The sequence below is a fragment of the Pipistrellus hanaki genome (genome assembly GCF_964339955.1).
Source record: "Pipistrellus hanaki genome assembly, chromosome: X".
Lineage (NCBI taxonomy): Eukaryota > Metazoa > Chordata > Mammalia > Chiroptera > Vespertilionidae > Pipistrellus > Pipistrellus hanaki.
In genome coordinates, this window is record NC_140524.1 from 74,089,976 (window position 1) to 74,148,185 (window position 58,210).

Below are 58,210 nucleotides of genomic sequence, written 5' to 3' on the forward strand. Positions count from 1 at the left end.
GAGACAGCAGTCTTCCTCTTCCCAGTGTAGTAGCTGGATCTTTATCTTTTCAAGGCTGAAAAGACCCAATAGAGCAGCAGAGAACACTCCTTCTACAAGGCAAAAATGGCAGGCCTGCCGAAACTGGTTTGGCTCAGTGGATAGAGCCACAGCCTGCGGACTGAAGGGTCCCTGGTTCGATTCAGGTCAAGGGCATGTACCTTGGTTGCGGACACATCCCCGGTTGGGGGTGTGTAGGATGTTTCTAACTCTCTATCTCTCTCTCTTCCTCTCTGTAAAAAATCAATAAAATATATTTTTTAAAAATGGCAGGCCATCTAATCCCCTGCATATCCTCCCCAACTTCTGTTTCAAGACATTCACAGAGTTTTAGGGCTGGGCTTTCTGGATATTCTTGAACGAGTAGTACGACTGGATTCTTTGTTGCCTCAGCTCACCTGGCCCTGGCAGCCACTAATGCCACATAATGCCCTCAAACTACTTAGAGACCTAAGCTCAGGCTGGCCCCCTGCCACAGCCCAGACACTGCAGCTGGCAAGACTAGTACAGGCCTCCTCTGTCTGTCCTCAGCCTTGAGACCTCCTGTCTGGGCTTACACAAGATTTTTTTGTTTTGTTCTCAATATCTAGACTTTTCAGGGACAGGAAACTGTACAAAGCCTGGCTTACCATTAAAAGGTTGAGGGGGGCCTCTGTAGACCTTGGGACTCCCCTCCAGTTCTGTGAAAGGTGGGGAATTTAGATGAGGGTCAAACTGTGAAAACAGATCTCTCCAGAGAAGAAAAATGAAAGCAGCCCTCGACAGCCGGGGCCCGGAGTTTTGAATTCCAAGTCTGCCCTGTCGCTGGTGCACTGGGGTGACCTTGGGAACGCACCTCCCTAACTTTAGGCAGCAGCAGGCCCTTTGTAAACGGGGAGGAAGTTGGCCTAGAATGGTCCCTAAAGGCCCTGGTGTGCTGAAGAGGCGGATGAAGCTGGGGCGCAGGCACTGCAATTGGCTTTCCTGGCAGGTGAGTCCCTCCTCTCAGAGGCCTGGAAGCCTGGGCTGCGGGTCCTTCTCTGCGCCTTAAGGTTGGGCTTGGCGAGGTTCCAAGGGGCTCTTCGGTTCCCCCTGGCTCTCCCCAGCCACTTTGACCCCGCCTCTCTCGGCCTGTCTCTTGCTTTGGAATAAATTGCCTGGTGGCAGCCAGGGCACCACAGCAGGATTGCACTGCGGCTGCAGAAATGAGACTCATACAAAACCGAAACTGAGCTCCAGGGCTCCAGCAAGCCCTTTGGGGGCTGAACCGGCACCAGGAGCTCTGGGTGTCCCCAGCCATTCGCCTGGCTTGGGGCGGCAGCGAGGAGTCCCAGCGAGGGGTTCTGCACCCTCCGAGTCCTCGGCCAACACCAAGCTCAGGTTGATTTGCATTTAAAGAGAAAGGTAGAGAGGAAAACAGTGGGCAGGTCAAGGCCCGCCTTCCCACATTGGCCATTGGGCCACGTGCCTGCCAATCAGGGCGCGGACGCTCCGCCCTGTGGCTGTGGAGTTGCGGGGGAGGGGGCATGGAAAGCTGCCCTGAGTCTGGGGAAGGGGAGCCAGTGCAGGAGGTGACTGGAGCCAGAGCGGCGGCAGAAGCAGCGGTGGCTGCGCTCTCAGCCACGGCAGCGGAGAATACAGCCGGGGCCGGGCGGCGCAGCAGATAATAATCGTGTTGGAAAACGAACCCGGCTGGGTAAGCGTTGGGGGTAGCCAGGAGGCTCCGCCAGCCTGCGGTGTGGTGCAGTCCCGCGTGCTCAGGTCTGGCCGCCCCGAGAGGAGCTCTAGGGCTGGGCCAGTCGGCATTTAGGCCGTTCTCTGCTCCCCTTTGGAATCCGCCTTGAGGACTGTCCGGTGAGGGCCAGAACAAAGTCCCTTGGACGTGGGCCACCAAGGCGCGGGGTGGGGGTAGGGAAAGAGGGCGGGCAGGCGGGCGGGCTAGCCTTGGCCCTGTCTCTGGGCACTCTGGGAGGCGGGGAGGAGGCCTGCACGTGCTGCCTTGCAAGTCCCTGGAGGTTAGCCGCCAGCCAGCACCCCCAAAGGTGCTTTTGTAGGCCCGGAGCTCTGCAGCTTTGTTGCAGCACATTCGCTGGAATCGCTCATTCCAGCAGCCCGGCTTCTGCCCCTCCCCTTCCTTCTCTGCGCATCTCCTCTCTCTTCCCTCCGTGGACCAAGCGGACGCGCTGGTCTAGGTCCCATTTGGGTATCTACACTGTTTGCCTCCTCTCTGGGGACCTCACTTTGGCCTGTAAGCTGCCCACTTCCCTTCAGAAGCTCGGCCTCGTGACCCCAACCAGCTTTCCCCCCTGCCCTTGGGCCTCCAGGCACATCTGGTTCCCGCCCCTGGGGACAGGCGGACCAGTAGACTGACAATCAGGCTCTTGCTGGACCTCGGGATACAGCTACAGCTTAAGGTAGTCTCTGGGTTAGAACTGCAAGGCCCCTTTGTCTCCTCCCTGGCCGAGCCTCTTCTCCCCTGGGGCCTGGGGGGTTGCGAGGGGGAGGGGTAGGCACTGGCCTCATTTTTTCTCTCCAGCCTCCCCTGTTCAAAAATAACGATAAGCACGATGCTGGGAGGGGGTTTCTGTGTCAGAGGCCGAACAAGCAATTATTGTAGTAGGGAAAACACTGTCTAAGTGTTGTGAGAGATCTAAAGAAGCAGCCAAACCTTCCAACTTCACAGTTACTTAAAATACCCAGCCCGCCAGGCCGCTGTCATTGTCTGCTGCAGACAGTTCTGACATTGGTTAACTGCCTGACTTTGCCTAGGCTCCTTGGCCATGAGGGAGGGGCTATGCCTGCCATGCAGCCACAGTCCAGGCTCCCCAGTTGGCAGCTGTACTGGACCCGCAGAGCTGGCCTCCTTTTGGCCTGGCTCTTCTTGGCCTGGCTGCAGGGTTAAGGTGAGTCTTGTCCAGCACACAAAAAACCCTCCCTCTGCAGCTGCCTGCCGTATCTGTGTGGGTATAGGCAGGTGGAGGTTCACTGAGCTTTTGGAATCCCCACCCCACACCTGGTGATTCCAGCAGAGCGCACCCCCAGTGCACCTTCCTTCATTCATTCCATTCTTTCACTGCCAAGTCACTGCAGGTGGTGTGCCTCTGGCAATGGACTCTAGGCCTTCCTGAGAAGCAGTAACCTACGAGCTTAGCAGGCTCTTTATGAACCTTTGACCAACCTCTGAGGAGAACCATTTGAGAGGAGACAATGAGACCCAGGAAATCCCTTATTTGGGAGGAAGGCCAGCTGGGGACTTTTGTGACACCTGCAATTACTGCAGATACCATACTACTCTCATCTCCTCCCACCTGACCAGTGTCAACACAAACCCCCTAACTTGCAGTTGGGCATCTTTAGCAGAGGGCTGGATCAGCCCTCAGCCCTGCCTCCAACAGACAGCCACTTAACATAAGCAATCTATTTAACTCCCTTCCCCATCCCCAAACTCTCTCAACCTACATGTCCAAGTTCTCTTTCCTCTCTGGCTTTAGCTCTGGGGCCTTCTCGATGCCTTTCCTGCCTGTCCCTTGCAATTCATGATGACTTCTTTCTCAGAGCTCTCTTCCAAGCTGCCTGAGTCCCTTGAGTATGTTGGGGCCTAAACTATAAGAGTAGGCAAGCTGTAATTAAGTTTCTCTGCCTCTACTTTGTCTCTGATAACATGGATGTGTTATCTGGACTGTCCTCCCAAAAACGGGATGTCTGGTCATCTTAAACATATGGCATGTTTACCCCTCAGAGGGGTAAATGCAACCCGGAACTCTGCCACAACCCCATCAAAGCTTAGCAATGCAAAGCAGTTAAGAAATGATCCAGAAGGACCTGCTTTCTTTGTAGAGCTTTCAAGAGGACCTTTACCACTCCAACTTGTACTTGTCCTGATACATATGAAAGTGATTAGAGAAATGATACTCAAGGTTGGGGTATTTGTTGTGTATGCCTAATGGGGATAGAAAAGGGGGATGGGTTGAAACTATAAAAACAAAAATCATGATATATCTCTTTAATAGCAAGCACAGGATCTGGACTTTCCAGACCCCAGACCACGCATATTCCTGGATGCTGGCTCCTGAGCTGAGGCAAAACATGGTGAGATAGAAGATCTCTGTATGCAGGGGGATCATCCCGGAAAGCTTCCAGAAAGTAGAGAGGTTTGGCAAGGCAAAAAGCAATGGTATAAGCAAAATGAGGAATAGGAGGGATGTTGCTGGCAAGCAGGCTAAGTGAGGTGACTGGGTATTTTCTGGTTGAAATTGTAGGACTCTAAGATGTTTGGTGCTTAGTGGTGGGGTTTCCCAGATGCCAGAGTATGGAATGGGGATCTGATCATGGGGAAAAGGACCATCAGAGAATGGGGAATTAGGAGGTTTTGGGGTGTGTGTGTGTGTGTGTGTGTGTGTGTGTGTGTGTAAATATGCCATAATAAATTGGGGATTTAGTGTGAAGTCTTAGATGAAGATTATAAACATGCCATATGTTTAAGATGACCAGACATCCCGCTTTTGGGGGGACAGTCCCGATTTTTAACAATTTGTCCCATGTCCAATCTTTTTTGGAAAGATTCTTTTAAATCTTTTGGACTTTTTAAAAACGCTGTAGGACACGGGGCAACTTGTTAAAAATTGGGACTGTCCCGCCAAAAGCGGAACGTCTGGTCACCTTACATATATTGGGCAGGTCAACACAAACCCCCTAACTTGCAGTGTCAAGAGGCCACCTTTTGATCTGGAAATAGAACTGGGAGGTTGGCTATCTCTAGAGGGAAATTGTACCATATCCGTCTCCCTTCTGCCTGTAGGGGTTGTGGAGGGGGAAGGAGAGCCTGGAGCCTACATACCAACATGGTGGAGCCTAAGTGTCCCTCAGGCCTCTTCTGAACCCCTTCCTTCCGCCTGTATAGGCCTTCATGGAGTGCCAGTTTGGACTTATATGGGAATCCTGAGCCCTGGAAACCAACTGGGACTTGCTTAAGGTCACACAGCATGTAGAAATAGGGGGATAGGCTGCTTTGTCCTCTGCAGTGGCTATTTCCACTGTATCCCACTGTGTCCAATGGCCTCCATTCAAAACACATCTCATGAACCAACCCCTCATCTCACCTCACCCATTTCTCAAGGGTTAGCTTGGCGGCCCCATCTGGGAGCCCTCCTCTCCTAACACGACTCTTTTGTGCTTCTTGATCTTGGTCTGCAGCCTGGCAAAGGGGTTAAAACTTTCAGAAGGGAGGGAAGTAGATGGAGGATATTACCAGTCCAATGATTCTCTTCTAGCATAGTGGAGGTGTGAAAAATTCCTTAAGAACTATTACATTTACACTCTTAGAAAATGTATGTGGGGGGGGTGGTAGCGGAGGGAACAGCCCTGCTCTGCTGGCTGCTCCAGGGTAATAGGGAAGGAGAAGAATAGCAGCAAGCCTGGCAGGTCACTGGCTTGCTTACAAAACCAAAAAGGAAGAAGGGGCTTCCAGCCCCCTCACTTACAAGATAGGCTACTTGAGGCTAGAAGAGGGCATTCCCAGTGTTATTCCACAAGTTCCCCTGCTTGGAATCCTGTCCAGGCAGATAAGATAGGTGATAAAGTAAAACCCCCAGAGGTGGTATTTCATTGTCTTCCTGTATCACCTTATCTGTGTTGCTGCCAGGAAGTTCTCAGAGCTAATCTGAGCCTCTTATTTAAACTGTGGTGTGTGTGTGTGTCTGTTGGGGGTGGAGTTGAGGGCAACTGGTACCATTGCTCTTCTGCTTACCAATCCATTGGCGGTTTCATATGTGTTAAACCATTTCTCTAACTTTAGTTCCCTGAATTAATCACAGAGCCTTTCATCTCCTCTCCTTGGCCTTATTTTTCAAACCCATGCATCTATAAGTACATCCATGGCAAGGCAGGGAGGGAAACCAGGACCACTGCAGAGGTGCAGGTGCCAGCTGAATGAGGGTGCATTGCTCCCCTGAACCTCCCCTTTTGGGATTAGAGGATAATATGGGCAAAGGTGAAAATGGCTCAAGGAACCTTGGTAGAGTAAGAGGCAGGCGTGATAGTGTTGCAGGGGCATTTGTGACCCTTTGATCTGCATTTCTTGTTGTAGAGATTTCATTGCTTTCATCTCCTGCAGGTTTTCCCCCTGTGACTTCCAAGCACATACTAAGCCCCCTTCACCAGCCAGCACTCCTCAGCCTGCCCTATTAGGGCTGCAGCTTTTCTCAGGGGGAAGCGGGCTAGACTGAACCTGTTGTGGCACCTGTACCTCTCCTCTGTGGACAAATATAAAATATTCACAGGACAGGCCTGGTGCATTTTGAGAGAGTAATATGTTGGGTAGTGTTGTGGGCCACAGTGCATCTTGGTCTCGCAGTGGTGGACTGGGTTCAACAAGCCAGGGATCCAGGCCTCCCAGAGAAGCTTAAACCACCAAAATCACATGCCCCCACTAAGCCTCCTGACTGAGAAGGTACTATAAACATGGGCACAGGACTACCCTTCCCCCAGATTCTCACTTAACCTGGGGCAAGTGGACCCCTGGTCCAAGCTCCTGTTTCTAGATGGGAAAACTGAGGCCCAGAACAAAAAAGATATTTGCCCAATTTACACAGAAGCACAAAGCTCCTGTCCCTGAATTCAAGGCTTCTCCTCAAAGCACACTGATCCTGGTCCCCTGTCAAGCCTCAGTTGCCTCAACTGGCCTCTCACAGAGTTTATGGTTTGTACATGGGGAGTGGATACATAAGAAAGTCAGGGGTCTCATTGTTCAATTGGCCTATTTTCTCCTCTGCGGGCTTCCTTTGGCTGTCTCATCACGTCTGTTTGCCTGAGGTTAACTGCTCTCTTGTTTTTTCATCTGAACTGGGATGGGGCTGAGGTTGGTGCCTGTCTCCCGTCTCCAATCTTACCCTCGCTGTGTTAGTACTAATGTAGCAGTAGGCTTACTCTGCAGGCAAGGCATCCATCTCAGATACATTCCTCTCTAGGGAGGTTTGGGACCCTGAGAGGGGAGTGGCAAGTAGGTCGCCCTGAGAGTTCCTGTTGTTCCAGGCAAGCTGGGCAGGGAACCTCAGCAGCTGAAGGAGAAAGTTGGTGCACCAGGAAGACACACTAGGAAAGCCCGTTTCTTTGGAGAGGTGATATTTGGGTCACCTCATCTCCAGAATGAAGAAGCCCCTGTGTATTGGGGGCTGGACCTAAGGGGCAGAGGAGTAAGGCTAGGAAACCTGGGGAGGCATGCAGGAAGAGCAAATCTTGAAGGTCAGGCAGAGGGGTTTGGCCCACATTCTGTAGGCAGTGGGAAATAATTTAGTATATAGAAGGGTGATGTGCTGAAATCAAAGTTATAAGAAACTGAATCTGGCAAGGGCGTGCAGGATGGATGAGATGGAAGAGGGGAGGCAAGAGATGGGAATTCAGCTTTATGGCATGCAGTGTGACCAGAGGGAGAGCAGCTAAAAGGCTTGTGTCATCTTTAGAGGACATGGGGTAGCAGCTGAAGAGCGAGAGTAGAAAGTGGCTGTAAGAAGCTCTATCACCAGGGTCTGTTATTGAACATCTGCTCAGTATCTAGTGAGCCAGTTGCCCTTTACATTTATCATCTTGAATCTTTACCACAGCCCTGCACAATAGGTAGCATTTTCTTCATTTTATAGATAAGGCATTTGAGTCTCAGAGAGGTTATACCTGATAGATCCTCCCTTCCTCCAACCGAAACTCTACCTGCAGCCGGACATTCCTGAGCACTGAACCAATCAGCACTTGCCAAATACCCTAAGCCCCTGATTCCTAAGTCTCTAGGTCCCTAATCATAGGCCTTACATGAAACCACCAATCAGCGTGTCCTGAGTGCCCTAAGCCCTGCCCCCTATCCTCCCCTTAAAAGTACATGGACCCAGGCCCTCTCTTCCGCACTCTCTCTCTCTGGAAGCAGCTGGCAGTGGTACTCTTCTCTTCAATAAAACCTGTGTCCTGGCATCCCGGTCTCCAGCCTTCTCTGTTTCATCTTTCAATACCATTTTCTCAAACCTCACGGCCTGTAAGGGCCAAAGCTGGCATTTTAGTTCTGGGCTAACAAACTTTGGCTGAATTGGAATTCAGCTGAACCATTGTTTGAACTCCTGTTCTGTGGTAGATGTAGTGAGTACAGGATGAAGGAGAGTCCACCCCAAAGAGATGAATGGACATGCTGAGGCTTTTCAGAACGAATTACCCAAGGCTGAGTATGTTAATAACTCAGTTGAGAGACTGATAGAGGGTGGGTGAGTAGGAGCTGGGGTGAGAGGTCCAGTAGAGGTCTGTGCTGCCTCTAGAGTTGGTGGGATGCCTTCTTGAAAGGAGGTGCCCCTCAATAGAAAGGCTGAATATTAGTGGAGGGGTTGTTGAGGGGATAGCTTGGGTGGGGTTCTGCCAGCAGCCTTTACAGCTTTGCCAAAAGGTGCCAAGCTAGGCATCCCTTCCTTCAGGCCCTGAGCAAATAAATGGTTTTGAGAGTGGACCTTGTCTGTGGGCTTTAGAAATGGGTGATTAAGTTTCATATATTCTCATAGATCATTTTCCTTAAACAATAGCTCAAATTTTGCATCATTATCCCAGTTGGCAGGTTTCTGTTTGAATCTTTGTTTTGGCCTCTCAAGCTTATCTCCTAAGGGAAACAGAGTAAAGGAACATGTGTCATGGTTTGGTAGTGAGGGTGGGGGTGGGGAAGTTGCTGATGAGAGCAGCCACTGGTTGGGTTGGCAGCCCTTGGATTCTGGTCAGTAGGGTTTTTGGAATGTGCTAGATGGGGCCAAACAGTGGCAGTGACAACTGGAAATGCTTCAGAGAAAAGGTTCAGCTGGGCTGGGACAGGGATGAGAGGGGAGGAGATGGCTCTTGTGTGACGTGCTCCTGCATAACAATCCTTGCTCTCCGTCTTTCATTTGATTGGGGGTCAGCACAGAATGTCATGGATGGGACTCAAGAGGCCTGGGAGCTGCTGTGGCTCTGTCAATATCCCACTGTATGACCTTAGGCAAATCTTTTACCAAGCCTAGGCAGTTCCCTTCTCTGTGACAAGGAATTACCATCCCCCATCAGGGGAGTTTCTGAGAAAGGCAAATAGTGCCTGAGGGAGTAGGGAGCACTTTATAAACTGGTAAAGACCCTGAATTGGGTGCAGGATATCTGTTCATTTGCATTTCCTTTGATATTGTTACTTTTGCTCTGTTTGAATTGTTGATCTTTCTGGCCTGGGCTAGTTGAAATTCCCAAATATTCCAGAGTTGTTAGCCAGTAGCTGACTGGAGGCAACTTTTTGGTGCCTGAATAGCAAAGTTCGGCTAAAAGGAGAAACTAAAGCCGCCTATAAGGTTGCCCTCATTTACCATTTGGGAAAACTGAGGTCCAAGGTGGTTTGGTGACTTATCCACAAAGCCTTGGGAAGCATCCTACTCAACCCTGCCTGAGGTAGTTTTGATGCTACAAATTGTCCAACTAGAATTTGAATAACTATTTTAAAAATTCAGCTGAAACTGATTTGGCTCAGTGGATAGAGCGTCGGCCTGTGGACTGAAAGGTCCCAGGTTCAATTCCGGTCAAGGGCATGTACCTTGGTTGCGGGCACATCCCCAGTAGGGGGTGTGCAAGAGGCAGGTGATCAATGAATCTCTTTCATCGATGTTTCTAACTCTCTATCCCTCTCTCTTCTTCTCTGTAAAAAAATCAATAAAATATATTTTTAAAATGCATTGCTATGTTTTTTAACCTCTGCTATATAATGCATTGTATTTGATACTTAATGTACATTGGTTTTGTTCTTTACAATAACTTTAAGAGGTAGACTTCTCAATAGCTTCATTTTTCAGTTGAGGAAACTAAAAGAACTTGCTGATTTCTCCCAGGTCGGGCAGAGCTGATTACAGTGTAGAACTGGCTGACTTTCAGGGGTGGAGGGCAGTGGAGGGGCTCCATTCCTTCTTCCTCAATCCTCTCCATTCCTTCCGCAGCCCATCTCTATGCACACTGATAGGGTGGGCCCAGTGTGGGCTTGCCCCCAGGAAAACTGCTTGGAGGAGTTTTGAGGAATTATGGCTTATTGAGGCAATGCCTCTGGAGCTACTGCATCAACCCACATACTTTTTTCTTGAACCTGGATTTCTCTAAGTTGGCTGAGCTGGCCCCAGGAAGCTGGCTGGAAAGTACAAAGCTCAGGCTGCAGCTATTTCCTCCTCACCAAGAAGGCTACCTGAGAGAGATTTGTGGTTGGTGTCCTACCTGTGTTTTGAGAGGAGGGGGAAGAAAGAAGCTCTGTGCAAGTAGCCAGCCTTCCACTGGTCCCAGAATGGACTGAAGCCAGCCCTGGGAGCAGGAATGGACACAGCCAACACCCTGCCATGACAGCAACAGCTGCAGCAAATAGCTCTTGTCCAGGGCCATAAACTAGCCATAGAGGGTTCTCTGAACCCAACAGTCTACTTGAAATTAAGACAGCCACACGGGTTGAAAAACCTAAGCGATATAGGGCCCTGTGTTTGGAAGGACCACTTTCTTGGCAGGAGCCAAGATGGGAGTCAGTCCCAGCCTGAGGAATCTGCAAGATCTGTCTCTTGCTGTCCCCTTTGCCTTCTGCCCCACTTCACTCCCCTGGACATTGAACTGTATGGCCCTAAGTAAAGGCAGCTTAGCCCATTGAGGGACAGCACTGGGACCTGGAGGGGTAGCAGGGAAGGTAGCAAGGAGCCAAAAGTGGCTAGGTGGGGCTGGGTTAGGGGGCTACTGACCCCTACTGTCATTACTTGGAGGAAAGCAGACAGAGACACTGAGTGGCTATGGGGAGAACAGGGCCCTGGGAAGAACTAGGCAGGGAAATAAGAGATAGCACAATTTCAAGGCCAGCAAAAACGACCTTGGTCCTCATTAGAAAGAAGGAAGCTAGAGGGTGAGAATATCAGTTCCAGGACATAAACCTGCCTAGTTTACTCATTCCAACTACACAATCACAGGGTTTTTTAAACTGCCCTTAGGAGAGGACTTTGTATAAATCCACACACATGTCTTTAAAATCCCCTCACACCTGGCTCCTCAGTGCGGGCCAAGATAGGTGGTCCCTCAGGCTCCCTACAGTAAACTACTCTCCTGAAGGAGTGGCCTTTTACACACGGTCTGCTACTTCCTAAGTACCTGGGACCTGACCAGGAAGGTGGTGATAATAACAGGAATGCCATTCTTTCTCATTTGCATTGTACTTTACAGGTTACAAAGTGCTTTTGGTATCCATTATCCCATCTAACCCCCACACTACTGCCATGGACTGGGTAGATGGGGGGGATAGATAGGAGAGCTGGTTTGATCTCCACTTCACGGAGGGTGCGTTGACCTATTCAGGATCCCCTAGCATTGCCTGGATGCCAGTCTGTGGCACATGGTTACTTTCATTTCTTTTTCTTTTTTAAAAATACATTTTATTGATTTTTTACAGAGAGGAAGATAAAGGGACAGAGTTAGAAACATCAATGAGAGAATCATTGATCAGCTGCCTCTTGCACACCCCCTACTGGGGATGTGCCCGCAACCAAGGTACATGCCTTTGACCGGAATCGAACCTGGGACCCTTCAGTCTGCAAGCCGACGCTCTATCCACTGAGCCAAACCGGTTTCGGCAACCCATAGTTACTTTCAAAACATATTACAGATGCCTGTGGCAGGGAAGAGGATAATGTAGAGAGTAGTGGGCTGGCCTCTACCCCAATGGAGCACACAGCAGAATATCCAAAGGGAATGCTCCATGGCATTAACCCCAGCAGTACAATTCAGCCTTTGATTCACAAGGAAATCTAGGCCCATACTATTTTTCACTTGGCCTGTGGTCTTCCTTGATGTCAATTCAGATTTACTAGTCTCACCCATCTCTTCCCCTAAATCACTGCCATTTCTACTCAGATTGAATGTCTCCTCTTCAGTGTAGCTTCGGAGCCCAGGGTCTGTCTTTTTGCCTTTCAAATTTATCCTGGGATATGATAACAAGCTATGAAGAATTATAACCTTCCACCAGAGCTTAAGTCATAATAAAAGCTTTTCCTTTAGACCTGGATCATGCTGTGCTTTCAGATTGTTACATATAGATTTCTCTACCAGTTAGCATAGGAATTTCCCAAAAGCAAGGGCTAGGAGTTCCCCCATCTTGTCTCGCCTTGCATTACTGTGTTCAATGTTTATCACTTACCAAATGTTATTAGAGGCTTGTTTCATGGATTCCACAAAGGAAATATAGTTTCACAAACAACTGCACCACTGCTACCCATCCCTGATACCCACACCACAATGACAGTAATTTCAGGGCTGAGGTAAAAACAGATGTTTTTTCTTTGGAAAGTAGTGGGGGGGTGTCAAATATATGATAGGGCCCCTGCACCCATTAGACCCTGGGGTCATGTCTCGAGTCATTGTGTGTGTATGTATGATTATGTATTTGCAGGATGGGGGCTGCACTGTGTACGGGGGCTATCAGTTGCAGGACTAAATTGGAACAATGTCATGTAAAAATAGGCCACACAGGAAAAATACCCTAACCTGAGCAGATGGCAATACACATTTCTGCAGAGAGGGTATCAGATGAGTAGTTTTTTTTTTCTCTTTTATTTTCTGCATAGCCAGACAGTATCTTGCTCCAAGTTTAGTATTCAGTTTTACAGAGTGCCCCTGATGGAAGCCTGATCACACTGATGATTCAAATCAAGCCAAGAAAGGCTCCAAGTACAAAATTAGTCTTTGCCAAACAGGATTATGGCTCCAGGAGGGGTGCTCTAATGAGGCCAGAGGCTCTCTCCACTCCCAGTGCCGATCCATTGTCTCCCACTGGAGGTGAACGCATGACTCTTATGGTAGCAACCAATCACAGGGATGATGGCTAGACAGCTGCTTCTACTTCAAGTAGTTCTTACCTCTCTCTGGCTCCCAGCAGCTATTCTGCCTCTCTTCCCTTATCCCGGCTCCCTGTCTGCTAGCAGCTACTTATAGAGGAGGGACATAGTGGTGAGGGACTTTTCAGGGAAGGGTTACTGGATTTTAGCAGACTGCTCACTTATCCAGCCACTGACCAGCTGTAGTGACTAGAATAAATACATCAGTCCTGGGGGGAGAACATGTATTGTAGCTAGGGGTAGATGGTAGTTTTCCCCCTACTTTTTATTCTATCTCTGGAATTTGGACACTTGGAGGATTGTGAGCATAGACCAGAAAGTTGTGCCTTGCACTAGGTTTAATTATTTATTTATTTTAAAAATTTCTTTATTGATTACGGTGTTACATATGTGTCCTTATTCACCCATTAAATCCCCTATTTTCCCCCTCATGCCCTCACCCCCCTGTTGTCTGTGTCCATTGGTTAGGCTTATATGCATGCATGCAAGTCCTATGGTTGATCTCGCCCCCTTACCCCTACCCTCCCCTACCTTCCCTCTGAGGTTTAATGGTCTGATCGATGTTTCTATGTATCTGGATCTATTTTGTTCATCAGTTTATGTTGTCCATTATATTCCATAAATAAGTGAGATCATATGATATTTATCTTTCTCTGCCTGGCTTATTTCACTTAGCATGATGCTCTCCAGTTCCATCCATGCTGTTGCAAATTGTAATAACTCCTTTTTTTTTAACGCAGCATAGTATTCCATTGTGTAGATGTACCACAGTTTTTAATCCACTCATCTTCTGATGGCACTTAGGCTGTTTCCAAATCTTAGCTATTGTAAATTGTGCTGCTAGGAACATAGGTGTGCATATGTCTTTTCTAATTGGTGTTTCTAGTTTCTTGGGATATATTCCTAGAAGTGGGATCACTGGGTTAAATGGGAGTTCCATTTTTAGCTTTTTGAGGAAACTCCATACTGTTCTCCACAGTGACTGCACCAGTGTGCATTACCACCAGCAGTGCACAAGGGTTCCTTTTTCTCCCCAAACTCTCCAGCACTTGTCCTTTGTTGATGATAGCCATTCTGACAGGTGTGAGATGGTACCTCATTATCGTTTTGATTTGCATCTATCAGATAATTAGTGACTTTGAGCATGTTTTCATATGCCTCTTGGCCTTCCTTCTGTCTTTTGAAAAGTAGTTAGGTCCCTTGCCCAATTTTGATTGGGTTGTTTATCATCCTTTCATTAAGTTGTATAAGTTCCCTGTATATGTTGGAGATTAAGCCCTTATTGGTGATAATATTGGCAAATATGTTCTCCCATGCAGTTGGCTTTCTTGTTGTTTTGTGGATGGTTTCTTTTGCTGTGCAAAAGCTTGTTATTTTGATGTAGTCTCATTTGTTTATTTTCTCTTTAGCTTCCATTAGCCTAGGAGCAATATCAGTGAGGAAATTGTTTCAGCATGTTTGAGATTTTGCTGCCTATTGAACAGAAGTGGTGCGAGTGGGCATCCCTGTCTTATTCCTGTTCCTAGGGGAAATGATTTTAGTTTTTGCCCATTGAGTATGATATTGGCTGTGGGATTGTCATATATGCCTTTTATTATGTTGAGGTATGATCCTTCTATTCCCACCTTGCTGAGAGTTTTTATTGGGTGTTGGATTTTGTTAAATGCTTTTTCTGCATCAATTGATATGACTATGTGATTTTTATCTCTAAATTTGTTTATGTGATGTATCATGTTTATTGATTTGTGGATATTGTACCATCCTCCATCCCCAGGATAAATCCTACTTGGTCATGGTGTATGACCTTTCTGATGTACTGCTGAATCCGATTTGCTAGAATTTTGTTGAGGATTTTGGCATCTATGTTCACCAGGGATATTGGCCAATAATTATTTCTTTCTTTTCTTTTCTTTTTTTTTAAAAAAAAATATATTTTATTGATTTTGTACAGAGAGGAAGGGAGAGAGATACAGAGTTAGAAACATCAATGAGAGAGAGTCATCAATCAGCTGCCTCTTGCACACCCCCTACTGGGGATATGCCCACAACCAAGGTACATGCCCTTTACCGGAATCGAATCCGGGACCCTTCAGTCCCCAAGCCAACGCTCTATCCATTGAGTCAAACCGGTTTTGGCAATTCTCTTTCATTGTGTTATCTTTTTCTGGTTTTGTTTTAGGGTGATGCTAGCTTCATAAAATGAGCTTGGAAGTGTTCCTTCCTCTTGAATTTTTTGGAATAGCGGAGGAGGATAGGTTTTAGTTCTTCCTTGAATGTTTGGTAAATTCCCCTGTGAAACCATCTGGCCCCTGGGTTTTGTTTGCTGGAAGCTTTTTGATGACTGTTTTAATTTATTTCATAGTTATTGACCTATTAAGATTTTTAGAATCTTCCTGATTGAGTTTTGGACTGTTTTTTTTTTTTTTGTTTTTTAGGAATATGCCCATTTCCTCCAGCTTCTCTAGTTTGTTGGAATAGAGCTGTTCATAGCATTTTTTTTTTTAACAACCCTCTGTATTTCTGTGGGATTTGTTCTTATTTCCCCATCTTTTATTTCTGATTTTGTATATTTGGGTCCTCTCTCTTTGCTTTTTTTTTGCTTTTTTTTTTTTTCCTCTGTGTCATTTATTTCTGCTCCGATCTTTATTATCTCCTTCCTCTACTCACTAAGGGCTCTTCTTGTTGCTCTCTTCCTAATTGTTTGAGTTGTAAGGTTAGATGATTTATTACCATTTTTTCTTGTTTTTTGAGGTAGGCATATAGCGCTATAAACTTCCCTCTCAGGACTGATTCATTGTGTCCCATAGATCTTGGATTGTTGTGTTTTTATTGTCATTAATTTCCAGGATTTTTAAAATTTCTTCATTGTTCTCTTTGGTATTTAGTATTATGAAATGGTCTTCGGTATCTCTTCTTATGGCCTTCACTTAGAGGTCTATTTTGTCAGATATATAATAAGTATTGCTACCCCAGCTTTTTTTTTATTTTCATTTGCCTGAAAGATATTTTTTTCATCCCTTCACTTTCAGTCTGTGTGAGTTCCTTGTTCTAAGGTTTGATTTCTTGTAGACAGGATATCTATGGGTCATGTTTTTTTATCCATTCACTCCCTCGATGTCTTTTGATTGGAGCATTTAATCCATTTACTTTTAAAGTTATTATTGAAAGGTACTTATTTGTCGCAATTTTTATTTTTTGTGCCTGTGTTCTTTCTTATTTTTTTTATTTCTTCTTTTTACACCAGTCCCTTTAGCATTTCTTGCATTGCTGGCTTTGTAGTGATAAATTCCCTTAGCCTTTTTTTGTCTGTGAAGCTCTATTTCCCCTTCAGTTTTGAATGATACTCCTTGCTGGAGTATTCTTGGATTCAATCCCTTGCTTTGCATCACTTTGTAAATTTCCTTCTATTCTTTCCTGGCCTGATGTGTTTCTGTTGAGAAATCATTTGATAATCTAATGGGAGTTCCCTTGAATGTAACTTTCTTTCTCTTTCTTGCAGCCCTTAATATTCTCTTTGTCCTGAACATTTGCCATCTTAATTATGATGTGTCTTGGTGTGAGTCTTTTTGGGTTCATCTTAAGACTCTCAGCTTGTGTTACTTTTTTCTTCCCCACTCTGGTAAGTTTTCTGACATTATTTTTTCAAATAGGTTTTCTAACCATTGTTTCTTTTCCTGTTGTTCTGGCACCCCTATTATTCATATGTTGCTTCGTTTCATGTTGTCCCATAGCTCCCTTAGGCTCTCCTCCTGTCTTTTAATTTTGTTCTCCAATTGCAGTTCAATTTGAGTGTGTTTTGCTTCCCTGTCTTCTAATTTGCTAATTCAGTCCTCTGCTTCTCCTAGTCTACTGTTGAAATTTTCCATGGTGTTTTTTATTGCAGTTATATCACTCTTCATTTCTTCTTGATTATTACATAAGTTATTGATTTTTTTTCATTCATTTCTTCTTGATTGTTACATAAGTTGTTGATATTTCCTCCATCCAGTCTATGAACTGCATGTCCCTTATTCTGAATTCTTTTTCTGACATATTGCTTGCCTTTGTTTCACTTTACTGCTTTTCTGATGATTCCTCCTTTTATTTCCTTTGGGGGTTTCTTTGTCTACCCATTTTTTTTATCTCACCAATTTATATAGATGTAGAATCATGCAGGGGCTGCTCCTTGGGTGGCAGTGGCTCCTTGGGCTGAGGTTGCTTTTCAGGTGGTCGCTGAAGTGGCTTCTCAGTTGGTAATGGCTCCTCTGGTGGGTGCTGTTCGCAGCAGTGGTGTCTCCTCTGGCTGGTGGGGGAAGACTGCTTGCACAGCTGCTATTGCTTGGATGGGGGGTGGATTGCTTGAATGGCTGCTGTTCCTCAGATGGGGCGGGCTGCTCGTGAGGCTGCCGCTTCTTGATAGGGGCAGGTTGCTTGCCTGGCTGGTGCTCCTCATATGGGTGCAGGCTCCTCACGCAGATGCTGCTCCTCCAACGGGGGGGTGGGCTGCTTGCTTGGCTGTTGCTCCTCAGGTGGGAGTGAGCTGCATGTGTGACCACTGCTCCTCATACAGGGGAGGGCCACTCACTCAGCTGCTGCTCATTGTACAGGTGCAGGTTGTGTGTGGCTGCTGCTCCTCAGACCAGTTTGCGCTTCACAGGACTGCTGCTCCTTGGCCATAGGCAATCTGCTCAGGTGGCTGCTGCTCCTCGAATGGGTGTAGGCTGCTGCTGCTGCTTGTGCAGCTGCTGCTCCTCGGACAGGTGCAGGGTGTGGGGTGAGTGCAGCTGCTGCTCCTCGGATGGGGGCAGGCTACGTGTTGCTGCCGTTCCTCAAATGTGGATGGGCTGCTCTTGTGGCTGCTGCTCCTCAGATGGGATGGGCTGCTCACGTTGTTACTGCTTCTCGGATGGGGGAGTGGGCAACTTATACAGCTGCTGGTCTTTGAACAGTGGCAGGCCATGTGAGGCTGTTGCTCTTAGGCCTGCTGCAGGCTGCTTGTGGGACTGCTGTTCTTTGGACAGGGGTGGGCTGCTCAAGTGTCTGCTGCTCTTGTGGCTGCAGTGCCCTGGGCGTAAATTTCTCATAGAGCTCATACGTCAGGAGGGGATTGGGCAACTCCCTAAAGTAGAGCTTATAAAATCTAGGTTTACTTATTTCAATATATGTTGAGAGCCTCATTCCAGGAACATGATTCTTGTGGAGTTGTGCCTTCAAGGAGTTCCCTTTATACACGGGGGAACTCTATGAGGGCCAAAATGAGAGGAGTGGAGAAGAAACAGTCTGTCTCATGGTTCTGAAATAGAATTTGGGGTTCCAGTGACTAAGGGCCATATTAAAATCTCTTCCCAGCGGACAGTCAATAGAATCTGACCTATACCTATCCCACACATAACCACTATGGGAGAGGTATTGCTAGGCTTCTTGGAATGAGAATACTGAAGCCCAGAGAATTCCTTGTTTCAAGGCCACCATACATTCTTAGCAGATCCTGGATTGCAGTTCTGGAATGTGGGTCTGTGAGGCTCCTACCCTGGATTTCTGAAGGTCCTGGAGCATGGTCCTGCCAGCAGTTTAGAGAGCCTGTGAAGATGAGGTGAAATTTCAGGTATACTTATCTTTCCTGCCCCAGGAAAAATGTCGGCGAGAGTCTGGGCTAATGTGAACTCGATGCCTGGACCCCAGAGTTCAGTGAGGACTCAATGAGCTATTTTTGCCAGGTGCTTTTCAAAAATTCTATGTCATCAGAGCTGACCTAACTTTTGCATTTTCTGCCTCTCCCTAACATACCCCCTTTGATAACTACTCCCACAACCACTAGCACCACTGGGCCTTTCTCACATCTGCAGTTCGCCCTGCCCAGTGAAAGATGGTAGGAGTGATGACTGCCTATTGCTCACTATAGGGTTTTGCTGTCTTGAGGCCCAAAGGAGGTTGGGGCAGCAAGCCAAGCACATGGAGTGCATTAAGTTTTCCCCTGCATTTTCTTTCTTTCTGGTTCCACTCAAGTCTGAAACCACAGATACCTGGGAAAACAAACTCTGCCTGGATGCTTTCTCACCAATACTGTGTCTCTGTTTTTATCTTTCTCATCTCTCCAGGCCCAACTATGATGCTTCCTGACTGATGATGTTATAATAGAGCCCAGAAGCCAGAAGGCTTCATTTTCAGCTGAACATACCTGAGTTGTCCCCCATCAACATGGAGAGCCGAAAAGATGAAGCTACTCAGACCAAGGGAGCAGCAGCCTCTGTGGATACCCAGAACCAAGGGTCGGAGAAAGGAGCCAAGAACAAGGCAGCTGAGACAACAGAAGGGCCAGGGTCAGAGCCATCCTCATCTGGCCCAGGTAGGCTGAAGAAAACTGCCATGAAACTCTTTGGTGGCAAGAAGGGCATCTGTACCCTGCCTAGTTTCTTTGGAGGGGGACGGAGCAAAGGTTCTGGGAAAAGCAGTTCCAAAAAGGGTATCAGCAAGAGCAGGACCCATGATGGCTTGAGTGAAGCAGCCCATTGCCAAGAAGACATTGTCAGTGAAGGAACTGGCCTCTCCTTACCTTTGCTTGAGTCACCCTGCCAACTTCCCAGTTCTCAGAGTGCCCACGGGGCTTTGGAGACAGGTTCCAAATGCAAGATGTCTGTGTCTGGAGCCATAGAGAAAGCTGGGGTTGAGAAGGTTTCCTCTGTGATCAAGCCAAAGAAAGGCCTGAAAGGTTTTTTCAACAGTATTCGCCGTCACCGGAAGAATAAGGTCTCTGGTGCTGAGCAAAGTGAGCCAGGAGCAAAGGGACCTGAGGAGGCCAGAGCCAGGCCTCATGAGAACGAGAGCTCAGCCCTTCTGTCCCATGCTGAGGAAACCCTTCAAGACCCAAGAAAGGAAAATTCCAAACCCCAAGATGCCCATGGACCAAAAGTTTATTCACCATCAGAGACTTCTCCAGCAGCCACTGAAGAGACAACCTATAAAAATCCAGAGCAACCCATGGGGGTCTGTGCCTCAGCACTCTTGCAGTCCAAACCTTCCCCTGAAGCCAGTGTCCCAGAAGAGCCTCAGAACTCAGCGACAGGGGAGAAGTTGGTGGTAGGAGATATAAATCTACTCAATGGCCCTGCGGGGGACCAACTGAGCCTCTTCTTTGGAGATGTCACATCCCTTAAAAGTTTTGACTCACTGACAGGTTGTGGTGACATCATAGCAGAGCAGGACATGGACAGTATGACAGACAGTATGGCCTCTGGAGGCCAGAGGGCCAACCGAGATGGGACCAAGCGAAGTTCTTGCCTGGTTACCTATCAAGGAGGTGGGGAGGAGATGGCCTTGCCAGATGATGATGATGATGAAGAAGAAGGGGAGGAGGAAGAGGAGGTTGAATTAGAGGAGGAGGAAGAAGACATGAAAGCAGAAGATGAAGACTTAGAATATCTGTGGGCAAGTTCTCAGATGTACCCAAGACCCAATATGAATCTGGGCTACCATCCCACCATTTCACCAGGTTACCAGGGCTACGTGCTATTTGACCCAGCTAGGTCTTATCCTTGCCTAGCTCCTGGAGACCTTTTGACTCCTCAGAGTGACCAGCAAGAATCTGCCCCCAATAGTGATGAGGGATATTATGATTCAACCACACCTGGATTTGAGGATGATTCAGGAGAGGCTCTGGGACTTACCCGCAGGGATTGCCTGCCCCGAGACAGCTACAGTGGAGATGCCCTCTATGAATTTTATGAGCCAAATGATAGTCTTGAGAACTCCCCACCTGGGGATGACTGCCTTTATGACCTCCATGGTCGTAGCTCGGAGATATTTGACCCCTTCTTGAACATTTCTTCCTCTCGGCCACCTGGGACAATGGAGACAGAAGAAGAACGGTTAGTGACCATACAGAAGCAGTTGTTGTATTGGGAACTTCGGCGGGAGCAGCTCGAAGCTCAAGAGGCCCGGCAGGCACACACCAGGGAGGCCTATACCCAAGAAACTCATGCAAGGGCGGCTCATGCCCGAGAAGCCCACACCCAGGAAGCTCATGTGAGAGAAGCCCGAGCCAGAGAGTCCTGTGCCAATGAGGCTTGTGCCCGAGAGGCCTGTGCTAGGGAGGCCCAGGCCCGAAAGGCTCGTGGTCGAGAGACCCAAGTCAGACAGCCCCAGGTACGGCAAGAGAAGCCCGTCGTGGAGTATCAAATGAGACCCTTAGGCCCATCAGTGATGGGCCTGGTGGTAGGGGCATCAGGGGCTTCTCAGACTTCACACCGAGGAACCACGTCAGCTTTTCCTGCCACTGCAAGCAGTGAGCCAGACTGGAGGGACTTCCGTCCCCTGGAGAAGCGTTTTGAGGGAACCTGCTCCAAGAAGGATCAAAGTACCTGCCTGATGCAGCTCTTCCAGAGTGATGCTATGTTTGAGCCAGACATGCAAGAAGCAAATTTTGGAGGATCTCCCAGAAGGGCCTACCCTACTTATTCACCCCCTGAAGAGCCAGAGGAAGAGGAGGTTGAGAAGGAAGGGAATGCCACCGTGAGTTTCTCACAAGCCCTTGTGGAGTTCACCAGCAATGGGAACCTCTTTTCTAGCATGTCCTGTAGCTCTGACTCTGACTCATCCTTTACTCAAAACCTCCCTGAGCTGCCCCCTATGGTGACCTTTGACATTGCTGATGTAGAACGGGATGGGGAAGGCAAATGTGAAGAGAATCCTGAATTACACAATGATGAGGACCTTGCAGCCTCTTTGGAAGCTTTTGAACTGGGCTACTACCAGAAACATGCCTTTAACAACTACCGCAGCCGATTCTATCAAGGTCTGCCCTGGGGTGTGAGTAGTCTCCCTCGATACTTGGGACTGCCTGGCATGCACCCACGACCCACACCTGCTGCCATGGCCCTCAACAGGAGGAGTCGCTCCCTTGATACTGCAGAGACCCTGGAGCAGGAACTATCTAATTCTCACCTTGCCCAAGGCTACATGGACCCTGATGAGTTTCAGGCTCAACAGGAAGATTCAGAAGAAGAAGAGGAGGAAGAATGGGGCAGAGACAGTCCTTTGTCCCTCTATACTGAACCTCCAGGGGCCAGCGACTGGTCTGCATGGGCTCCCTGTCCTCTCCCAGAAGATACAGGCCCTGCCTGGATAAGTAACAGCCAGTTGGATGGGCCTTCTAGCCAGTCTCCATATAGGCAGCAGGCAGCCTGTTGCATACCTCCTGTGGCTATGTCAGTAATGCTGTCAGTATCAGGGCGAGAGTCAAGGGAAGCCGGGGAATCTGGGCCTCAACTAGCTCGGCCTTCGCACCTACCCCTTCCCATGGGCCCTTGTTATAAGCTCCAACCACAGGACTCCCAGAGTGTAAGGGCCAGGCCTCGAGATAAGCTGCTGCCTGCTGATGAGCCCAGTTACTCCTCCAGTTCTGGAGGCTTCAGTCCCAGCCCTCTGCCCCAGGTCAAGCCTGTGGGCATTACCCATGGCATCCCTCAGCTGCCCAGGATCCAGCCTGAGCCTCTGCAGCCTCAGCCCATTCAGTATGGGGCTTCCAGCCTTGATCTGTCAAAGGAGAAGGCCGAGCACTGTGCCTCTCCACCAGAATGGAAACCTAGCTGAGCAGTCATTATCAATTCTGGAGTGGGCGCATGGAGCCTGAGCATGGGATGGAGATCAGTTATTGGGCAGAGGGGTTTGGGGATGGGGGTGCTGTTTAACTTGAAAATCCTTTTGGTCAAGGAAAGCTCCTATGAGTTTTCACCTTCGTTTTCCCACTTCCCTCTTTTGCCATCTGTGGCCACATTCAGCTCAAGTATATCTGCCCCAGGAGGCTGCTGCTGCTGTGCTCCAGTTTTTGCTTTTGGGGTTTCTTCTTGTGACCCATGTAAGGTTTGGGATGCTGTAATTTTGTGCCTATTCCAATTGCCAAGTTAGTGAGTATATATATAGCATGCATCCTTGACAGAGGCTGAACCCTTAGCGCCCCCTGCCAGCTTTACTGTCCAGTGAATGATGAACAGCCAGGTTTGCACTGCCTTCTATGTGGGGACAGGGGGCTTGTTTGATGTTAGCAGTGTGAAATTATGGTACAGACCCTCCCCATCCTCACTCCATCCTGTCTTGGCATAGCTGCCACCATTACATCAAATGACTATATTTGTCCCAGCTAGCTGTCCTTAGAAAGGATCATGTGGCATATATTTCATTGCCTATTGCTGTGGACTTTGGCATCATAACCAGATGGGGGCCTTTAAACCTGGCCTGCCATAGCTTGGGTTGAAGAAAAAAATGATCCCCTTAATGGAGTGATCAAATTAATCCAGTTACAAACAGGAGACAAAATAGGGTTCTATTATAGACACTGCTGTAAGTATTGAGCTCTGGAATGATAGGATTTTTTTTCTTTTTCCTCTCTTAAGCTTGTGACTTCCAGAGTTTCAGGTGCTTTTAAATTTTGGTTCTTTTTTTCCTCCAAAGGAAATATTCATAATTTCATCACAAAGAATACATTCTTTTAATTGAGATATGAGAAGAGAAGCAGCCTAAATTAGGCTTGACTATAAGGAGTTAGGGTTTTTGCAGGTTCCAAGGGAAGGGTAGGAAATGAAGGTCCATTTGTCCCAGCCAGCGGGAAAGATTTCAGATTTTGCAGAGCTTGAGGCAACCCATCTTCTTAGAAGGGAAAATTGCTTCCCCCCAAAAAACACAAAAAGTTCCTTATGCCTTTCCCACCCATTCACTTATATGCTGTGAAGAGGCTCCAGACTAGCACTCCCAAGAGAGGATAACAAAGGCATCTAGGCTGTTGTTCTGGACTCAAGAGTTTTCATTTTCCAATTATCTAAGTCCTTAGCATCATAAAAGGACCAGGCTTCTTGAGAGGAAAGTCTTTGATCTGCCCACTGCCAAGCTTCAGGATGCTCATTTACATGGCAGTTCAAGCCCTTTATAGAATGAATGGCACCCTCTTTTCTGTTAAATTAGCTTGGAAATATGGGGAAAAGTCGCTGTCAGGAAGACATTGCAGCTGGCTGATCTTACCAGGCTCGGCCTCTCAATCACCGATCTGAGAGGGTTCCTTTTAAATTTATTTATTGGAAATAGTATATGGAACATTTTTTTTGTCTAGATGTGTAGACCCACCCAAATTATGACCCTTACTCCTCCCATGGCCACACCTGTTCTTACACTTATCCCCACCATTTCCTTGCCTGTTATGAAGAGGTCAACAGGGCTCCTGAGATTCCTGAAATGGCAATTTGGCTTGGAAATAGATGCCATTGCCTTCTCCTCTCCAGTCACAAAGGTTACTTTGTACACAAATTGCTCCTTTGTCAGGAGATATATTTGTACTGGTCTTTGTCATCATTTCTCAGATTGGGGTTGGCCCAGTGCCCCTCCCCCCAAATCAGGTTTGGCTGGTAGTAGCTGTAACCCTGGAAGCATCACATAAGTTTGCATGGCACTAATACTACCACTCAAGGGACCCAGACCAGCTCTCTAGGCTGACTTTGCATCATGAAGAAATGTATCAGTTATGGAGCTGGAGAGTGAAATAGGGTGAGGAAGGCCCTCCTTACACCAAGCACAGCATTCCAGCAGAGAAGTGCCCAAATTCCAACCTGTCCACCAAAGTTGCCCTAGGAATACGGGGCTGAAATTTGCCTGACTGTTTGGCAAGAAGTAAACACTCACCAAATGCCTTTACAATAGGGAAAAACCCACCAATTGCCTCCTCTGTCTCTACTTGTGCTTTAGGGCAGCTCAAGCTCTTGATTGAATGTGGATTGTGGCAGTCACAGCAGGTAATAGAGCCATCACCAGCCTCCAGAACTCACTGGGCCACCAGCCTGTCTGGGAAGAGAAAAATTAGTTGCTCAGCCTTTAGCCAAAGGCTGAGAGCTGCCCTCAGTGACAAGAGGGCAGCAAGAGGTGCTGCCTCTCATACTTTTCTGGGCTTTGGAAATTTGCATACAAGAGGGGCCTAGGACTGAGTAGCAGCTTATGATTTGGACATTGCTGCCTGCAAGTCTTCTCACTGTCTTGGCCAGCCAAGGGATAGGATCCTCACTACCAGAAGTGGGGCAGTTAGAGGTCATGGCTGCAGAAATAGACTCCTCTAGAATCTCATTCTGGATCCATGTAGTTCCTGGCCAAATCCCAGCTGCAGGTAGAAGAGGAAGAAAGACCTGCCTAGGGACATGTGATGGCAGTGCAGGGTGACACTGGGAGAGCCAGCCAAGCTCCAGTCCTTGTCCCAAGCATAGAACAGTGCTTAGTTGGCTGACACCAAATATGCCCTGAATATAGGTGTCAATGCCCAGTCCATACTTAGGTTGTGACCAGACAAACACCCTGTCTGCATTGCAAGGTCTTGGGATACTGCCTTTAGATGAGATTTCAAGGGAAGATATGACTTGAGTAGAGATGGCTGCCCTCATCTCTATACCCAGCAGGCTTATTTAGTGCCAGACAGCTCTGGTCACAATACCCAAAAGAGACTGGTCCATTGGGGACCAGTGACTGGATGGACAAGGCAACCTAGGAGGCCTCTCCTAGGGCTGCCAGTTTCTCAGTGCTTTAGCATCTTTGCGGAAGCCCTGCCTTAGTGCCCAGATAGGGTCTGCTCTGCCCAGCTTGGGCACCAGTTTATGAGTCTCCTGGGCCAAAGGCTTTGGTCAACACTAGTCTCCCTCTATGCTATACCAATGAGGAAGGTAGCTTCTCACATGCAGGTTATGTTTTCCCATATCCTGCTGCCAGCAACTTACCCACCCTTGCCAGTGCCACTACCCAACCTGCCCTCAGCCCCCAGACCCAATTGCTAGAGGGAGGCATGTGGGGATTAGCAGGGAGACTTCAAGTTTACCCATGTCTATGTTGCATTCAAGTTGTTTTTAGTATATATATATGTACATATATATATCAAAAGTCAATTATCTATTTTTGTATTATTTGCATTTTATAATCATGGAAAACAATGTTTATCAGTCGTTCTTTTCTGATCTATTTTATTTTTAAGTGGTGCTGTTTACAGTTTTAAACAAAACAATGATGACACAAAAATTGCTGCTGCTTGTGCAGAGGGCTGGCATCTCAACTGCTCAGAGCCCTCACTCTCCCCCTCTTCCCAGCTCTGATGTATCGCACTGTCCATCTCCTCCTTCCATGATAGGGGCAGCAGAAGATGCCCAGGTACTAAGACAAATGCCAGGCATGTGGAACCTGGTAGACAGCGTGTTTTTTATGGCTTTATTTTTTTTTTCCTTTTAGACCTTGCCCCTTTTTGTAGACCTTCTGGAAGTACTCATGTCTTTGTCTCACTCTTTTTTACTCTTTATGTTCTGTGCTTTTGTTTTGAAACCAGAATGGTCATGTTGTACTGTTTGTCATGTTGAGTTTTTCCAAAGGAACATTTTGGGGACAGGAATATTCTCCACTCATTGGGGAGGGAAGAGGGTTTCAACCACATCCGGTCTTCCCAAGAAGTTGAGGAAGATAGATGGCAGTGATGTTTGAGGCACCAGGAACTAGCCATCTTCTTGAGGAAACTTGTATAGGACTTACCAGGAGCTCGGTTGATTGGGACATTCACCCAGAAGAGACATTGGGGACCTCCTTGACCCCTCATGCTGCTTTGGGGAAATCTCTCCCCTTACCACTATTCTTGCTCCCATGCCCTCATCCAGCTCACTCATGGATGGTACTTTGGGAAATAGTGACTGTCAGGGTGATGGCTTACTGGCCTGATCCCCACTTTTTCGTCCTATAGTCACTCCAAAGAAGAAAATTCACATGGCATGTATATGTATAAAGGTTGGGCTTACTGAGAGGCGGGGCTTTAATTATTCCTGTTTACTATTGGTGCTTATTTACCCTGCTGTAGACTGGGGTGGGGTGGGAGGGAAGAAACCAGGAATGTATATTTAGCTCATATTAAATAAAATGGCTGGGGGACAGAGGGAAGAAATTAGGAACTGCAGTAAATCCCAATCCCAGGTATAAGAGGTCTTTCTCTCAGTTGCGAAAAGGGAGCATGACCCCTAGATGTGCCCTAGCTTCCCCTTCTCTATTCCTGAGACATCATGGAGTTGCTTGGATTGTGACCTCTCCAATCCTAATTCTCACTGACATCTGGATATCTTTATTTGTAACAACATATACTTCTTTTGCTAAAAGCTAATAAACTGGGTCAAGAGGGACCCCCCCAGTCACTAAAGTGCATTCTTGTTGTTTTTTCACCCCCATAGTAGCATGCCTGTGTTCCATAGTTTCTGGCTTTGTCCTTAAAGGGAAATTGAGGCAACAAGGAGGTGAACCTCCTACTGATGGCCCCATCAAAAGGATGTGTCTAATGGTGGAACTCTCAGGCCAAGCTATAGGAATGGCATCTTTCATTAGGCTATGGGCAGAGATGAGGGGCTGGCCAGGCAGCTGCTTGCCTCAACTATTCAGCTATGGGGCTGAGTGGGGAGCATGTGGCTTCTGTCCTTTAATGTAGGGCATCTCATCTGGTAGGCACCAGAGATGCACCATAGTAATAACCCAGTCACCTTGGGATCATGTCCTTAGATCATCAAGAAGGCCTACCTGTGCCATCAACCAGGAGAAGTTGATTGTGCTAATGGCTTTGGTTTCTCTAATCCAGATTCTTGTCTTTGGCTCCTGATAAGTAATGGTGTCTGACACCTGATTGTGAGCTTTCTTGAGTTTCTCCCAATTGCCATGTCAAAGCCCGAAGGCCTGAAATAGCATCTGCTTGAAAGTGCTGTGGACAAGGCTGCCACAGACACAATTGGAGGGGTGCCTGGGGCCCCTTTCCAGACTAGCAAAGAAGCTTGGTGGCCTCCAGGACTTCATGAGTCAAGCAAAGCCAAAATAAATCAAGTTATCAAGAGAACCACCTGAGAGGGGAGTTGATAATTTATAGAAATGGAATACTCTGCCATGGGCTGCTCATGGAAGGAGGAAGAAAGTCAGATTTGCTGTGGGATCTTTTGGAGCAACACTTTCTGGGGGAGAAGGGGCCTTAGTTCCACTTGAAATTCACAGGTGTTCTGGAGTCAGGTAAGCCTGGGTTTATGCCCTAATTTTTGCCCCTCATTAATTGATTGGGAATTCAATAATTTCTCCTCTGAGTCTCAGTTTCTCTATCAATAATATATGAGTGGCACGGAGATAGATTTGACTACACTGGTTTTCATAACCAAGTTAGAAGATTGGGCTACCTTAGACCCATAAAAAATTTTCAGCCACCTAAGTCCACCCTAATTCTGACTCATTTGGCCTGGGGTGGTACCCCACTTTGGGCCTGCTGGATGAGCTGAGAGGTAAGAGCCCTCCTGTTCTGTGACTGGTGGCCACCAAGGAGTCCTTTGCTGCTGGAAACTAATTCCAGCATATCAGCAGGGCTGAATCATCTGGAGTGGCTGAGGGCATTTCCCCAAACCTGAAAAGGATGTATAAATGATTGCTTGCTGCCAGACAGCTAAAGGCATTTCAATCTACATGTTAATGCCTCCTACTGCCAGTCAGCTGAAGGCATTTCAATCTACATGTTAATGCCTCCTACTGGTCAAACACCTGAACAGCCATAGGCAGTTTCCCCCAATCTGACAATGGATCCTGTATACTAAACCCTAGCCGTTGATATGTGTATCTACCTTGCTTTAGGACAATTTGTGTTCATAAAAAGCAAGGGGTCCAGACAGACAGAAGAACTTGGTTTCTTTAGCTAAGTTTTCTCTGGTTTCCAAAATGCCTTCCAAAATTATGTTTCGTCTCTGGACTCTTGATTTATTCACACAGCACCTTCTCCAGATTCCTGAACCCTTCAAGATGCTGGCTTAAGCCCAAACCGGTTTGGCTTAGTGGATAGAGCGTTGGCCTGTGGACTGAAAGGTCCCAGGTTCAATTCCGGTCAAGGGCATGTACCTTGATTGCGGGCACATCCCCAGTAGGGGGTGTGCAAGAGGCAGCTGATCGATGATTCTCTCTCATCGATGTTTCTAACTCTCTATCCCTCTTTCTTCCTCTCTGTAAAAAATAAATAAAATGCATATGTGTGTATGTGTGTGTGTGTGTATATATATATATATATATATATATATATATATATATATATATATATATATTTAAAAGATGCTGGATTAAGACCACCAGCATTACTTTGCATAGCTGAAAGGGACATTGGTGGAGGGAACTTCTTAAGACTTTCTTTAGATCATCAAGAAAACAACCACAGTCAGATCCATTGCTGGTGAGGGCCAGGATTGTTTAGCAAATTGGTTGCCTTTGGTTCCCAGTTTCTGTTAGAGCAGATGTAAACTCAACAGATAAGAGATATTTGTGAAAGCCTTTTGGAGGGTGTTGTGGCCAAGTTGCTAGTTTCCATTGCCCCATCATGACTGGGCTTGGGACTTTTCTCTGACTTTGTTCTTTTCTCCCTAGATAAATCCTAGACTAGTCTGTACTGCATGGTTTCTAGGAGCAACACCTAGTCCAGGGGTCGGCAACCTTTAAGACATAAAGAGCCACTTGGACCCGTTTTCGAAGGAAAAAAAAAACCTCGGAGCCGCAAAACCATTGCGACATGAGTGATACAGCTCCCCGCCCTGCTATCTGCCCTGCTAGTGTTGGACCTGCTGGGGGCCGCAGCAAAGGTTCAAAAGAGCCGCATGCGGCTCCAGAGCCGCAGGTTGCCGACCCCTGACCTAGTCAATAAGTGCAAGTGACATGAGGGTATCACTTTCTTTTTTTAAAAAAAATTATTTTATTGATTCTTTACAGAGAGGAAGGGAGAAGAATAGAGAGCTAGAAACATCGATGAGAGAAAAGCATTGATCAGCTGCCTCCTGCACCGCCCCCCCCCCAAGGGGATGTGCCTGCAACCAAGGTACATGCCCTCGACCGGAATCAAATCCGGGACCCTTCAGTCCATAGGCCGATTCTCTATCCACTGAGCCAAACCAGTTTTGGCATGGGGTATCACTTTCTAGTTGGCAATCTCCCTTATCACCTAAAAGGACCCTGAAAGAGGTGAGCAAAGCAGATTATTTTAACTCTGCTTTACAGATGAGGAAGTAAAGACATGGAGAAGTGAAATGACTTGCTCATGGTAATGTAGAACACTGACTGCAAGCCAGAATGAGAGAGATGGTGGGCAGGCTAGGATGGAAAATGTGGTGGAAGAGAAAGATTATTGCTAATAATTCTCCAAGTGCAGAATGAATAATATCATTGATATGTTCCAGGCAATATACACTTTAACATTATCATCTGTAGTTCTTAACTCTATGAGATTGACATTATTGCCTGCATTTTTAGATGAGAAAACTGAGCCTCATTAGGTTAAGACACTTGCCAAAGTTCACAGACAGATCACTGGGCTTCAATTTTCCATTGCACTTGAGTAAGGCTGCACATTATAGGTGCTAGGGTGTGAATACCAGCAATGCCCCTAGCATCAGGCCCAAAGTCAGAGACTCTTAAAGCTCTGCCTCCTTATCCCACTGAGCTCAGCCTAGCCTCCAGCTCCAAGGTCCTTTAAGTGCAGGGAGGGACAGCCTTTCTCTACTTCCACCTCCAGCCTTGGATTTCTTGGAATTGTTCCAAGCCAGGTGGCCCCTACCTTCCTCCCACTTATACCTACTAATAAGTGGCTTGGGAAAGATGATGAATAGCAGAGTGAATCAATAGATGTGAGTACTTAGATGCCTGAAAAATGGGTTTCCTGCCACTCACCATGAATTGAAGCATTGCCTCAAGAAAGAGTTACTTAATTGTATATCACTTAATAGCCACGGTGGGAAATAGTCTCTTTTTCTCAGCGAGTAATTGCTGTCTGATGGGCTCTTGAAGGCTACTCTCCTTTGGCCCTACAGTTTCCCTCCCAGCCCATGGAGCACCTCACGAGGCTTCCCAAGAGACCCTATGCAGCAACCAATACCAACAGGAAGTGGATGCCCTGCATGGCCAAAGATGCTGTGATTATAAGTAATGTTACGTCTTTCAAGAGGTCAAAAATGGAATGCACATCAGATATGGTTGGGCAAGAACAAGTACTTTTTAAAAATATTTATTGTTGAGAGTATTACAGATGACCCCCCCTCAACTGTCTCCCTCTACCCAGATTCCACCCCACCCCAGGCTTCACTTACATCATTGTATCCATGGATAATGCATGTATGCATATAAATTCTTTGGTTAATATCTTCCTCCCCTCTTCCCTCTTCTCTCTGAGAATCCTCAGTATGTTCTGTTTCCATGTCTCTGATTCTATTGTATTCATCAGTTTATTTTGTTCACTAGATATCTTATTCATTTATTTTGATTTTTAAATTCAGTTGTTGATAGATATGTATTTATTGCCATTTTATTGCTCACAATTTTAATCTTTTTTTCCTTCTTCTTAAAGACCTTTTAACATTTTATGTAATACTGGTTTGGTGGTGATGAACTCCTTTTTTGTTTGTTTGTTTGTGGAACTCTTTATCTGACCTTCAATTTTAAATGATAACTTTGCTGGGTAGAGTAATCTTGGTTGTAGGCCCTGGCTTTTCATCACTCTGAATAGTTCTTGCCACTCCCTTCTGGCCTGCAAAGTTTCTGTTAATGTGAGCACTTAGATGCCTGGAGAATGGGCCTTCTGCCATTCAGGCCTTCACCATCAATTGGAGCATTGCCTCATGAAGAGTTATTTAATTGTTACTCACTTAATAGCCACAGTGGGAAATGGTCTCATTCTCTCAGAGAATAATTGCTATCTCAAGTGACAGTCTTTTTGCTGTTCTGATTTTTTTTTCTTCCCCATATTCCAACTCACTGATTTGATTCTCAGTGTCCTCGACTCTACTGTTGATTTCTTATAACTTAGTCTTCATTTCAGTTAGTTTATCCTTCATTTTTATGTTGTTGATGTTCCATTGGTCTTGGGTTCGATTCAAGGGCACATGTCTGGGTTGTGGGCTTGACCCCCAATAGGAGGCATGCAGGAGGCAGCCAGTCAGTGATTCTTTCTCATCATTGATGTTTCTATCTCTCTCTCTCCCTCTCCCTTCCTCTCTTAAATCAACAAAAATATATATTTAATAGTGCATTTCATAGAACTAAAACAAATATTCCAAAAATTTACATGAAACTACCAAGACCTTGAATAGCCACAACAATATTGAGAAAAAAAGAAAAAAAGTTGGAGGAATCATACTACCTGATATCAAATTACTATACTGCAAGGCCATAGTAATCAAAACAGCCTGGTACTAGCATAAAAACAAACATATAGACCAATGGAACAGAATAGAGAGTCCAGAAATAAACCCAAACCTTTATAGTCAATATTTGACAACAGAAGCAAAAACATAGAATGGAATAAAGATAGTTTATTCAATAAATGGTATTGGGCAAATTAGATAGATAAAGAAAAATAAAGCTATATCATGTTCTTACACAATACATAAGAATAAACTCAAAATTGATTAAAGATGTAAATATTAGACTCAACATGAATCCTAAATAACTCACTAGACCAGATGGAATTAATTGACATCTTCAGAACATTTCACCACAAAGCCACAGAGATACATTCTTCTCCAGTGCACATGGGTCATTTTCAAAGATAGACCATATGTTGGGACATAGGCAAAGTCTCTTCAAATTCAAGAAGATAGAAATCATATCAAGCAACTTCTCAGATCACAGTGGCATAAAACTGGAAATCAACTACAATAAAAACAATCCAAAAAAATCAAACACATGGAGACTAAACAGCATGTTATTAAACAATGACTGGGTTACCAAAGAGATCAAAGAAGAAACTAAAAGCATCCTGGCCATAAATGACAACGAAAATACCACAATCCAAAATCTATGTCACACTGTGAAAACAGTCTTGAGCAGGAAGTTACCTAAAAAAAGGGGGAAATGGTAATAAATTATATAACCCTACAAGTTAAATCACATGTGTCAAACACAAGGCCCGCGGGCCAAATCCAGCCCGCCAGGCCTTGCAATGTGGCCCGCACCGCGCTGTCATCACTGCACTCCGCTGTCAGTTTATGACATTGTCAGTTTATGACTGTTCAGTAAACCATTCGGCCCGCAATTTAGGCTGGATTTTAGATGATTTTGGCCCCTTCTCTGATTGAGTTCGACACCCCTAAGTTAAATAATTAAAAAGAGAGCAACAAGAAAAGCCCAGCATAAGCAGAAGGAAAGAAATAATAAAGATCAGAGCATAAATAAGTGACATAGAGACCAAAAAGCAATGCAAAAGATCAACAAAACCAAGAGCTAGTTCTATGAAAGAATAAACAATTGATGAACCTCTAGCCAGGCTCACCAAGAAGCAAAGAGAGAGGACCCAAATAAAGAAAATCAGAAATGAAAGAGGTGAAGTAACCACTGATCCCACACAAATACAAAGGATTGTGGAAAACATACAATGAACAACTGTATTCCAAAAAAAATGAATAACTTAGACGAAATGGACATATTCTTAGAAAACTATAAGTTCCCAAAACTCAATTCAGAAGGAAAAAAAAAAGCAACCTGAATAGGCCAATAACTACAGAAGAAATTGAAGCAGTGATCAAAAATCTTCCTACAAACAAAAGTCCTGGTCCAGACCACTTTATAGGAAAGTTCTACCAAGCATTCAAAGAAGAACAAAAATCTATCCTCCTCAGATTATACAAAAAAATTCAAGATGAAGACACATTTCCAAGCTCTGACTATGAAGACAGCATTACCCTAATTAAAAAACGAGATAAGGAAACCACAAAAAAAGAGAACTACAGGCCAATATCCTTGATAAACATAGAAGCTAAAATCCCCAAGAAAAGTCTAGCAAATTGGATCCAGCATTACATTAGAAACATCATACACCATGACCAAATGGAATTTATTCTGGGCATTCAAAGATGATACAATATCTGCAAATCAATAGATGTGATACATCACATAAACAAATTGAGAAACAAAAATCACATAATCATATTAACTGATGCAGAAAAAGCATTTGACAAAATCCACATACACTTTCTTGATAAAAACGCTCAGCAAAGTTGGAATAGAGGGATCATACCTGAATATAGTAAAAGCCTTATATGACAAACCTACAACCAACATCGCACTCCATGGAAAAATTAAACTCATTTCCCCTAAGAACAGGAACAATACAGGAATGCTCACTTTCACCACTCTTGTTCAATATAGTACAGGAAATGCTAGCTATATATTTCAGACAAGAAGAAATAAAATGCATTCAAATGGAAAAAGAAGATTTAAAACTATCTTTAGTCACAGATGACATGATACTGTACATAGAAAACCCCGAAGAATCCATTTAAAAACTACTAGACCTAATAAATGAATTCAGCAATGTAGCAGGATACAAAGTTAATGCCCAGAAATCTATGGCCTTTTCATACACCAATAATGAACCTCAGAAAGAGAAACACATACACACACACACACACACAAAAAAAAAAAAAAAAAAAAAAATTCAATTTACCATTGCACCAAGAAAGTAAGATACTTAAGAATAAACTTAACTAAGGATGTAAAAGACCTGTACACGGAAAACTACAGGACATTGAAAAAAAAGATAAAGGAAGACATAACAAATGGAAGAACCATGTTTATGGATTGGTAGAATCAGCATCATTAAAATTTCTGTATTACCCAAAGCAATCTACAGATTCAATGCAATCACCATTAAAATACCAATGGCATATTTCAAAGATCTAGAACAAACTTGCCAAAAATTAATCTAGAAAAAAAAATAGAACCTGAATAGTCACAGCAATACTGAGAAAGAAGACCAAAGTTGGGGAGATCACAATACCAGATATCAAGCTATACTACAAAGTCATAGTTCTCAAAACTCTCTGGTACTGGCACAAGAACAGACTTATAGACCAATGGAACAGAAGAGAGAACCCAGAAATAGACCCAAGCCATTATGCTCAATTAATATATGACAAAGGAGGCAAGAACATACAATGGAGTCAAGACAGTCTCTTCAATAAATGGGGCTGGGAAATTTGGTCAGATACATGCAAAAAAATGAAACTAGATCACCAACTTACATCATACGCAAAAACAAACTCAAAATAGCTAAATGACTTAAATGTAAGTTGGGAAACCATAAAAATCTTAGAAGACTACATAGGTAGCAAAATATCAGACATATGTCCTAGCAATATCTTTACCACCACAGCTCCTAGGCTAATGAAAACTAAGGAGAAAACAAACAAATGAGACTACATCAAAATAAAAAGTTTCTGCACAGCAAAAGAAACCATCAACAAAACAACAAGAGACCTGGCTGCATGGGAGAACACAACTGCCTATGTTATCTCCTGTAAGGATTTAATCACCATCATTTACAGGAAACTCATACAAGTTAACAGAAGGAAGATAAACAACTCAATTAAAAAATAGGCAACAGACCTAAATAGATACTTTTCCAAAGAGGACATAGGGAAGACCAAGAAATACATGAAAATATGTTCAAAGTCACTAATCATTTGAGAGATGCAAATCAAAACAACATTGAGGTATCATCTCAAACCTGTCAGATTGGCTATCATCAACAAATGAACAAATGATAAGTGCTGGCAGGGATGTGGAGAAAAGGACCCCTTGTTCACTGCTGGTGGGAATGAAAACTGGTGCAGCCACTGGGGAAGATAGTATGGAGTTTCACCAAAATGTTAAAAAAATGGAACTTCCATTTGATCCAGTAATCCCACTTCTAGGACTATATCCCAAGAAATCAGAAACACCAATCAGAAAGGATATATGTACCCCTATGTTCATAGCAACACAATTTACAATATCTAAGATTTGGAAACAATCTAAGTGCCCATTAGCAGATGAGTGGATTAACAAGCTGTGGTACATTGACACAATGGACTACTATGCTACTATACAAAAGAAGGAACTTTTACCATTTGCAACAGCATGGATGGAACTGGAGAGCATTATGCTAAGTGAAATAAGCCAGTCAGAGAAAGATAAATATCACATGATCTCACTCATATATGGGATATAATGATCAACAGAAACTGATGAACAAAAATATATCCAGAGACAAATGGCAGGATATGTGCAGGGGTTAGAGAGCAACCACAGGACTTGTATGCATGCATATTAGCATAACCAATGGACACAGACACTCTGGTGTTAAGGGCTTGTCCTGGGTGGGAATGGCTGAGATATATGTTCAGAGGAAAATGAGATATATGTTAAACTTTAGACAATAAAAAAACAATGAACTTACAATGGATAAAAATCTTACATGTAAGTTGTGAAATTGTAAAAATCTTAGAATAAAACATAGGCAGCAATATCTCAGACATTTCTCATAGTAATATGTTTAGAGATGCATCTCCTAGGGTAAAGGAAACTAAGGAGAAAAACAAATGAGAATACATCAAAATACAAAGCATCTGCATAGCAAAATAAACCATCAACAAAAGAAAAAGTGAGTCCATTGTGTGAGAGAATCCTATATAATAAAAGCCTAATATGCTAAGTGTCTGACTATTTGTTCGACCATTTGACCAGTTGCTATGTTGCACACTGACCACCAAAGGGAAGATGCTCCTACTGGTAGGTTAGCTTACTGCTGGGGTCTGGCTGATTGGGACCAGGTGAGAGGGGCCAGACATGCCCTGGAGCCCTCCTGAAGTACCTCCCTGGCTGTACAACCTCTCGTAGTCCCTCCCTGGCTGGTCAGTCCCAATAGGCCCTGTTCAGGACTGGGTTCAATGGCTCTATCGCCCCCAATTGGGACTGGGTGAGACAGGCTGGACACTCCCTGGAGCCTTGCCATTGTCCGTCCTGTGGCCCCTCCCTGGCCCTGATTATATGCCAGTGGGGTCCCTAGGCCTGGCCAGCACCCTCTGGCAATCCAAGACCCTTTAGGGCAGGGGTCTTCAAACTACAGTGGTGCCTCACACAACGAACTTAATTCGTTCCAGGAGCAAGTTTGTTATGCGAAAAGTTCGTTATGTGAAAAGCGTTTTCCCATAACAATACATGTTAAAAAAATAATTCGTTCTGTAGCATAAAATATGCTAAGATGACATAAAAAAAGATAAATTTTTTTGTTATTATTTTTATTTAGATACATCTAAAAACATAATTTTTTTTAAAAAAAACACATTTTTTAAATTTTAAGACAGACTAATTAGAGTCTACCGAATCTTGCACATCTTCATCCATTTTCTGCTTTTTGGCCGATGGTTTCATGAAAAACCTGTCCAAAGTCGTTTGTTTTTCTCTTTTCTCCAACATCTGCTGGAAATAACGGACAAGAGTATCGGAGTAAAGATCGTTGATCCTGTTTGCTTCAGCTGAATCCGGATAGTGGGCATTGGTAAACTCCTGAACTGCTTTCCATTTGACCAGGATGTTCTTGATGTCAGCAGTTGGGATTGGTTGATTGTTTGATTGTTGCTCCTCGTTATCAGATGACGCTTCCCTTTGAGCATTGTCCTGTTGCTGGACCAGAAGTGCTTGGAGCTCTTCAGTTGTCAGCTCTTCTTCATGTTCCTCAATAAGCTTCTCTACATCCTATATAAAAAAAATATTGAGTTTAACTTAAAAGGACGACTGCCATGATACGTGCATGATTTAATTCGTAATGAAGAACGATTGCCGCGATACGTGCTTAAGTTAAGCGCAGTGACTAACGACTGCCTGCAGTGCCTGCATGGAAGGATGCAATACATCGGCAGCGATCGTGGAAGCTCGGACGAAGCAGTCGTGGAAGCTCGGGCAAAGCGGTCGTGGAAGCTCGGGTGACTTCGTTGTGTGAAACGAAGCTCGTTGTATGAATCATGAAATGAAGTTCGTTGTGTGCAGCGTTCGCTGTGCGAGGCGTTCTTTATGCGAGGCACCACTGTACGGCCCGCGGGCCACACGCGGCCCGCAGAGGAGTCTGATCCGGCCCGCCAGGTTTTTTGGGCAGTGAGCGCAGCCGAGGTGTTACAGTAGGAATTAGTAGTTCATATAGTCCGGCCCTCCAGCTCTCTGAGGGACCGTGATCTGGCCCCCACTTTAAAAAGTTTGAGGACCCCTGCTTTAGGGGATGTCTGCAGGCCAGCCTGAAGAAACCTACTGGTGTACAAATCCATGCACTTGGATTCTAGTATATTTGATAATGATACATCTGATAAAGGGTTAATATCCAAAATATATCAGAAACTCATACATCTTAACAAAAGGAAAGCAAACAATCCAATTAAAATATAGGCAAGGGTCCTAATTAGATACCCTCCAAAGAGAACATACAGATGACCAGGAGACATATGAAAAAAATAGTCAAAGTCACACTTCATTAGAGAGATGCATATTAAAACAACAATGAGGTATCATCTCATACCTGAGAATGACCATGATCCACAAATCAACAAATGACAATTGTTGGTGAGGATATGGACAAAAGGGTACCCTAGTACACTGCTGGTGGGGAAGTAGACTTGTGCAATCATATGGAAAACAGAATGGAGTTTCCTCAAAAAATTTAATATGGAATAAATTTTTGGAACTGCCATTTCTAGTAATATATCTTAAGAGACCTGAAAAACCAATCAGAAAGAATGTATACACTCCTATGTTCATAGAAGCACAATTTACAATATCTAAGATCTGGAAACACCCAAGTGCCCATCAGTAGATGAGTGGATAAGAAAACTGTGGTACATTTACACCATGGAATATTATGCAACAGTGAAAAAGAAAGATATATTTTCCTTGGAGACAGCATGGAGGGACCTGGAGAGTATTATGTTAGTTAAGATAAGCCAGTCAGAGAAAGACAAGTATTAAATATGTGAAATCTAATGGGAAAGAAAACAAAATCTGTTGAACAAAATACATCCAGAGGCATAGAAGCATGGAATAGACTGTCAAATATCAGAAGGAAAGTGGGTGTGTGTGGGAAGAGATCAATCAAATAAATTACATGCATAACTCATGGATACAGACAATAGGGTGATGAAGGTCTGAGTTGGGGGGTGCAGAGGCAGGCTAGAAGGAGTCAGTGGGGGAAAAGGGCACATATATTATAGTTTAAACAGTAAAAATTTAATTACAAAAAGAAGATAAAGACCATGTGACACTGCAGCAATCCTTTCCCATCTGTAGGTCTTCATTTCCCTGTCTATATAATTCTCATTTCTCTATGGAAATTTTCAGTTCTTATTCACCGTGATTTCTCTAACATGACAAAGGGGGCAATTAGTCTGTCTCCAGCACCTACCTTTGAGACTTGGAAGGTTTTGGTGACTCAAATCCTCCTGTTTAGTATTAGGCGAGCCCTTCTACTTTTGTCAGCCATACAGCTAATCTATAAAAGTCTCATTTTTTCTAGAAAAAAAAATGGTAAAAATAGGATAGGAATTTCCATGGTTATAGAGGAGGGGGTGGAATCTAAAGGTTTGATGTTAGGGATCTGCCTTCAGGTAGACCCTAAAGATGCTCTTTGTACTCCAAACTTGTAGAAAGAGAGGAATATGATCATCATTTGTCATTTTCTCATAGTTGCTCTTCAAATCTGAGTGTCTTTAGCAACGTTCTTGACTCAATTTGTAAGTCAACAGACATTTATCACATACAAATCCTTTCTATGTGCTGGGCACTGGGCTAGATGTTGATCATGTGTGCAACACACACACACACACACACACACACACACACACACACACACACAGAGAGAGAGAGAGAGAGAGAGAGAGAGAGAGAGAGAGAGATACATAGACTCATCCAATATTCTCAAGAAGCTCACAGCCGCAGCAGCTGCATGCAGCCTGCCCCTGTCCAAGGAGCAGCAGCCTCTTGAGCAGCCTGCCCCATTGGAGGAGCAGCAGCTGAGCCAGAGCCTGCCCCCGCCAGCCACAGGAGCCATCACTGCTGCAAGCAGTGCTTGCCAGAGGAACTGCCGCCAAATGAGGAGCAGCTGCTGCCATGACCACCAGAGGTGCAGCTGCCACCTGAGGAACTGCTGCCACCCAAGGAGCAATCCCTGCATGACTCAACACCTAGATCCTTTGGTGAGAGCAAAAATGGGGAGACAAAGAAACCCCCAAAGTAAAAGAAGAATCTCAAGAAAATCAGCTAAATAAAAAAGGCATGCAATATGCCAGAAAAAATAATCCAGAATAAAGGTCATACAGTTCATAAACTAGATGGATAAAAATATCAAATATTTATGTAAGAATCAGGAGGAAATAAAGAGTGATATAGCTGCAATGCAAAACACCATGGAAATTTTCAAGAGTAAACTAGGCAAAATGGAGGAATGAATTAGTGAATTAGAAGACAGGGAAGCAAAACACACCCAAACTAAACTACAATTGGAGAAAAAAATTAAAGAACAGAAGGAGAGCATAAAGGAGCTGTGGGAAAACATGAAATGAAGCAAATACAAATAATAGGGGTGCCATAATGACAGGAAGAGGAACAAGATTTACAAAACTTATTTGAAGAAATAATGTCAGAAAACTTCCCTGATGTGGGGAAGAAAAAAGTCACACAAGCAGAGAGTGTCTAAACAAGTTGAACTGAAAAGACCCACACCAAGACACATCATAATTAAGATGGCAAATGTTCTAAACAAAGAGAGAAACTTAAAGGCTGCAAGAGAAAGACAGAAAATTTCGTACAATGGATCTCTCATTAGATTATCAAATAATTTTTCAACAAAAACACATCAAGCCAGAAAGGAATGGAAGGAAATTTAAAAGTGCTGCAAAGCAAGAGAATGAATCTAATAATACTCTATCCAGAAAGGCTATCATTCAAAATTGAAGGGGAAATAAGGAGCTTCACAGACAAAAACAAAACAAAACAAAACAAAATAAAAAAACACAAACAAACAAACAAAACACTAAGGGAAATTATCACTACCAAGTCAGCAATGCAAGAAATGCTAAAGGGACTGGTATAAAAAGAAGAAATAAAAAGGGAAGAAGAAATGCAGGCACAAAAAAATAAAAATCGCTACAAACAGGTACCTATCAATAATAATATTAAACATAAATGGACTTCAATCAAAAGACATCGAGTGGCTGAATGGATTAAAAAAATGACCCATATATATGCTGTCCACAAGAGACCCACCCAAGAACAAGAGACAAGAAAGACTGAAAGTGAAGGGATGGAAAAATAACTTTCAGTCAAATGGAAATTAAAAAAAAAAAAAAGCTGGGGTAGTAATACTTATATCTGACAAAATAGTCCTCAAAGTGAAGGCCCATACCAAGAAATAAGGAAGGCCAATTCATAATACTAAAGGGAGTAATCCAACAAGAGGATATAACCCTAGAAAACATATATGCACCCAATAAAGGAGCCTTGAAATACATATTAAAACTTCTGGAAGATATCAAGGGAGACATCAACAATAATACAATCATAGTAGGGGACTTTAATACCCTACTAACATCACTAGATAAATCCTCTAGACAAAAAAATCAGCAAAGAAACAGCAATCCTAAATGACTCACTAGGCCAGATGGACTTAATTGACATCTTCAGATCATTTCACCCCAAGGCTATGGAATATACATTCTTTTCCAGTGCATATGGGACATTTTAAAATATAGACCACATATTGGGTAACAGGCAAAGTCTCTACAAATTCAAGAAGATTAAAATAATATAAAGCAATAAAAAACCCTCAAACATGTGGAAGCTGAATAGCATGCTATTAAACAATGATTAGGTTACCAAAGAGATAAAAGAAGAAATTAAAAAATATCCTGTAAATGAATGACAATGAAAACACAACAACCCAAAATCTATGGGACACAGTGAAAGCACTCTTGAGAGGGAAGTTCATAGCATTACAGGCCTACCTCAAAGAGAAAAAAAAAGAAGAAAAAAAAGAAAAACCCACAAAAAACAATGGTAATAAATCATCTAATGCTACAATTTAAAGAATTAGAACAAGAGCAACAAGGTAATCCCGAAATGAGCAGAAGGTAGGAGATAATAAAGTTCAGAGCAGAAATAAATGACATAGAGACCAAAAATCAATACAAAAAAATCAATAAAACAAAGAGCTGGTTCTCTGAAAGGATAAACAAGATTGATGAACCTCTAGTCAGGCTCACCAAGAGCAAAGAGAGAAGACCCAAATAAACAAAATCAGAAATGAAAGAGGTGAAATAACAGACCTAATAGAAATACAAAGGATTGTTAAAAAATACTATGAACAACTCTATTTCAAAAAATCTAGACAACTTAGAGGAAATGGGCATATTTCTGGAAAAATACAACCTTCCAAAACTCAATCAGGAAAATTCTAAAAATCTCAATAGGCCAATAACTATGGTGGAAATTGAAGCAGCCATCAAAAAGCTTCCAGCAAACAAAAGCCTAGGGCCAGATGGCTTCACAGGGGACTTTTACCAAACATTCAAAAAAGAACTAAAACCTATCATCCTCAGACTATTCCAAAAAAAAAAAAAAAATCAAGAGAAATGAACATTTCCAAGCTCATTGTACAAAGCCAGCATTACCCTAATACCAAAATCAAATAAAGACAACACAATAAAAGAGAATTACAGGCCAATATCCCTCATGAACGTTAATGCCAAAATCCTCAACCAAATTGTAGGAAATGGGTCTAGCATTACACCAGAAAGATCGTACACAATGACCAAGTAGGATTTATCCCAGGGATTCAAGGATGATACAATATCTACAAATCAATAAATGTGATACATCACAAAAACAAATTGAGAGATAAAACTCACATGTTCATATCAATTGATGCAGAAAAAGCAGTTGACAAAATCCAACACCCTTTCTTGATAAAAACCCTCAGCAAAATGGGAATATAGGGATCATACCTCAACATAATAAAAGCCTTATATGACAAACCTAAAGCCAGCATCATACTCAATGGGCAACAACTAAAATCATTTCACCTACGAACAGGAACCAGACAGGGATGCCCAATTTCACCATTTCTGTTCGATATAGCCCTGGAAGTACTTGCCATTACATTTAGAAAAGAAGAAATAAAAAGTATCCAAATTGGAAAAGAAGATGTAAAACTGACATTATTCACAGATGACATGATACTGTACATAGAAATGCTAAAGACTCCATAAAAAATTATTAGACTTAATAAATGAATTCAGTAATGAAGCATGATACAAAATTAATGCCAAGAAATCTATGGCATTTTTATACACCAATAGCAAACTTACAGAAAGAGAGATTTTTTTTAAAAATCCCATTTACCATTGCACCAAAAAAATTAAGATACCTAGGAATAAAATTAAGTAAGGAGATAAAAGTTCTGTACTCAGAAAAATACAGGACACTGAAAAAAGAGAGGAAGACATAAACAGATGGAAGACCATACCATGTTCATGGATTGGTAGAATCAACATCATTAAAATGTCCATACTACCAAAGCAATCGATAGTTTCAATGCACTGCCCATTAAAATACCAATGGCATATTTCACAGCACTAGAATGAACTCTCCAAAAATTCATCTGGAATAAAAAAAGACCTTGAATAGCTGCAGCAATCCTGAGAAAGAAGTCCAAAGTCGGAGGGATCACAATATCAGATATCAAGCAGTATTACAAAGCCATGGTTCTCAAAACTGCCTGGTACTGGCACAAGAACAGACATATAGACGAATGGAACAGAATAGAGAACCTGGAAATAGACCCAAACCACTATGCTCAATTAGTATTTGACAAAGGAGTCAAGAACATACAATGGACTCAAAACAGACTCTCCAATAAAGGGTGTTGGGAAAATTGGACAGATACATGCAAAAAAAAAAAAAGAAAAGAAAAAAAAAAAAAGAAACTAGATCATCAAGTTACACAATACGCAAAAACAAACTCAAAATGGATAAAGGACTTAAACATAAGATGGGAAACCATAAAAATAAAATAAAATATTAAATAACCATAGCAGCAAAATTCAGACATATACTGAAGCAATATCTTCACCAATACAATTCCTAGGGCAATGGAAATTAAGAGAATATAAACAAATGGGACTACATCAAAATAGAAGGCTTCTGTACAGCAAAAGAAACCATCAACAAAACAACAATAAAGCCCGCCACATGGGAGAACATATTTGCCAATGTTATCACTGATAAGGATTAATCTTCAACATTTACAGTGAATGCATACAACTTAACAAAACCACCCAATCAAAAAATGGGCAGCTTTTTCAAAACCAAGATGACGGCATAGGGTAGACACCCAAATGCAGCCTACCACAACAAATTTGAATTTAGAACTGAAAAGCAGGGAAAAAACACCCTGAAGCACTGGATGGCTGGCTGAGAGGAGGCTCTACCATCTGGGAAGGAGAGAGAAGGCACGCTGAACCTCAGGAACTGTGAAGGTACAGAGAACTGTGCGCGAAAAGGCGGCCACCGACTTCACTGCCGGCTTGCTTGTGGAGCGCTGAGAGGGCTGGCCGGGCTGAGTTCGCTACTGGCTTACTCCCTGGCGTGGAGAGGGCTATTGCTAATGCTGGCTTTCTTGTTCGGGAGGAAAACAGAACCACCCTATTGCACTGATAGATGGCCTCAGACAGGGAGAGGCCAGACTGTCAGGCAGTGGGCAGAGATCTCTCAGAGGTGTGTGAAGCCAGCGGCCATTACTGCAGGACTCAGAAACCAGACCCTTGTAGGGAGGAGCTGAATAAAGCTTGTCTGCACCACCCGAGACTCTGTCTTATCCAAGTGGAGCACAGTGGCTAGTTTTCTTGTTTGTAGTGAATGAGACTCTCCTAGGGAGTGACAGGCAGGAATCTAAAGCTTGTCTGCGCCTATACCAAAAAGGTACGCGCACCTGCAACCAATTGTGCGCGATTCAACAAAGCTTGTCTGTGCCACCCTGAGACTCCACCCCATTCAAGCAGAATACAGAAACCCTCCTAGCTGAGACACTTCTGATCCTCATAGCCAATTGGCTTGGAGATCAACGCTTCCCAGTGATACCAAGAACAAGCAAGGCTTAACAACAAGACTGCAGACACAGCCCACAAAGGGCTACACCAAGACTGTCCACCTCAGGTAACTGGGAGGCTGACTCTCTGAACCGTATAAAACACTTTAGCACACAAAGCCACCCTACCAACTCAGGGAAGCTGTGAAAATGCCGAGACAAGGAAACAGATCACAAACAAAAGAAATGGAGGAAAAGAAGCGACTGGATATAGAGTTCAAAACCAGGCTTATAAGGTTTTTCAAGAATTTCCTAGAAAAGGCCAATAAAACCTATGAGGATATGAAAAGGGATCAACTAGAAATAATAAGAGATCAACAAGAAATAAAGAATAATTGTCTGAAATAAAAAATATTATACAGAGTCCTAAAAACAGAATGGAAGATAGCATGAATCAAGTCAAAGATTTGGAACATAAAGAGCCAGAAGACACTCCTCCACAGAAGCAAGAAGACAAGAAAATCCAGAAAGTTAAAGATAATGTAAGAAACCTCTGGGACAACTTCAAGCGAACCAACATCAGAATTATGGGGGTCCCAGAAGATGAGAGAGAGCAAGATATCAAAAACATACTGAAAGAAATAGTGACAGAAAACTTCCCCCACCTGGTGAAAGAATTAGACTTACAAGTCCAGGAAGCACACATAACTCCAAACAAAAGGAATCCAAAGAAGACCATACCAAGACAAATCATAATTAAAATTCCAAGAGCAAAAGACAAAGAGAGAATATTAAAAGCAGCAAGAGAAAAGCAGGTAGTTACCTATAAAGGAGGACCTATTCAATTGTCAGCTGATTTCTCAACAGAACCATGCAGGCCAGATGGGAATGGCAAAAAATATTCAAGGTGATGAATAGCAAGAACCTACAGCCAAAAATAATCTACCCAGCAAAGCTATCACTCAGAATTGAAGGCCAGATAAAGAGCTTCACTACTAAAAAAAAAAAGCTAAAGGAGTTCATCACCGCCAAACCAGAATTATATGAATTGCTGAAGGGGATTCTTTCGGAAGAGAAAATAAATAAAGATAAAAGCTATGAACAACAAATACGTAACTATCAACAAGTGAATCTAAAAACAAAGGGAATTAAAAAAAATCTGATGAACAATATTAACTGGTGAATATAATAGAATCAGAGGTATGGAAGGGAAGTGAACTGACAATTCTTGGGGAAAAGGAGAGAGGGGGGAGTGGAAAGAGACTGAACATAAACTGTGCACTTATGGATGGGGGTGGGGAAAGGGCAGAGGGTGGGGTGGGAACCTGGTGGAGGGGAGCAATGGAGGGGGGGGGGGAATGAGGAACATTTGTAATAATATGAACAATAGAGATTAATTTTTTTTTTAAAATGGGCAGCAGACCTAAATAAATACTTTTCAAAAAAGGACATAAGGAAGTCCAAGAGATGTATGAAAACATGGTCAAAGTCACTAATCATCTGATAGACGCAAATCAAAACGACAATGAGGTATCATCTCACACTTGTCAGAATGGCTATCATCAATAAATCAACAAATGACAAGTGCTGGCAAGGATGCAGAGAAAAAGGAACCCTCATGTACTGCTAGTGGGAATGCAGACTGGTGCAGCCACTGTGGAAAACAGTATGGAATTTCATCAAAAAACTAAAAATGGAACTCCCATTTCACCCAGTTATCCTACTTCTAGGAATATATCCCAAGAAACTAGAAACACCAATCAGAAAGGATATATGTTCCCCTTTGTTCATAGCAGCATAATTTACCATATCCAATATTTGGAAACAGCCTAAGTGCCCATCAGCAGATGAGTGAATTAAAAAGCGGTGGTACATCTACACAATGGAATACTACACTGCGGTAAAAAGGAAGGAATTCTTACCATTTGCAACAGCATGGATGGAACTGGAGAGCATTATGCTAAGCAATATAAGCCAGTCAGAGAAAGATAAATATGTCATGATTTTACTCACTTGTGGAATATAATGAACAACATAAACTGATGAACAAAAATAGATCCAGAGACAGAGAAGCATAGATCAGACCATCAAGCCTCAGAGGGAAGATAGCGGAGGGTGGGGTTAAGGGAGAGAGATCAACCAAAGGACTTGTATGCATGCATATAAGCCTAATCAATGGATACAGACAACAGGGGGGTGAGAGCATGAGTGGTGTGTGGGGCGGGGTTCGGGGAGATGAAGACACATATATAATACCTTAATTAATAAAGAATTTTTTTTTTAAAAAAAAGCCGAAACCGGTTTGGCTCAATGGATAGACTGTCGGCTTGGGGACTGAAGGGTCCTGGGTTCAATTCCGGTCAAGGGCATGTACCTTGGTTGTGGGCATATCCCCAGTAGGGGGTGTGCAAGAGACAGCTGATCGATGACTCTCATCGATGTTTCTAACTATCTCTCTCCCTTCCTCTCTGTACAAAATCAATAAAATATATTTTTTAAAAAAGAAATTAAAAAAATATAAAAAGATTAAAAATAAGAAGTTCACAGCCTATGAAGGAAATAATATGTAAGCACAAATAATGAGAATGCCTGACAGAAAGACGTGACATGGAAATTCAGTAGAGGGAGAAAGAGGTTCTCTTTGGAAGAATCTGGTCGCTTTCAAGTGGAGGTCGTATTTGAATCTTAAGTTTCTGTGCAAGAGGCTGTAATAATTAAGCTCCCAGACCTTTCTTTCTTCCAAATTTGGGTTATAAAGACAGTACATCCACCTACTCCTTAGGTATATGCCTTTAGACAAATTAATCATTTTAAATATATTTTATTGATTTCATTGATTTCGGAGAGTTAGGGTGAGGGAGAGGTAGAAACATCAATGATGAGAGAGAATCATTCATCAACTGCCTCCTGCATGCCCCTCAGTGGGGATCAAGCCCACAACCTGGGCATGTGTCCTGACTGGAAATCAAATCATGATCTGATTTATAGGTCGATGCTCAACCACTGAGCCATGCTGGCTGGGCTACTTAACCATTTTAAACCTCAGTTTCCTCATCTATAAAATGGGGATATCTCAACCTACCCTGGAGGGTGAATGTGAGGATAAAATGAAAGATTGTGTGTTGACCATTTAATACAGAGTAAAGACTTTGAGGTACTGAATCAGTATTACCTGTTACAGTTTGAATTGTTATCATTGCTTTAATGCTTCTTTCTCCACCATCTGCCTCTAACTGAGGGCCTCTTATATCAGGCTACGGTGTTTACCCTGAGGCTGAAGACTTATTTCTGAATTGCCTCAGTGACATAAATGAGTGAAGATTTGTCCTTCCAAATATACTCTTTTCTTTTCAGATCCTTGGGGAGGTTACTAGATCTGGGAATCATCAGAAGGAGCCTTTTCTTGACCTAGATCTCAGTCACTCACTGGCCTTAATCTTGATTTATTTTTTAACCTCATGTGTTCCCTTTCCATGTCTCAGTTTTTCTATCCATAACATGGGGATGTGTCTAAAGGATTTCTTAGGGCTGTTTCAGTGACATAATCATGATATTTCCTGTTAAAAAAATACCTCTAGGTAACTTGAGAGAAAACTGTGTTTTCTCCAAAGAGCTTCTTAAAGTCAGGTGGAAAAACCAACCAAAGTTAACTATTTGACTTGGTGCATAATTAAATTCAGGAGTGACCTTATGTACAGCAAGCAGGATCATTCAGTACAGTAAAAATTGCTGTTCCTGACATTTATACAACACTTTAAGTTTTTCAGGCAGTTGAATAGTGGATGTTTTCCCCAATCTCCCTTGCACTCTGATCCCAGCAAGGGGAAACTGCCCTTCAGGTGGCCATAGCCCTGACCATTGGAGGAGGCAACCTTGGCTGAACTAGGCGTGGTGATTTTAGATAAGTGGAGTCAAAGCATTTTCGGTATGAAAATCTCTGAAACCCCTATCCCATTGTCTCCATCAGAAAATCTCTCCTGGGTAGAAAAATCCTTGCCTTATTTCCTCCTGGTTCCATGCTCCTGGTTACACAGCATGAGTGAGTATGCATGTGAGCTCGGGGAGGGTCAAAATGAGGCCGCAGTGGTCAGTTTGGACTCCATCAGAGAGACTTTGTGTTTGCCCCCTTTTCTTATTTATTCCTATGGCACTGGGTACAAACTCTCAAGTGGTCCTAAGCTCAGTGCTAGCCCTAAAACCCCCTTCTACCTTGGCAGTTATAGCAAGTGGCCAAGCCTTCCTTCCTGTGCGCAGACTGTGATTTAGGTTTGTAATAATTAAGTTACTCAGAGTGAATATTTTATTTCCTCTCCTCCTTAGGACCTACGCCTGGACCCAGAGATCTACTGCTTTTCCAAACCTAACTTTTCAGAACAAACCAAACTCAGGAGCTGACTGGGATGAAATTCATATTGGCCTCTAAACTAGCTAGCAAAATCACTAGGTATTTGGTTTCTCTAACTGCAGGTTTTTCCTACATTTGCTTTTGAGATATAATAAATGCCTTTGGTAATGCATGACCTCATCCCACTTAGGTCCACATATCCTCTGAGGGCCTGACTCTTTCACATCCCACCCCAATTCTGCAAATGTAGAAATTTTGGCCCAGAAAGATTACAGATGTTTCCTAGGAGCCATTCTGTGAGTAGGAACTCCTGAGGAAAGAAACCTTCATTTTTTATAGTATACATGTAAATTGAACACTCTAATTGAGTATATTATTGGTTATCTTCTTGAAGAATCAGAGTATCAGTTTTAGTTTACAGATGAGGAAAGTGGGGCTTAGATAGTTAGGTAAGTTACTTGGGGTTACCTAGCAGAAGTGGATGAGCTTAAATTCTAACCGAGAGTTGTCTGATATCCAGGCCCACAAGTCACCTTGCAAAAAAACAACAACCCTACATTCTTATAGTAGAATGGAGAAATACTGAGTTTGGGGAGGGTTATGCAGTCAGAACCGGGGACAGTTTGGGGGGGATAAACCTGGATAGAGGTCTTTCTTTTTTGACATGGGACATCTCTAATCACTGCCTCTAGGCAGTAAAAGACTGTAGGAAGTAAACTTTGCTCCCAGAATGCTGAGTCCCTCTGTTATTTATTATTTAAAAGCTTTTTAGGCTCTTCTCAAGTTCTCTTCCTTCCTTTGCATTCCTCAAATGGCTCTCAGGAAAAGCTCAGCTAATAGCCTTGAGCATTCTAGAAGGGGTTTAACACCAGCAAAAAATCACTAAGCCTTCTGCCTTTTTCTAATTTCTGTAAAATATAAAAGCATAACACCACTAAATTTAATTAGGTTCTCAGCCCCATACATTGGCTGGCATGCGTCTACTCCAAGACCTTTCCCCCCCAAAAAATAAAAGCTATAAAAGACACAGGTAAAGGAGCTGTCTCCTTAGCATTCCTCTCCAGGCCTGGTATCCTGCTTTGTTTTATTTTTTTCTCAGACCGGATTCCAGCTGTGCATAAATCTCAAGAAAATATTGTTCTCTCTCTGGGCCTATTTCCCTGGGAAAATGAGAGAGTCTTAGTGATTTTTTGCTGGTGTTAAACCCCTTCTAGAATGCTCAAGACTGTTAGCTGAGATTTTCCTGGGAGCCATTTGAGGAATGCAAAGGAAGGAAGAGAACTTGAGAAGAGTCCTTTTATTATATAGGATTGGATCATTTGAATGCCACAGGTGTCTGTAGCCAGAAAGGGGCCTGCTGTGTTTTGGAATGAGAAAGGAAGCTGGGGCCTTCTACAAAGAAACCAGACACTTGTAAACTCTCAATGTGCATGTCACTGACTAATGCTTAAGACCTCTTTGTGACATGACCTCATTTTGACCTTGTAAGCTCAGGTCTCCTTCCAGAGGGTAGCATTATCATGTAGCTCAGTCCAGGAGCTAGTGATCTTTTCAATAACTGAACTCTCATAGGCTATTCATATTCCCCTTCCCACTCTCACATCCAAATCTTATAAAGAAGTGAACACTTGTGTCTGTACTCTTCCCCTACACACCCCCCTCCCCCCGCCCAGATCACCCATTACCAGACTCCCAGAAATCCTACCACATGACACTGTGACACAGCAGGGAAGCTATGGGGAAATGTGATGTCAAAACCTCAGTACCAACTCATTTCTACATTGGGAGTATAATCATAAATATCTGTGAAACACAGGCTGATAAATGAAGACTATCCTCATGTCAACTGTATTATGGGAGTCCCCAATTAGATCCTTTCTTTAATAACTGCCCCTTCTGTTTATTCTTACTCTCACCTCACAAATTATTTCTGAGAACCTTTAATGGTGTACTTTATGTATTTTGGGTGCCCTCTAGAGATGATATTTCGCCAATGCAGCCCCAGCCAGATTATGGCTTTACAGGATGCATGAAATTCATGTAAGAGTAGGCCTTCACAGCGTGGCGGCTGCCTGGATCCCTCCCTCACAGCCGCAGCACTACCTCCATCCCACAGCTGCAGCCCAGGCTTCGTTCAGAAGGACGTCTGGTCTAATTGGCATATTATGCTTTTATTATTATAGATGATAGTTTTTCCATGCTGTTATGGCTTTTCCTGGGTATTTTTATTAATCTCTCCTGCAGCCTCAAAGTAGCAGGTGTAGTACCTCAGGAGAATATAAATACCGGTATTGAGCTTTACAGGACTTTGCATATCACCTAATGTGTTTCTATTTTACAGATAGGCCCTGACATAGTTACTGAATCAGGCCCTAGCAATTCTAGGCAGATGGGCTTTACAGAGACAACTCTGCTTAGCCAATTATCTAAGAAGTGGGCAAAGTGAGCAAGACAAAAAATAGGAACAATACTTTTTATCAGTACAACTGGAAATAATAGCTCACATCTATGAATGCTCCATCTGTGCTGGGCACTGTTCTCTATTATAGCATTTAAAAATTTATTAATTAATTAAGGTATTACATTTTTGTTCTCATCCCCCCATTCCCATCCCAAATCCCTCCCCACGCATGCCCCCAACCCCCTGTTGTCCATGCCCATTGGTTAGGCTCATATGCATGCATACAAGTCCTTTGGTTGATCTCTCCCCCTTATCTCCAACCTCCCCTATCTTCCCTCTGAGGTTTGACAGTGATCTATGCTTCCTTGTCTCTGGGTCTGTTCTTGTTCATTAGTCTATGTTGTTCATCATTTTCCCTAGATGAGTGAGATCATGTGCTACTAGAAATATCTTAATTTAATTCTCATAGCAATCCTCTGGAGGTAGTTACTGTTGTCAACCCCTGAGACACCAAGAGGTTAAGTAACTTAACCATGTTTCCATAGTTATAAGTAGCAGACTCAAAATGAGACAGAGGCACTCTGACTCATGAGCCCAAGCTTATCTTTTGTCTCTTCGTTTTTTCCCCCTATTTCCCATCCCACATCTGATTATCACTAAGTTCATCAAATCATTTCTTTATTAAGATATAAATGACATTGTGTTATTTTCAGGTATACAGCATAAGGAGATAATATTTGTATGTATTGCAAAATAATCACCACGCTAAGTCTAGTTAACATCCATTACCACACAGTTACACTTTTTCTTATGGTGAGAATGTTTAAGTTCTATTTTGTTAGCAACTTTCAAATATGTAATAAAGTATTATTAACCATACTCTAATTATATCCCCAAGACTTATTTATTTATAACTGAAAATTTGTTTACATATAAGTGAAATCATATATGAAATCATATGTTTTTGTCTTTCTCTGACTTATTTCACTTACCATAATGCCTCCAAGGTCCATCCATGTTGTCACAAATGTCAAGATTTCTTCCCTTTTTATGACTGAATCATATTCAATTATATAAGGATTCAGATCACTCTAATCCCTTTTGAGATTATTCATAAACTAAACTAATAGCTAGCAATGAAATTAGAATTAGGAATATGATAAGTATAACTTTTAAACTATTAATTTGAGAGGCTCACTGTACAGGTATGAGGAGAGCAATTTCTAGGTCAAATAATAAAAATGTGGTACTACTAGGAAGAATTTTAATGAGAAAGGTAGACATGCTGACCCTATTGGATTATACCCACACTCATAAGGATTTTATTTTTCTATATATACATTTGTTTGAGGAAAAAAAAATACAATTATTACAAGTAGTGGTGCCAGTAAGGTATTAATAAGTAATGTAAGTGCTAGATTAACTATTCTTGGCAGGGGGGAGAAAAATGATGACAGAATAGACAAACGTGTTCAGAGCCTTGTCCCAGAGCAGAAAGAAAGAACAGCTGAGGGTCGCACGAGGAGTGTTTGTTAACAAGTTAAGGGACAGCTAAACTCCAGGAGAAGGTGGAGGACTCCTGGACGAAGTTCCCCTGACCTGGAAGCCCTGACTGTGGCAGGGTCCCCACCTGGAAATACAGCTTGGACGCAGAAACTGAGCCATCTTAAAAGGAAAGTGGATCTTATAGGAAGCCTGAAAATCCACAACTGCAACAACCATCGAACAGCTGTTAGCCCCAGAACAGCGGTCCCCAATCGGCACAAATACCTGGATTCAAAGGAGCTCTTCACTCCACTATGGAAAGGTCAGATTTCACCTGGGATAAGGTGAGGTCTCTGGTCCTGGACAGAAAGAGAAACGCGTGCTTTGAGGGAGCTAGAGGACCGGGGAAGTCTGTGCCTAGAAAAATCTGTGACTGTTGGGGCTGGCGTGATCCATGAATGTGGAAGGGGATCCTCAGAGCTGTTAACAGAAGGGATCTCTAAAAAACAACCCATTTTGATTTGACGTGAAGGGACAGCCTCAGAATTTCAAATGAGTGCAGGCTGCTTAGACATTTGGGCTTTTTCTGCTTCTGATTACTAAGCCCAATACATAGGGTAACCCAGGTGGGGACACCCTGGGATACTGCAGGGGAAAGTTGTTTTTCTGGAACCTGGAATCAGAACAGGGAGTGACCATGGGAGAGCCAGCTCTGAGGCAGCCCACCTCCACAAACCCGTATTGAATGCCACAGGGAAAGAAGGCTAGAGAGGCCAGAGAGACTTAGAAGTCAATCCAGAAACACTGCCACTGGGGCGGGGAGGGGGGGGGGGCTGAATCACAAATTGATTCTTGTGTAATAAAAAATAAAGTAATATGAGAAATTAAGACACTGCCTGCTTAAAAATGAGAGCTGGCTTACAACACTAAGGAGCAGTGAAATGCAGGGAACTGTAATACTGTCCAGACTGGGGAAACAAGCATGCCAAAAATAACAATAGAGGAAGTGAAGGACCTCCACTACTGCACGTTTTATTTATTTATTTATTTTCATCTTTTACTTAAGAAACTAATTTTTCTTTTTTCCTTACTTGATTTTACCCTTTTAATTATTGCATTTTTATTACTAATACTATTTTACCTTTTTTTTTTTTTAAAGTATCATCTTATTTTCTCTTTATTTTATAGTGGGATTAGTGTTCTACATTATATTTTCATCTTTCCTTTAGCATCGTTTTACCCTATCTCAACTCTACCTTTGTGCCATCACTCTCTTCCTACCCCTGCTCCTTTTGGTGTCTGGTTTATCTTATCCCTTTGCTGCTTTAGATTTTCCCTATTCTATATGTTTAACCCCTGCTAAATTTTCACCGTACTTATATATCTAATTTCAAATCCCCTGCTCCAAGTCCATACACACCTCTCTCTTTGCTGTCATAACTACCCAACAGTTGTTTATATCTCTATCCTTTTATTGTTGTTTGCTTGAATGTTGACTATATTGAATTTTTATGCTTTTTTGTGAGATTGTTTTGCTTATTCTTTTTTGTTGTTGTTTTTTATTTGCTTTGTTTTTGTTTTTTTACTTCTGTTTTACCTTGCCTTGCCTAATATTAGTTGGTGTTGTAGTTTGTATTAATCTCCAGGTACTTGTTGCTGGAATTTGCGGGGATTAGTCTTTGTTCTATTGGAGTTTTTTCCCCATATATATAGTTGGTTCCCCTTTTCTCTCTTACTCTCATTCTTGTTTCTCTTACTTTTTTTTTCTTTTCCTTATTTCATTTTGACACTCATTTCCCATTTCTTTTTACTCTTCTTCTTTCTCTCCTATCCCCTAATTTGCCTTTCTCTGGTGGTCATCATTATTGGAGGTTATTAATATTATGAATACATTTCTGTTCAGTGCCTTGTGTGTTGTGCCTCGTTGTGTTGTATTTTGTGCCTTTAAATCAACACAGGAGAAAGAGAACTACATAACAAGACATCCTGTGAAGAGAGAAGATGAGAAGATGAAGAAACAGCCCGCATATGAAAAAAAAGCAGGCATCACGAGAAAAAGAAGTAAATGAAATAGAGGCAAGCAACCTATCAGAAAAAGAATTCAGAGAAATGGTCATAAGGTTGCTGAAAAGAATGGAAGACAAATTCAACATTATGAGTAAGAACCAAAAAGAAATTAACAAGAACCAAGAAGAAATGAAAAATGACATTGCTGCTGTAAAGAATTCAATAGAAAGCATCAAGAGTAGACTAGAAGCAGAGAACTGCATCAGTGAGCTAGAAGACAAGGTGGAAAAAATACCCAAGTAGAGCAGCATCTGAAAAAAAAAAAATTAAAAAGCAGGAGGAGAGCCTAAGGGAACTTTGGGACAACAAGAAACAAAACAACATCCGAATAATAGGGGTTCTAGAAGGAGAGGAAACTGAGAAAGGAATAGAAAACCTGCATGAAGAAATAATGACAGAAAACTTCCCTGTTGTAGGGAAGAAAAAACTGATACAATCCGAGTCCCCAAAATGAACCCCAAAAGACCAATGGGAAGGCACATTATAATTAAATTGGCAAACACCAACAACAAAGTAAGAATCTTAAAAGCAGCCAGAGAGAGACAGAAAATTACCTACAATGGAACCCCCATGAGACTAGAGACTAATTTCTCAACAGAAACTCATAAGGCCAGAAGGGAATGGAATGAAATATATAAAGTCCTGTAAAAGAAGGATCTGAATCCAAGAATACTGGGCCCAGCAAGGCTATCAATCGAAATTGAAGGTGAAATCAGGAGCTTCATAGACAAAATGGACAGAGAATTTATCACCACCAAACCAGCAATGCAAGAAATGCTAAAGGGTCTGTTGTAAAAAACAAACAAACAAACAAAAAACAAAAATAGGAAGCAAAGAAGGAACACAGGGGTAAAGAATAAAAATGGCAATAAATATCTATCAATAATAACTTTAAATGTAAATGGATTAAATGTCCCAATCAAAAGACATAGGGTAACAGATTGGATAAGAAAAAAGACCCATATATATGCTATCTACAAGAAACACACTTCAGAAAAAAAGACACACACAGACTGAGGATGAAAGGTGACTGGAGCGGGAAGATCTGATTCCAAAATGATTCTCCCAAATTAATATTAGTTGCAAATTAATGTCAGATTTTCATCCTGTAGATCTTTCTATTGTGCTACTTTAGTGTCCTCTTGACATGGCACCTGGATTTTTACAGAGGGAATGATCCAAGAAATAGCTATGGTGGAAACTGCCATGTGTTTTATGACCTAGCCTCAAAAGTCACACTTTTCACAATATTCTGTTAAATAGGGGATATAGAAGGGTATAAATACCAGGTGGTAGGAATTATTATTGGGGGCCTTGGATGCTGGCTACCACACATACCTTGTTGGGTTCATAAATATAGTTGTGTCTTCCTGGTATCTGCCCATCTGCTCTTTGATCCAGAGTGATAATGCATAGTTGCGCAGGTTGAACACTGAACTGAAGCTCTTGGCCAAGGGGGAAAGAAGGTGCGGAAGCCCAGCTGGTGTGGCTCAGTGGTTGAGTGTTGACTTATGAACCAGAAGGTCATGGTTCGATTCCCAGTCAGGGCACATGCACGTGTTGTGGGGCTCAATCCCCAGTAGGGGGTGTGCAGGAGGCAGCCAATCAATGATGTTCCTCTTTATTGATGTTTCTATCTCTCTCCTTCATCTTTCTTTAAAAAAAAAATCAATAAAAACATATATTTTTTTAAAAAAAAAATTGGAGATGCTGAAATAAATCCTGAGCTTCACTTACAAAGTCTTGCACTTGCAAAATTGTATACTTCCAAAGAATGTGCCTTTTTCTAATTTCCATTGGGACACCATTGAGATATTAAGGCTAAATATCATTCATATTTGCTTGCCCCATTCTATCAAAGACCTTGCTCTGACAGCCTAGGTATACTATATCCCTTTCTCCCCCTCTACTGTTCTTACCTCAGACTACCCAGATCTACCATTTTTCTTGTATCCTAACCTTCCCATTGCTCATCTTTCCCCAAGTAAAATCTCTTCTGCAGGGTCCAATGCTTCTCAAATTATTTGTGAAAGAATCCCTGGAGAAATCTTTTATTTTTTATATATATTTATTGATTTCAGAAAGAAAAGGAGAGGGAGAGAGAGAAACATCAGTGATGAGAGAGAATTATTGATTGGCTGCCTCCTGCATGTCCCCTACTGAAGATCAAGCCCGCAAACCAGGCATGTGCCCTTGACCAGAATCAAACCTGGGACTCTTCAGTCCACAGGCTGACACTCTATCCACAGAGCCAAAGTGGCTAGAATTGGAGAATCTTGTTAAAATAAAATTTTGGTTTCAACAGGTCCTTGGAGGGGCCTGAGATGCTGCATTTCTACCAAGCTCCTAAGTAATGCCCACCTGCTGGACCATTGATCACATTTTGAGTAGGTAGAAGCTAAAATTTGCTTCTGACTTCCTGCAGTTCTGCCCAATTTGGGGAAGAAAATAAAAGTAACAACAGTAATGATGATAATGATAATAATAATAGCAGCTAATATTTAATAATAGTAAACCACATTTCAGAAAATTTTCTAAACAGGTTACAAAGACTAATTCATTTAAACCTGAGAAAAGCCTTGTGAGGTATTTCTATATATTTTTTTATTGATGAAGGTATTACATATGTGTCTTATACCCCCATTGTCCCTCTTTCACTCATGCCCTCACCCCCTGTTGTCTGTGTCCATTGGTTATGCTTATATGCATGCATACAAGTCTTATGGTTGATCTCTTCCCCTTACCCCCACCTCCCCTTACCTTCCATCTAAGGTTTGAGCATCTGATTGATGCTTCTCTGTCTCTGGATCTGTTTTTGTTCATCAGTTTATGTTGTTCATTATATTCCATAAATGAGTGAGATCATGTGATATATACCTTTCTCTGACTGGTTTATCTTGCTTAGCATAATGCTCTCCAGCTCCATCCATGCTGTTGCAAATGGTAGGAATTCCTTCCCTTTTGCAGCAGCGTAGTATTTCAATGTGTAGTTGTACCACAGGTTATTAATCCACTCATCTGCTGATGGGCACTGAGGCTGTTCCCAAATCTTAGCTATTTTAAATTGTGCTGCTATGAACATAGGGGTGCATATATCCTTTCTGATTGGTGTTTCTAGT

The 58,210-nt window shown here is 43.2% G+C and overlaps 1 protein-coding gene across 2 annotated transcripts; it reads left to right on the forward strand.

The window, feature by feature from the left end:
- The first annotated feature begins 937 nt into the window (after positions 1-937).
- Positions 938-27,063, forward strand: AMER1 (APC membrane recruitment protein 1). 2 transcript variants are annotated; one of them, XM_084869454.1, is made up of 2 exons: positions 938-1,009; positions 18,974-27,063. In XM_084869454.1, exon 2 carries the CDS (start codon positions 19,074-19,076, stop codon positions 22,461-22,463), a length of 3,390 nt encoding a protein of 1,129 aa, XP_084725580.1. In that variant the 5' UTR covers positions 938-1,009; positions 18,974-19,073; the 3' UTR covers positions 22,464-27,063. The 2 variants fall into 2 exon arrangements, with proteins under 2 accessions (XP_084725580.1, XP_084725579.1); XM_084869453.1 differs by lacking the exon at positions 938-1,009 and adding an exon at positions 1,547-1,714.
- Positions 27,064-58,210: the final 31,147 nt, after the last annotated feature.

Bases quoted from the DNA above. Each gene is read 5' to 3' on its own strand.
- AMER1 (XM_084869454.1), top strand. From the start codon at position 19,074: ATGGAGAGCCGAAAAGATGAAGCTACTCAGACCAAGGGAGCAGCAGCC.